General features: G+C 43.5%; 4 protein-coding genes across 4 annotated transcripts in view; all 4 read left to right on the forward strand.

Annotated features, from left to right (window-relative positions):
* The window catches only part of LOC137779613 (protein NLRC3-like), a 14,668-nt gene extending 11,586 nt beyond the window's left edge, over positions 1–3,082 (forward strand). Inside the window, exons 11-12 of the mRNA XM_068567653.1 lie at positions 1,881–1,927; positions 2,081–3,082. Coding sequence (XP_068423754.1) covers positions 1,881–1,927; positions 2,081–2,631 — 598 coding nt within the window. The 3' untranslated portion in view covers positions 2,632–3,082. The remainder of the gene's footprint in view (positions 1–1,880; positions 1,928–2,080) is intronic.
* Positions 3,083–13,471: 10,389 nt separating this feature from the next.
* LOC137779612 (protein NLRC3-like) lies at positions 13,472–24,013 on the forward strand. Its single transcript, XM_068567652.1, is given in 10 exon segments — positions 13,472–13,596; positions 13,684–13,818; positions 15,758–15,871; positions 16,081–16,159; positions 16,313–16,541; positions 16,693–18,496; positions 18,594–18,767; positions 18,891–19,064; positions 22,460–22,506; positions 22,660–24,013. Coding segments are annotated over 10 exon segments (3,441 nt in total). The 5' UTR covers positions 13,472–13,507; the 3' UTR covers positions 23,256–24,013.
* An 8,386-nt stretch (positions 24,014–32,399) lies between these two features.
* On the forward strand, positions 32,400–51,683 carry LOC137779611 (protein NLRC3-like). The gene is made up of 13 exons (XM_068567651.1): positions 32,400–32,434; positions 33,533–33,649; positions 36,215–36,431; positions 38,275–38,346; positions 38,434–38,586; positions 39,261–39,374; positions 39,589–39,667; positions 39,821–40,049; positions 40,201–42,004; positions 42,102–42,275; positions 46,977–47,150; positions 50,661–50,707; positions 50,861–51,683. Exons 3-13 carry the CDS (start codon positions 36,424–36,426, stop codon positions 51,409–51,411), a joined length of 3,405 nt encoding a protein of 1,134 aa, XP_068423752.1. The 5' UTR covers positions 32,400–32,434; positions 33,533–33,649; positions 36,215–36,423; the 3' UTR covers positions 51,412–51,683.
* A 16,318-nt stretch (positions 51,684–68,001) lies between these two features.
* The window catches only part of LOC137779865 (NLR family CARD domain-containing protein 3-like), a 15,885-nt gene continuing 11,797 nt past the window's right edge, over positions 68,002–72,089 (forward strand). The window contains exons 1-6 of the mRNA XM_068568069.1: positions 68,002–68,105; positions 68,995–69,135; positions 70,512–70,625; positions 70,835–70,913; positions 71,067–71,295; positions 71,448–72,089. The exon at positions 71,448–72,089 is cut by the window's right edge and continues 1,162 nt beyond it. Of these exons, the coding sequence (XP_068424170.1) occupies positions 68,002–68,105; positions 68,995–69,135; positions 70,512–70,625; positions 70,835–70,913; positions 71,067–71,295; positions 71,448–72,089 (1,309 nt within the window). The remainder of the gene's footprint in view (positions 68,106–68,994; positions 69,136–70,511; positions 70,626–70,834; positions 70,914–71,066; positions 71,296–71,447) is intronic.

Below are 72,089 nucleotides of genomic sequence, written 5' to 3' on the forward strand. Positions count from 1 at the left end.
TGGTCTTTACGCAGTGGGGAGCTTCCTGGAGGTGGTGGGGGACGGCACCGGCCTCAGCAAGGCATCGGGTTCACGGAGTGTGGCAGCGTCACACCGATCCTCCTGCGCCATGCGGACACACATCAGAATGCCACCACACGGGACGAGGTCCGCCAGGTCCACCGTGGATTTCATGCCATGGCTGAGATCCCCGGTGATTGGTGTCGTGGATGGCACACACACACACACACACACACACACACACACACACACACACACACACACGCGCCCGTAGCATAAGTGCACCTGTGTGTGTGGACCACAGCGTGTTGTGTGTGATTCATGCTCTGATAAAGTGGTGGGTGATGGATTAATCTGGCATGGATTGATTTAGTTTCATCTCCACGGCGGTGGACAGCTCCCACTAAGAGCGTCTTAAGAAGCTTCTTTGGCGAGATCTTAAGAAGGCAGTTAAGAGCGCGTCTGGGAAACACTCGTATCTTAGCTCTCCTTCTTAGCCGAAGTCCTTAAGAACGATCAAAATCTGGGAAACGCAGCCATTGACGTTTTATAAATATTAATATCTTCGCAAAAATCCTTCACAGAGATATGGTTTCAAATCTGGTGGAATCACTAGACCAGGGGTCCCCAAACTTTTTCCTGTGAGGGCCACATAACTTTTCTCTTCTCTGACGGGGGCCGGGGTCAGTTTGTAACAGAAAGAGTGAGACGATCGCAGGGATGCCTCAACGTAAACATTTATGGTTTTCCAGAAGGCCACACATAACCACACATCACCAAATATTAACCCTCTCTGGGTTCTTCACAGGAAAAAAGTCCAGGAGACATTAACTTTCTGTTGTGCACAATCTTAACAGGTAAAAGTTCAGCTGAGGTGTCAGAGCAGAGTTTGTAGCTTCTAGCAGGCTTGTAGACGCCGCTGTTTGCAGCTCTCTCTCATCAACTTCCCTGTGAAAACCACAAAGCAGCCTGAGAAACCAAACTAAGTGATGCAGCACCTACACAGCACAATACATTTCACTACCAGTATGGTTGTGGAGATGGATTTAATCCCAGTAGATTTTATTCTAACTAGATTTGTTTCACTAACAAGGACCACGCTTCTCCTAACTGGTGTTGGTGGAAGGTTTATTATTCAGAACCATAGATTCTTGAGCTGGAGAAGGAAAAGGGATGTGATGAGGGGGTAAGGGATGAGGGATGAGGAAAGGGAGTGAGGGAAGGGAGTGAGGGATGAGGAAAGGGAGTGAGGGATGAGGGGTAAAGGATGAGGAGAAAGAGGCGGGTTGGTGCGCCGGCTGAGGCGAGTGACCGTAGGTGGCGTCGGGGGAGTGGAGACTGTGGGTGGAGGCCGTCTCTTGGCAGCTCTGTAGTTCAGAGTCCCCCCTTTATTCCTGAGGGGGGGGAAGAGAGAGAGAGAGAGAGAGAGAGAGAGAGAGAGAGAGAGAGAGAGAGAGAGAGAGAGAGAGAGAGAGAGAGAGAGAGGTCTGTTCAGTTTCAAACCTGCTGAATTAAATAGTTCTCCCACTAACGATGTGTGTCATATGTGTGTCTCATATCCATTTATGTTGTTATGGTTTATATGCAGATTATAATCTGATCATAACAATATGCAGACAACAGTTTATGAAACAACTTGATAGTGTTTTATTGTAATGTAACAACATAGTTGATTAAAAAGATGATAATCATAAACATGAGTCAGGCTGAAGAGCATGATGAGCTGTCGTCATGGGCCAATCAGAAGAAGCTCCATGAAGTAACAGAGGATGAGCGGATGAATAATAAGTGGTCCATGTGAACATGAATCCCAAAGCTCTGTGATGAGAGTGATGTCATGTCCATGTTTCATGCTGCTCTGACCCCCCTCCTCCTTTCAGGGTGGAGCCTGCTGGAGTCCGATGGTTCAGACCAGGTCTGAGGAAGTGTAAGTGGGCTTTGAGTTTGATGAACACATTCAACCATCTGCACACTGTGACATCACTCATTCACATCTCTGATGTCATCATCAAAGTGTCACTAGATGAACAGATGATAGATTAATAACTGCAGCTGTATTGTGTCTTGTTCTCTCCATCAGATTCCTGTGAACTCACACTCGACACAAACACAGTGAACAAGAGACTCACACTGTCTGACAACAACAGGAAGGTGACGCATGTGAAGGAGGATCAGTCATATCCTGATCATCCAGACAGGTTTGACTACTGGCCTCAGCTGCTGTGTAGAACTGGTCTGACTGGTCGCTGTTACTGGGAGGTCGAGTGGAGAGGAAGAGTTTCTATATCAGTGAGTTACAGAGGAATCAGAAGGAGAGGAAACAGTGAAGACTGTTTGTTTGGAATGAATGATCAGTCCTGGAGTCTGGAGTGTTATGATGGTGTTGGTTACTATGTCCATCACAATAAGACAGAAACACGCATCACCTCCTCCTCCTCCTCCTCTGGTAGAGTAGCAGTGTATGTGGACTGTCCTGCTGGCTCTCTGTCCTTCTACAGAGTCTCCTCTGACACACTGATCCACCTCCACACCTTCAACACCACATTCACTGAACCTCTTTATCCTGGGTTTGGGTTCTGGTTCAGGTCCTTGTCTGAATCCTCAGTGTCTCTGTGTTCTCTGGAGGATTGAGAGTCTCCTCCTGGTAGAGAAACCTTCTCTCTGCTGTCCAGATAGTTCCTCCTGTACAGGATGACACACAGCTGATGTTAGCTAGCAGCAACCTGGGCCCTGTTCCACGTACCTGGTTTACTGATATAGCTGGATAACTTCCAGGATAAGATGACGTAGATCAGGATTTTCGGTTCCACGAAGCCAGTTTAGATCAGTCACTATAGCAACACATTGAAATCCCCTAACCTGGTCGGGAGCAGGTTTAGTGAAACTTCACTGGATAAGTTGTTCACTCCCACCGGACAGAAAGCAGCTCTCTTCCTCATTGATGAAGGAGCGATATTAGTTTTATATTAGTTTTATAGGGAGAGAGTTCTTCCAGATCACCAAGATCCGTTCTCACATCATGATGACGTCATATGAGCGCTATCCATTCTGCTGACAAGGACTCATTTATTTATGAGACTTTCTGGAGCCGGACATTCATGTACATGTATGTACATGCAGACTGGATCACAGAAGGATTGTGTAAAAAAAAGAGCACAAGGCACAGCTCGCTTTTTAGCGAGTGGTACATGTTTGTGTCCGCGATGAGAGAACATGGTGAAAGCTGCTGCATGCCGTGCTGCTCATGACGTTTATTTAGTGCTTAAGAAACTTATAGATGTGTTGAGAGCACTCATACTTATATGACAGTCATTAGTACAGGATGCATATCATTACTGTAGAACACGATGAAGGTGGACTCATGATAACAAGACTTATCCTGCTTCAACTGATTGAATTTCTGATTATGAATAATACATACATACTGATCCGCCCATACAAGTGTTCAAACTCCGAGTTATATGGTAATCTACACACACATAGGTTACATGAATATACACATCGTTCATGATACATACGTGCATAAAGTACATATATCCTCATAAGTATATATTCATATGTATACAGCAGGCACATTTAAATAAATATAATCTCGTTGATTTGGGTGATGAGGCACTGAAAATTAGCCGATACATTTCTTTATTTTTTGACACATTTACTTGTCTGATATGTTGCTTCAGTGACTCGTGTTACGCGGCGTTACGCTGCGTTCACAACAGGAAGTGTTGTGAATATTCACTACGCTTGAATGTGAAAGCACAATTACATTTTGTCATGATTATGGACTTAAATTCATCAAATGTAGTCATGATCATCTTCTGCTCGTCAGCAGAGAAAAGAGACAGTCTTTCTCTGAGTTTATTTGTCATTTTAGAAAGAGAACATCATGAATTTGGCGTTTGACTTTTCTCCCTTCTGAAGAGCAGCGGGCACGCACAGTTATCCTGAGAACTGACGTCTGGTTAGAATGAAGGAGAGCGTTTGAGGGAGGATCCACCTTCAGGGAACCGACATATCCTGTAGTCAATCATCTCGTTAGGTTAAGCTGGATAACAGGACATTTGATCGTATTTGTGGAACCACGTACGTGGAACAGGGCCCTGATCTCTCAGTGGTTGTAAACAGCTGCAGCAGGTGAGGGGTACCTGCTGCTGGTCTTGAGACATTTGTTTGTGTGAAGAAAAACCTCCGAATGTCAAACGAGAGTCTTTCTGGATCAGATTCAGCTTCTGTGGAGAAATAATCACAACTTGTAAAGAGTTGTTTTGATTTGAACAAACTAAATTCATTGTCTTTGATCGTCGTGCAACAAATTAACAAACTTTGATAAGTGACGTTGAAATCAAATGAATCCTAGTTTTGGATGATTCTAGATCATAATTGACTTCTTGCATTATCCGTTGTTGTGACCTTTAACCTTGTTATTGTAAAAACAAATAAAACTGGTTTGTATTTTGTACATTCCAACCAAAGTCCAGTCTTGCTCGTCTCTGAAATCGTCTCCATGAGGTGAGAGAGCTCTTCTCCTGCGATAGGCTGACAGGAGTGAATGATTGTTCACTCCTGAAGGTTCCCAACCACACGGGTTCCTCCTCCATAGGCCGCAAGGTGAACCACGAAAAGTCTTTTAGAAAACGATTCCCGCTCCACAGTCGTGCATCTACACAATCTTTCGTTCATAAAAAAGAACGAGTCATGTTAAGTTACCAAAAAAAAGTTTGTCGCTGAAATTCTAATCGATTGTGGATGCGGCGATGTTTTATGCCGAACTAGTTTCTTCAGAGCGTAACAGGATATTCGTCGCGAGTGCCATCAACTTGTAGCAACAGAAGTCCAACAAAGAAAGGCTGAAAACATTAACAGCAGGTAAACACACACACACACACACACACACACACACACACACACACACACACACACACACACACACACAGACTGTGGTTGAGTGACTGAAAGGTACAATTCTGTGTGAGAGATATGTCAACAAACTCATTGAGCTATCCTTTTTGTTTCGTTAAGGCCAATTGCAGAAAGCTGCCGAGTTGAAGGATGACCAAAGTTTTTTGATACACATAAAAGACAAAGACTGTGCGGCTCTGGAGGTGCAGAACCACAAAGGCTGCTCCAATCAGTACACCAGGTTTTTTGATGAGGCTTGAAAGACCAGAGAAAGAACAGTAAGTCATGTGTTATATTGCATTTCAAGGAGCTACTAACTGAACATTATGAAAGTAAACCTTCAATCTGCATTCTGTTGCATGTGCAAACCATCACAACACTTATTAATGTCTTTACTCCTCATTCATATGTGTTTTAGGAATGAGCCCATGTTTGATGTCAGCTACAAGATATTCTGTGAGGATCATTTGCCAAAGGCTGCTTGTCAGCAAAGAGGTGCTGAGAATGGGCCAGCTGAGGAAGACCTTCACAGGGCTCTCAAGTTTTGAAGACTGGCAAGCGTGACAGATATCCCCCTGGAGCCGTTGACGGACTGCAGGGGGATATATCTGCTTTTTTAGCTGTTTGAATATTGTGAAATTATGAATATCATTATGACATTGTAGCTGATTATGAAGTCACTTTTCACCAAAACTGTACATTAAAATCTCATGGCCATGTACATGTGCATAGCAGAGGTTAGCTTGAACAAGGCCTTGAAATCGCCTTTTGAATATTGTAAATTGTGAAGTTACGAATATCATTATTACGTGTAAGCTGACTTAGGATGTCTATAAACAACGACACAGTGATAGATCCAGTGGCTGAAACCAGTGCACTGCTTAAGCGGTTACTGACGCTGTAGATGCTGTTGGTGCTATTCACAATCGGGTTGTGGGCACGTTTCCATTGACACACTCTCCTCAATAATCTAGTTTAGCTTTTTCGCTGAGTGAAAATCAATGTCTTTCACTTGCGCAAAAGAAACTGTGGATGGAAACTTGGGAGGAAGCCATGAATATGGTAACTCTGTGGGGTGATGTCTGCCTTTACTCTGTGATTCATTTCAAGGTAAAATAAAACACAAGCTATATGGGAACAGCTCTCAGCACGGCAGCCAAACAGTCACTGCTGGTCCTGAATGAGCGCTGGAAGCGGTTTCATCCAGTATTCGCACTGGATGAAGCCAGTGCGACTACGGAGAATAGTATGAACCCAGACACGGAGAATAGTATGAAACCAGACACGGGGCACTGGATGTTCCGACATTTGTTTTATTTGTGGTATTTCCACAACAAGCATGACGCAGAAATACTTGTTAATGTCCCATGGTCGATAGCGGAAATGAAAACTGTTTTACAGGAACGTGACCGGGCTATGTGATGATGGTAACTAGGGCTAACGGGACTCAAGCCACGCCAGCTTTCCATCGCAATTGGTTGCGAAAAAGCAAAAAGCGAGTTAACCACATAACGTGTCGAGCGAGTAAAATCAGGCAAAAAAGTGTTGCGCTTTTGGTGTGAATACGGAATAAGCCAGCAGACTTTTGTACGCCTTGAAACTTTCCTGTGTGTAAAAACTTGTCTCCAGTACGCAAAATCCATTGCAAAAAAAAGTGTGTGTAAGAAAAAGGTGGGGGGTGATCAAGAATTGTCTGCGATGTAATGCCTACTGTGGAGGATATCATAAGGTCTTGAGGTAATCAGAAGTAAAACACAATATTTATGATTGATTAAACTTTTAAATCGGTCAGATTAGAACACGATAGGAGGGTTAAACTAGCAACAATGTATCAACTTTATACCAGCGGTTGCAGTCTGGCCTGTAGCGTTAGCTCAGAAAACACACGCTATGTTATGTTGTGTAAAAGTCTGACCTGTTGGGGCCTTCTGGTTCACTCACAACGTTCTGGTTCACCTTCAGTGCAACTTGGTAACGTTACTCGTGCTGCGCTGTGCCGCACGGTAGCTAGCAAGAGAGAAAAGAGTCAAAACTTCTCCAAACGGAGTTAACATCAGCTAACTAGCTAGCGGACCAACACACTGTCATCGTTTTGTGTACCGCAACGAAGTAGTGTTAGCTCACTAGTGCAGTAAAGTAACGTTAGCTCACTAGTGCAGTAACGTAACGTTAGCTCACTAGTGCAGTAACGTGACGTTAGCTCACTAGTGCAGTAAAGCGACGTTCGCTCACTAGTGCAGTAAAGTAACGTTAGCTCACTAGTGCAGGAACGTGTCTCTCTACTTCCCTCTTAAAGTCACGTAGTGTTACACGGTGACTTTACTTGAGGAGACTGTGCTGTCTGTAATTAAAGTACGTTACATTTGCTAAATGCTGTCAAAAAGGAAACATAAAGGAATAATAATGAGCTTCGTTACCTTGCTGTTGTTGAAGTTGAAGTGGACTCTGGTAGCTCTTGCTCCAATATGATGTCAAGAAGCAAGTGTCCATCGGCACACAACTTTAAAGTCCACTGTCATCGTTTGTGTAACGCAACACAGTAGCGTCAGATTACTAGTGCAGTAAAAGCAGCGTTAGCTCACTAGTGCAGTAAAGTAGCGTAAAGCTCACCAGTGCAGTAAAGTAACGTTAGCTCACTAGTGCAGTAAAGAAGCGTTAGCTCACTAGTGCAATAAAGTAACGTTAGCTCACTCGTGCAGTAAAGAAATGTTAGCACACTAGTGCAGTAAAGTAACGTTAGCTCACTAGTACAGTAAAGTAACGTTAGCTTACTAGTGCAGTAAAGTAACGTTAGCTCACTAGTGCAGTAAAGTAACGTGAGCTTACTAGTGCAGTAAAGTAACGTTAGCTCACTAGTGCAGTAAAGTAACGTGAGCTCAGTAGTGCAGTAAAGTAACATTAGTTCACTAGTGCAGTAAAGTAACGTTAGCTCACTAGTGCAGTAAAGTAACATTAGCTCACTAGTGCAGGAACGTGTCTCTCTACTTCCCTCTTAAAGTCACGTAGTGTTACACGGTGACTTTACTTAAGGAGACTGTGCTGTCTGTAATTAAAGTACGTTACATTTGCTAAATGCTGTCAAAAAGGAAACATAAAGGAATAATAATGAGCTTCGTTACCTTGCTGTTGTTGAAGTTGAAGTGGACTCTGGTAGCTTTTGCTCCAATATGATGTTGAGAGAAGCAAGTGTCCATCGGTACACAACTTTAAAGTTCACTGTCATCGTTTGTGTAACACAACGGATGCCCCCCCTCCCAAAAAAACCCCTGCTGCACCGATTATCAGACAAGAAAATGATTTTTTTTTTAAAAGATCAAGTGACGTTTCCTACAAGATTTCTGGAACCACAACGTTGATTGACTTCATTTAAATTATTAAAATACAGTAAAGATTTGTGGGAAGAGATCTATTCGAACAGAAAAGTAAAAAAATACCGGTAAGTTTATGTCATCACATAAAACCCATCACCTCAAAAAAACCCTGCCTTCACTTTTTCGTACAACAGTTACTTTTCACCTTTCTGTTAATAACTACACCTCAGAAAGTATTATTTCAAAAATAAACACATCTATGTGATATTAGTACCTGAAAAGTCCAAGTGAAGCCGGCTGTGTCCTTTTCCTCCTGCTTCGACTCTTGTAGACTGCAAACTGTGGTCGTGGCTTTCCTGCTGTTTTTTTATTTTTTCAAACGCGTCACACGTCTTAAGGCGGGAAATATGCAGATTTTGAATACAGGCTTCAACCAATCAGAGCGTGTTTAGGAAAAAAGCTTCTAACTTTTCCATTTTTGAACCGAACGACACAGTTTTTTGACTAAAATCGTTAGTAACAGGCTACGGCTTTGTTTTATTGATTTTTCCTGCAGATTCCGGTTCTTTAGGCCTTTATCTTTCCACAGAGGGTGTTTCACTCTGTAGGTTGTTGTTTAGGTCTTTCACAGTGGAGTTGAAAACACTCAGAGTGGCTCGAAAACGCATTGTCGGGAAATCTTTTTTAGAATATGCTAGGTGTTTATAATAATGTTTCAAATGTTGTATATATATACATATACATACATATATATATATATATATATATATATATATCTTTTCACAAAAAAATTCTGAAAAAAATGATATAAATAACACAAGTATTATAACTCATTTGGGGTTCATATCACTACTTCAACACAGATCTACTAAATCCTTAAAGCTCATGCCCCGTGCGGCACTTTGGTGCGTGATAGCTAAACCTAACATCTGTGTTGAAAATAATGCTAAAATGGATTATAGTGTATTGCTGAAGAAGGAAAACCTGCTCAAGATGATTGTATTGTGAGTCACAGCAACATGTGTTACTGTATTGTGATTCAGAGCAACTTGTGTTACTGGATTGTGATTCAGAATATGTAGTGACAAATGCATTGTGTTTGACTCTAATGGGCCAAGTTTGTTGAAATATTCTGACTGATTTATGTTGTGAAGGAAAGAGCTCTGCTGCCCTCTAGTGACCAAAGCTGAGAATATTGTTTAGTGGCCTGTTGGAAAAGCTTTTTCTGAGTATGAACCTGTGTTCTATGAACACAAAATGTTGCATGAGAGAAGCCTGTTCACATATAAAAACAACAACAATTCTAAATAAAACACAGCACAAGCCAGCTCTCTCTCTCTAAATGACGTATGAATGACATCACAATGTCACGCTTTCCTGTTCTGACCCACAATCCTTCTGCACAGCAGATACATGAGCAAGAGGGTCAAAGTTCAAGGTTCCATGTGATGAGGAAGTGGTATGTCCTCATTAATGCATCAAGCTGCAGTCTGTCCTCATTAATACATCAAGCTGCAGTCTGTCCTCATTAATACATCATTAATGCGTCCTAGAAGTACACAGGAAGAGTGAAGCATCTGGAACGCAGCCTAAGACTCATACGTGGGTAAGTTGTCCCGCCCCAACAGGTTCAACCAGATCAACAAAGTGGAGTGAAGAATAAAAACACTGTCAGGTCAGACTCTGTTGTCTTAGTGTATTTATTCCAGATAAACTCAACACAACATTTGCTGCAAAGCTTTCTGCTTGATCCTCTGGTCCCTACTAGTCTACATATACAGGAACACAAGGGGACAAAGAGGGGCAGCATGGATCCTCTGAACCATCTGGTCTCCACTACAGAGTCCAGGCTGTTGTCAAAGACTCTTTACAAGTTGTCATGATTGTCCACAGATGCTGGATTTGATCCTGAAAGACTCTTGTTGGAGCTGTGAGGAGGTTTCTGTGCACGATGACGTTTGATCCTGTGAACGCAGCTCAGACTGAGACTCGGTCGACCAGTCCGACTGCATACTTTGATGGTGACGTGAGGAACTCTGATGAAGGAAAAGAAGCTGCGTCGCTTCACTTCGTCTGATGCAAGTCGAAGTGAAGCAGGAAGCTCCTTTTCTCCACAGAGCTGCTGAGGACAGAAGAGAGCTGCACTCTGAGGAAGTCCACGGCTCAATGTTCAGTAAGTGGAGCTGTGATCGGTTGAAATGACGTTAGTGATTGTTGTGACCGTGTGACTGTTTAAAGCTGCTGTCAAACATGTCAGCTGGGAAACAAGATGGCCGCCTGTGAGATTAAACAGAGAGAAGCTGCTGTTAGTTTGAATGTTGAAGTCCAGATGAAGTGTTGCTTTGAATGATGACACTGTGATGAAGAAGAGGAGTTCAGGCTGATCTGGGGTCTGTCAGGACTCTTCCTGACGTGGAGGGGAAGCTAGTAAAATGGTGAGCACTAGGACCCAGCAGGGAACACAGAGCTCACCTGGGACCCGGCCATGACAAAGATGGAAGACATGTTGTTTTAAAGGTAAAGTTATGAGTAAACCAGCGACAGGTTGAAGCAGGAGGTGAGCCATCAGAACATGGTGCTGGAGGAGCGGAGGTCCAGCCCAGAGCCTCACAGGTCTCAACCTGTTGGAAACTGTCTCCGGTTCGCCTCGTTCCACCAGAAGAAAGAGTTTTAAAAACAGCACCTTGCACATCTCCACAACGTTGCTTATATTCATTTAAATTATTAAAATACCGTAACCCTTACGAGATGAGAACTGTGGTTTAAAAAACAAATTAAAATAATTGTGAAGTTTCACTATTTATGTAAACTCCCTAACTTGCCGTACAAACCTCTGATTTGTGTTTCTACATTAACAAACACGGCCGAAGCTTTTTCTTTTTTGCTCTCCGCGGGCGATTCAAAATCCTTGGCTCTCATTGGTCCGTCAGCGCTTGCTTAGCGTCATACAGCACATGAGGAAACAGCTGATCATTTTGGTAGTAGACGAGTCACTGTCTTGTGACACCTTTCGTTGACTGAATATGCTTCATAACACAACAATGCTTCCTGGATTGTGTTTGTTGTTGCAGATGTCGATGCTTTAGGTCTTAATCTTTGTAAAAAGGTTGACTACTAGTCTGTGGGTTGTTGTGTTGTTATACCAAAAAATACTGTTTTAAAAGCTCTGGAGCTCTGGAGGAGTCCTTTTTGATGCACCTTGCTCACTCATGCTGGATGTTTATAGTTATGATCACAATATATTTTAAAAGGGATTATTATTTTACTGAACTAATACATACAATAATGGAGACTGGCCAGGTGCTGCTAGTTGCACTGATAAGCTCCGCCTACTAAATACCTGCCATCAACACAGAGAGCTAGAGCACACAGCAGGCTGCTTAAAGCAACAGGGCTTCACCCCTCCATAGAAACTGGCTCCCAACCCTGGAACCAGAGTTTAACTCATTAGACCTTATTTACTGTAACACCTGCAGGCCTTCACAAGTTACCCAATCTACTTCCAACATGGTGAAAAGAAATGTCTTGGACTCAGATCATAAGTTTTCCTGAACCCCCCCCAGTGTCCAGATTCATCATGAACCACTTTCAATGCAGATTCCCTGAATTTAGATGCCAACACTAGTTGAATAACGTGGTCTTCAATTCACTTTATTTTATTTTGTATCAGCCAGAATCACAAATGAGAAATTATCCTCAGAGGGCTTTACAACATGTAGACAAACAAAGTCCCGGTTCCAGAACCAGAGAAGAACTGAAGGAAAAATGTCCCGGGAATTACTGTCAGACCGGCCCACTAAATACACGGTTCATAAGAGACTAGAGAGCATTGAGAATATCTTCTAGTCTAGAGACTAGAGAGCATTGTGAATGTCTTCTAGTCTTCAAGTCTAGAGACTAGAGAGCATTGTGAATGTCTTCTAGTCTTCTAACAAGTCTAGAGATTAGAGAACATTGTGAATGTATTCTAGTCTTCTAACAGGTCTAGAGACTAGAGAACATTGTGAACTTATTCTAGTCTTCTAACAAGTCTAGAGACTAGAGAACATTGTGAATGTATTCTAGTCTTCTAACAAGTCTAGAGACTAGAGAACATTGTGAATGTATTCTAGTCTTCTAACAAGTTTAGAGACTAGAGAGCATTGTGAATGTCTTCTAGTCTTCAAGTCTAGAGACTAGAGAGCATTGTGAATGTCTTCTAGTCTTCAAGTCTAGAGACTAGAGAACATTGTGAATGTCTTCTAGTCTTCAAGTCTAGAGACTAGAGAACATTGTGAATGTCTTCTAGTCTTCAAGTCTAGAGACTAGAGAACATTGTGAATGTCTTCTAGTCTTCAAGTCTAGAGACTAGAGAGCATTGAGAATGTCTTCTAGTCTTCAAGTCTAGAGACTAGAGAACATTGTGAATGTCTTCTAGTCTTCAAGTCTAGAGACTAGAGAACATTGTGAATGTCTTCTAGTCTTCAAGTCTAGAGACTAGAGAACATTGTGAATGTCTTCAAGTCTTCAAGTCTAGAGACTAGAGAACATTGTGAATGTCTTCTAGTCTTCAAGTCTAGAGACTAGAGAGCATTGTGAATGTCTTCTAGTCTTCAAGTCTAGAGACTAGAGAACATTGTGAATGTCTTCTAGTCTTCTAACAAGTCTAGAGACTAGAGAACATTGTGAATGTCTTCTAGTCTAGTCTTTTAACAATTAAATATGATCAACTCTACACACACACGTTACTTGATTAAACTATATTACGAACTGTGTTGCATTAAAAAAATGCAGCGATTAATTGAACAGTTGATTCTTGCTGTGTACGTATATACATGCATATTAAACTGCCTGTAGTCTCTACTGTTGCTGACTTCACCAGGTGTATTTATTCATATTTATTAATTAATGTTATTTTAACGTTACTCTGCGTTTTTTTTTCATCATATAAGACTGTAAATAAGAATTAAAAGACCGTAAATAATAATATCTATTACTTTTATTTTGACATGAAAATAATCGTCTCTCTTTTCTCGTTCTTGGTTTCAGACCAAAAACGAGAAAACAGAAGTGGTTTTCCTGTTTTCCCGTTTTTGGTTTGAAACGGAAAACGAAGAAACGGTGTTTTTTCCATATTTCCGTATTTTTGAATGAACGATAAAACCAACGAACAAAACATACACGGACCCAACAACATGGAAACTGTCCCATGAGTGTATTTAGTGTTGAGGTGAATGAGCTGATTGTCATGATGAAGAGCAGTAATGTGTGATCTCTCCAGCAGGTGGTGCTGTTGGTGTGAAGGTGTGGACTCTGCTATGAGTCAGAGTGAGGACAGAGAGGAGGGAGTCCCTCCCTCTAAAAGCAGTCTGTGTGGGGAACATGACAGCCAGACCAGAGCTCAGAGGTGAGAGGACCATCTCTAACTGTCCAGGACTCTTCTCATGTCACAAAGTCTTTGACTCACTGACTCTGCTTCTACATGTGTGACCAGGATCCATCAGAGACCAGACTGTCCTGGACCTGGACCTGAACCTGAACCTGGACCCAGCTGTGTGTCCATGAAGAGTGATCGGTCTAAAGGTCGTCTGATTGACTTCAAAGATGGCTGCCGTTCCTCTGACCCAGAGTAAGTTCTTAAAACAGATGAAACAGATGACTAACTGTTCTGATTCTCAGTTATGAAACACAGAATTGGTCGTTCATCATTTACAGTGTTGTTTTCATGAAGATCAATCATGACAGAATCAATATATTTTACTAACTGCTCTGTAGCTGTTTGCATATGAATCATTAACTCTAAACAGTCTCTGGTGTTGGGCTGCAACTAACGATTATTTTAATAATCGATTCATCGGTCGATTATTTTTTCGATTCATCGATTCATCGGATGAAAAAAATAATAATTTTAAAGCATTAATTTGCAACCTTCTATTACAAAAACAGAACAGTACAAATTCAAAGTGCAACAAATATTAACAATAAAGAATTTATAAAAAACAAATAAAAATCAGAAAACTTAACAGGATTTGTCAGAACTTGTTCTCTACACTCACAGACATGCACACTCACAGACGCACACACTTACACACACACACTCACACACCTGCACAGACACACACACACACTCACACACACACACACACTCACACACACACTCACACACACAGAACTCAGAGAACTAGAGATGATATTCCAGAAGTAATCACTCAATGTATCAACGGATAACTTACGTATTGCACTTTACCTAAATAAAGGTTGTTCATTAGATATGGAACTACAAATCCCAGCAGCACTTCCTCTGCATGAAGCCTCATTATATCAGACTGTTGAACGCAGGTCTGTGTTCTGCTCCTCAGAGGAGATGTTTACTCGTTGCTTCTCTTGAAGCCTCCGCGGTATTTTAAAATGAAGACGTTATCTAACCCAACAGCTCAAACATGGGGAATGAAGGACGAGCTAGCGAGCTAACGACAACGGTTAGCCTAGCTGTTAAGTTATTGTACACGCAACGCGACTATGCAGCGACATAGAGAAGGTACAGCGCTGCAGAAGCTCCTGGACCTTCAGTCTGCGGCGCTCCGCTCCACTCAACTGTTATGTTCAATACTCAAACATCTCCGCGACTTATTGAGTGGCGTAATAATCGCGCGACACAACGAATCGATAATGAAATTTGTTGCCAACTTTTTTAATCGATTTTTATCGATTCGTTGTTGCAGCCCTACTCTGGTGCAAACACACTGTGAGTTTATTCCTCCTCTGAGTCGACCAGGAGATATTTTTTAGTTGTAGATTTTTTGAGACAGATGATGGAGTAAACCTACAAAAGTCTTCAGAACAGCTCCACAGTTCTGGGGACAAGCTGAAGTAGTCTGGGTCCTAGATCCAGAGTTTCAGGGACTACCTGTCATGGTTTAGGGAGCAGTTTCAGAAGACTGTATCAGATTCAGGGGTCTGTAGACTAGCTGCAGGGGTTCTGGGTCTACATTCAGAGGTCTGTAGACTAACTGCAGGGGTTCTGGGTCTACATTCAGAGGTCTGTAGACTAGCTGCAGTGGTTCTGGGTCTACATTTAGAGGTCTGTGGACTAGCTGCAGGGGTTCTGGGTCTATATTCAGAGGTCTGTAGACTAGCTGCAGGGGTTCTGGGTCTACATTTAGAGGTCTGTAGACTATCTGCAGGGGTTCTGGGTCTACGTTCAGAGGTCTGGGAACATAAATCTATGCAGACTAGTGGTAGATGTTTGGAACTACCTTCAGAGGTCTGGAAGCAGAGTGCAGTTTGATGAAGAGTCAGCAGTTTAAAAGAGTTTCCTGTTGGAGGGTTGTCCTCCATCATTACATTCATCATAACTATGACTGGCTCCCTGGCTCCAAGTTTTAGTTATTGTGTCTTATTGTAATGACGAGTTTGTTGAATAAGCAACAAATAAGTAACCATAAATAAGTTGTGTTGTCGTTGCCATTTAAGACCATTTATGTTTTAATGGGTAATGGTCAAACAAAACCAGTGAAAGCAGGTAATATGAATCCTATGTGTTCATTAAATCTCAGTGTTTCTATCAGGTCACAGCAGCAGAGAGAAAAGTCTCCTGAACCCAGCTGTGTGTCCATGAAGAGTGATCGGTCTAAAGGTGCTTTTATTAACTTCAGAGATGGACAACGTTCTTATGACCCAGAGTAAGTTCTTTAAACAGATGAAACAAGATGACTAACTGTCACACAGATGGTCGTCCTTCATCTGCAGTCTTTAGCATCTGGTCTATAAAATGATGAATCATGACACAACATCTTTAACTCATTGTTGTGTTTGTGTTGTAATATCATGAACAATAAACAGTCTGTGGTGCAGACACAATGTGAGCTGATGGTTCATGACTCCTCCACAGAGAGGACCAGGAGAGCTCAGAGGTTCCCAGAGGTCCGTCTGCCCAGCAGCATCAAACACACCTGGACTCCATATTCATGGTCTGTACCTGTACAACTACTTTTACATGTCTTCTGTTCACCATCATCTCCATGCTGCACTCTTTAGACCAGTGGGTTGTCAGTCTGTCCAACATGGATCTGATGTTTGCTTCCATGGTTTTAGTTTGTCATTCAGAGAATATTCTGTTCCAGCTGCTGGAGGAGAACATCCTCACTTTTGTGAAGGACGAGCTGAAGAAGATCCACAAGGTTCTGACTTCAGATTACCCAGAATACTTAGAGAGTCAGAGAGAGGATGAGGAGGTGTTGGATGGTGAGGATAAAGAGCAGAGGAGGAGGAGCAGAGAAGCATTTCAGAAGATCTCACTGCACTTCCTGAGGAGCATGAAGCAGGAGGAGCTGGCTGACTGTCTGCAGAGCAGTAAGAGGATTTCTCTAAAGATTTAACATGCTGGATGAATGGAACGTTTACTAATGTCTCAAGAGATGGACCAGAATATATTCATACTCATTCTTTGAGGAAATGAACTGTTAAAAATCTATTCTGATCTTCTTGTTGTTTGTTCATTCAGGACTTCCTGCTGGAGTTTGTCAGCGTAAACTCAAATCTAACCTGAAGAAGAAGTTCCAGTGTGTGTTTGAGGGGATCGCCAAAGCAGGAAACCCAACCCTTCTGAACCAGATCTACACAGAGCTCTACATCACAGAGGGAGGGACTGCAGAGGTCAACAATGAACATGAGGTCAGACAGATTGAAGCAGCATCCAGGAAACCACACAGACCAGAAACCACCATCAAACAAGAAGACTTCTTTAAAGCCTCACCTGGAGGAGAGGAACCAATCAGAACAGTGATGACAAAGGGAGTGGCTGGCATCGGGAAAACAGTCCTAACACAGAAGTTCACTCTGGACTGGGCTGAAGACAAAGCCAACCAGGACATCCAGTTCATGTTTCCCTTCACGTTCAGAGAGCTGAATGTGCTGAAAGAGAAGAAGTTCAGCTTGGTGGAACTTGTTCATCACTTCTTCTCTGAAACCAAAGAAGCAGGAATCTGCAGGTTTGAAGAGTTCCCGGTTGTGTTCATCTTTGACGGTCTGGATGAGTGTCGACTTCCTCTAAACTTCTGCAAGAATAAAGCCCTAACTGATGTCACAGAGTCCACCTCAGTGGATGTGCTACTGACAAACCTCATCAGGGGGAAGCTGCTTCCCTCTGCTCGCCTCTGGATAACCACACGACCTGCAGCAGCCTTTCAGATCCCTCCTCACTGTGTTGACCTGGTGACAGAGGTCAGAGGGTTCACTGACCCACAGAAGAAGGACTACTTCATGAAGAGGTTCAGAGATGAGGAGCAGGCCAGAAGGATCATCCCCCACATCGAGACCTCACGAAGCCTCCACATCATGTGTCACATCCCAGTCTTCTGCTGGATCACTGCTACAGTTCTGGAGGTCGTGTTGAAGACCACAGAGGGAGGAGAGCTGCCCAAGACCCTGACTGAGATGTACATCCACTTCCTGGTGGTTCAGGCCAAAGTGAAGAAGGTCAAGTTTGATGGAGGAGCTGAGACAGATCCACACTGGAGTCCAGAGAGCAGGAAGATGATCCAGTCTCTGGGAAAACTGGCTTTTGATCAGCTGCAGAAAGGGAACCTGATCTTCTATGAATCCGACCTGACAGAGTGTGGCATCGATATCAGAGCAGCCTCAGTGTACTCAGGAGTGTTCACACAGACCTTTAGAGAGGAGAGAGGACTGTACCAGGACAAGGTGTTCTGCTTCGTCCATCTGAGTGTTCAGGAGTTTCTGGCTGCTCTTCATGTCCATCTGACCTTCATCAACTCTGGTGTCAACCTGCTGGCAGAAGAACAAACAACCTCCCTGTTGTCTAAAGTCTTTAAAAAGAAACCTGAACCAAGACATCTCTGCCAGAGTGCTGTGGACAAGGCCTTACAGAGTCCTAATGGACACCTGGACTTGTTCCTCCGCTTCCTCCTGGGTCTTTCACTGGAGACCAATCAGACTCTCCTACGAGGTCTGCTGACACAGACCGGAAGTAGCTCACAGACCAATAAGAAAACAGTCCAGTACATCAAAGAGAAGATCAATGAGAATGAGTCTCCAGAGAAAAGCATCAATCTGTTCCACTGTCTGAATGAACTGAATGATGGTTCTCTAGTGGAGGAGATCCAACAGTCCCTGCGGTCAGGACGTCTCTCCATAGATGAACTGTCTCCTGCTCAGTGGTCAGCTCTGGGCTTCATCTTACTGTCATCAGGAGAAGATCTGGAGGTGTTTGACCTGAAGAAGTACTCTGCTTCAGAGGAGGCTCTTCTGAGGCTGCTGCCAGTGGTCAAAGCCTCCAACAAAGCTCTGTAAGTACAGAGAGAGTTAGATTCATAGATCATAACTTAAATACGCTGCTATCTTTTCTACTTATTCTTTATTTTTTCTTCCTCCTTGTCTCTTCAGACTGAGTGACTGTAACCTCTCAGAGAGAAGCTGTGAAGCTCTGTCCTCAGTCCTCAGCTCCCAGTCCTCCAGTCTGAGAGAGCTGGACCTGAGTAACAACAACCTGCAGGATTCAGGAGTGAAGCTGCTGTCTGCTGGACTGGAGAGTCCTCACTGCAGACTGGAGACTCTCAGGTCAGGATTCATCAACATGTTCAACCAATGGACACTCAAATCCTGATTTACATTCATGGATGAACTCGTATCCTCCTTCAGATTGTCTTAAGATGTGATATGTGTGTTATTGTGTGTTTGCAGGCTGTCTAGCTGTAACATCACAGAGGAAGGCTCTTCTTCTCTGACCTCAGCTCTGAGCTCCAACCCCTCCCATCTGAGAGAGCTGGACCTGAGCTACAATCATCCAGGAGACTCAGGAGTGAAGCTGCTGTCTGCTGGACTGGAGGATCCACACTGGAGACTGGAGACTCTCAGGTATGAAGAGGCTGCAGCCACAGAGCAGAGGCGGTTTTAACATAGAGACATAGGTAGGCGGCTGCTTGCGGCCCCCTACCAGTGGTCGTAGTAGAGGGGCCCCCAACCAACCTCAAAAAGAAAAAGAAAAAAAGAAAAGAAAAAAACTCTTATCATCATGCAGAATTCAAAAGCATGGTCAATTGTATTAATATTCTTAAGAAATACGTTGAAACGTTGAAGTGGTAGTTAAAATGTCCAGTCCATGGTTATCTGTCGTGTCCACACACCCCTAGTTTCACAATGAAATGCACTCGTCCGTAACGGTGCGCGGTGCCAAAGATAAACACACAGTGACAGGAGGACTGGAAATTACACAGAGACGATTCAGAAGAAGCAAGACAAGAACAAAAGCAAAAATGAAACAAAGTTATCCAAGCGGCTCAATCAAAATAAAGAAAAGAAAAGACACCGATAAATATTTAGGAACGCTGCCAAAGATGACACACTTTTTTACGGCTACTGGGGATACAGGCAGGAGCGCCGCGCAGACATTGGCCGCGTTTCCCAGATTCATTAAGACGCTCTTAAACGCTAAGAGCATCTTAGGAGCGTCTTAGGAGCGTCTTAGGAGCGTCTTAAGAGCGCTGTGAAAGAAGGACGTGTTTTCCAGAGTCGTTCTTAGCTTCAGACGCTCTTTCACTAAAAAGGAAACGTAAGTTCAGTCTGATCCACTCTTAACAGCCTTCTTAGCGACTAAACGCTCACTGCAGCCGCGTCAGGGAAAGTTATATCTGACATTCAAAGGAATACTAAAACCATGCGTCATGATGAATGTGCGCCCACAGCTGCAGAACACTGACACAAGAAAAATAATAGCATAAAAAGAAAAATAACGATATAAAAATAAAGAATTACCCCTGTGTTCCTGTAGCTACATGAATAAAATGAATCATCATTACTATCACTCATTACGTTTACACACACATTCAGCATCTGCATATGAGTTTACGTTAGCTATAAAAACATCAACAACCCTGTGGTATTCCACAGATATCAGGGAACTGACAGGTGTAACTGAACTCTGCTGAACCTCATCAAGAGAGGCTCCTCGTCTAAAGACGTTACTGAAGTCCACGTGAGAGACACCACGGCTGCAATACAGCATCACCTCTCTGCTAACCAACAGCGTCGCCCTGCGTGAAGCCAGATAGTTTACATAAATGCATGTGATGGTTTACATAAATGCATGTGATGGTTTACATAAATGCATGTGATGGTTTACATAAATGCATGTGAGCGTCAGCACTTCTCCACTCAATGTGCTGTCGCACCGGGCCGTCCAGTCCAAGTACCGGCTTCCCCGTGTGGAGATCCAACGCCTCGTCACGCTGGTGTCACCACACATCCAGAGGCCAACCCGCTGCAGTGTTGCCCTCAGCCTGGTCTTTACGCAGTGGGGAGCTTCCTGGAGGTGGTGGGGGACGGCACCGGCCTCAGCAAGACATCGGGTTCATGGAGTGTGGCAGCGTGACACCGATCCTCCTGCGCCATGCGGACACACATCAGAATGCCACCACACGGGACGAGGTCCACCAGGTCCACCGTGGATTTCATGCCATGGCTGAGATCCCCGGTGATTGGTGTCGTGGATGGCACACACACACACACACACACACACACACACACACACACACACACACACACACACACACACACACACACGCGCCCGTAGCATAAGTGCACCTGTGTGTGTGGACCACAGCGTGTTGTGTGTGATTCATGCTCTGATAAAGTGGTGGGTGATGGATTAATCTGGCATGGATTGATTTAGTTTCATCTCCACGGCGGTGGACAGCTCCCACTAAGAGCGTCTTAGGAAGCTTCTTTGTCGAGATCTTAAGAAGGCAGTTAAGAGCGCGTCTGGGAAACACTCGTATCTTAGCGCTCCTTCTTAGCCGAAGTCCTTAAGAACGATCAAAATCTGGGAAACGCAGCCATTGACGTTTTATAAATATTAATATCTTCGCGAAAATCCTTCACAGAGATATGGTTTCAAATCTGGTGGAATCAGTAGACCAGGGGTCCCCAAACTTTTTCCTGTGAGGGCCACATAACTTTTCTCTTCTCTGACGGGGGCCGGGGTCAGTTTGTAACAGAAAGAGTGAGACGATCGCAGGGATGCCTAAACGTAAACATTTATGGTTTTCCAGAAGGCCACACATAACCACACATCACCAAATATTAACCCTTTCTGGGTTCTTCACAGGAAAAAAAGTCCAGGAGACATTAACTTTCTGTTGTGCACAATCTTAACAGGTAAAAGTTCAGCTGAGGTGTCAGAGCAGAGTTTGTAGCTTCTAGCAGGCTTGTAGACGCCGCTGTTTGCAGCTCTCTCTCATCAACTTCCCTGTGAAAACCACAAAGCAGCCTGAGAAACCAAACTAAGTGATGCAGCACCTACACAGCACAATACATTTCACTACCAGTATGGTTGTGGAGATGGATTTAATCCCAGTAGATTTTATTCTAACTAGATTTGTTTCACTAACAAGGACCACGCTTCTCCTAACTGGTGTTGGTGGAAGGTTTATTATTCAGAACCATAGATTCTTGAGCTGGAGAAGGAAAAGGGATGTGATGAGGGGTAAGGGATGAGGGAAGGGAGTGAGGAATGAGGAAAGGGAGTGAGGGATGAGGAAAGGGAGTGAGGGATGAGGAAAGGGAGTGAGGGATGAGGGGTAAAGGATGAGGAGAAAGAGGCGGGTTGGTGCACCGGCTGAGGCGAGTGACCGTAGGTGGCGTCGGGGGAGTGGAGACTGTGGGTGGAGGCCGTCTCTTGGCAGCTCTGTAGTTCAGAGACCCCCCTTTATTCCTGAGGGGGGAGGGAGGGAGAGAGAGCGAGAGAGAGAGAGAGAGAGAGAGAGAGAGAGAGAGAGAGAGAGAGAGAGAGAGAGAGAGAGAGAGAGAGAGAGAGAGAGAGAGGGAAAGGGAGAGGGAGAGAGAGGGAGAGAGAGAGGTCTGTTCAGTTTCAAACCTGCTGAATTAAATAGTTCTCCCACTAACGATGTGTGTCATCTGTGTGTCTCATATCCATTTATGTTGTTATGGTTTATATGCAGATTATAATCTGATCATAACAATATGCAGACAACAGTTTATGAAACACAACTTGATAGTGTTTTATTGTAATGTAACAACATAGTTGATTAAAAAGATGATAATCATAAACATGAGTCAGGCTGAAGAGCATGATGAGCTGTCGTCATGGGCCAATCAGAAGAAGCTCCATGAAGTAACAGAGGATGAGCGGATGAATAATAAGTGGTCCATGTGAACATGAATCCCAAAGCTCTGTGATGAGAGTGATGTCATGTCCATGTTTCATGCTGCTCTGACCCCCCTCCTCCTTTCAGGGTGGAGCCTGCTGGAGTCCGATGGTTCAGACCAGGTCTGAGGAAGTGTAAGTGGGCTTTGAGTTTGATGAACACATTCAACCATCTGCACACTGTGACATCACTCATTCACATCTCTGATGTCATCATCAAAGTGTCACTAGATGAACAGATGATAGATTAATAACTGCAGCTGTATTGTGTCTTGTTCTCTCCATCAGATTCCTGTGAACTCACACTCGACACAAACACAGTGAACAAGAGACTCACACTGTCTGACAACAACAGGAAGGTGACACGTGTGATGGAGGAGGATCAGTCATATCCTGATCATCCAGACAGGTTTGACTGCTGGCCTCAGCTGCTGTGTAGAACTGGTCTGACTGGTCGCTGTTACTGGGAGGTCGAGTGGAGAGGAATAGTTTCTATATCAGTGAGTTACAGAGGAATCAGAAGGAGAGGAAACAGTAGAGACTGTTTGTTTGGAATGAATGATCAGTCCTGGAGTCTGGAGTGTTATGATGGTGTTTACTCTGTCTATCACAATCAGACAGAAACATTCATCACCTCCTCCTCCTCCTCCTCCTCCTCTGGTAGAGTAGCAGTGTATGTGGACTGTCCTGCTGGCTCTCTGTCCTTCTACAGAGTCTCCTCTGACACACTGATCCACCTCCACACCTTCAACACCACATTCACTGAACCTCTTTATCCTGGGTTCTGGTTCTGGTCCTCGTCTGGTTCCTCAGTGTCTCTGTGTTCTCTGGAGGATTGAGAGTCTCCTCCTGGTAGAGAAACCTTCTCTCTGCTGTCCAGATAGTTCCTCCTGTACAGGATGACACACAGCTGATGTTAGCTAGCAGCAACCTGGGCCCTGTTCCACGTACCTGGTTTACTGATATAGCTGGATAACTTCCAGGATAAGATGACGTAGATCAGGATTTTCGGTTCCACAAAGCCAGTTTAGATCACATGTAGTCATGATCATCTTCTGCTCGTCAGCAGAGAAAAGAGACCGTCTTTCTCTGAGTTTATTTGTCATTTTAGAAAGAGAACATCATGAATTTGGCGTTTGACTTTTCTCCCTTCTGAAGAGCAGCGGGCACGCACAGTTATCCTGAGAACTGACGTCTGGTTAGAATAAACGAGAGCGTTTGAGGGAGGATCCACCTTCAGGGAACCGACATATCCTGTAGTCAATCATCTCGTGAGGTTGAGCTGGATAACAGGACATTTGATCGTATTTGTGGAACCACGTACGTGGAACAGGGCCCTGATCTCTCAGTGGTTGTAAACAGCTGCAGCAGGTGAGGGGTACCTGCTGCTGGTCTTGAGACATTTGTTTGTGTGAAGAAAAACCTCCGAATGTCAAACGAGAGTCTTTCTGGATCAGATTCAGCTTCTGTGGAGAAATAATCACAACTTGTAAAGAGTTGTTTTGATTTGAACAAACTAAATTCATCTTCTTTGATCGTCGTGTAACAAATGAACAAACTTTGATAAGTGACGTTGAGATCAAATGAATCCTAGTTTTGGATGATTCTAGATCATAATTGACTTCTTGCATTATCCGTTGTTGTGACCTTTAACCTTGTTATTGTGAAAACAAATAAAACTGGTTTGTATTTTGTACTTTCCAACCAAAGTCCAGTCTTGCTCGTCTCTGAAATCGTCTCCATGAGGTGAGAGAGCTCTTCTCCTGCGGTAGGCTGACAGGAGTGAATGATTGTTCACTCCTGAAGGTTCCCAACCACACGGGTTCCTCCTCCAGTGGTGGCCCTTTAACACCTTTAAACAACGACCTGTTTAAGAGGAAATGAAGATGACACACAGGAAGAAATGAAAAGGTTTCAGGTCCAATAATTAAAAAATCACAAAGGTTGACTTTGATGAAGTGAAGCAGAACAAAGTTTCAGAGGGTTTAGAACAGAGAACATTCAGAGGACTCCAACATATGCTTTGGGGCACATTTGTGCGCATCTGTGACATTTTAATTTGTTCATGTACCAAACCATGTGACATGTAGAACAAAACAGGATGAGCATGTTTCAGATTGTAGCAATATAGAGGAACAATGAAGCATCAACAGTAGAACCACACACAGGCTCCATGTGACGTTGTTCATGTTGTTGAACTGCTCATTATTACACTTTTCTCCTGGAGGCACTCGTCTGCTGAAATTCATCAATGACAGCATCCGTTAAGAGAAGGGACGAAGGTTAGGCCCTCTTCCTCTTGGCCAAGGACACATGGACATGGACCAGCGGAGCCGGAGGTCAAACCTTGAGCCATGTTTCCCAGTCTGTTTTTTATTCATTGAATGTGTTTGGTACAGGATGAAATGTAACAAGAGTCTGATTTTTCATACAGCGCCACCATCAGGTCAAACGTTTGTGGTTTATGGTCAAATACCTGCTAAACTATTAGCATTCCTTTCTGTTGTTTCCTACTAATGTTGGCAGGCTAACACACGGACATGGTGACCATGGTATCTAGCTAGCATTAGCGCAAATGGCCCCACTCAGCTGCTAGCATGGCGCTATGCTACAAGTCTGGTGTTATGTGCATCTCTCGGGCCGCTTTAAGACCTGCACATCGTCTCCTACAGAAAGCAGCCGGTGAAATGAACCAGAGACGTGTCCTGCTCAAGCAGAACTTATGTGACATCATTTGAGTTTTAATAGCTTTCATTTGTACACTTTTTAAACAGCAACGAGCGCAACAAAACCAGACAGTTAGCCCCAAGTCGGCCAACTCAAAAGATAGTTTTCTTGGTGAACATCCACAGAATAATTCACAATATACACTTTAAAGTACAGGAAGAGTACAGAACAGTTCTCTAAACTGAGCCTCAAATGAAGCCACTAGTTTACTTCTTCTGCTGTTTCTCTGGCCCAGTGTCCTCATGACGTCATTAGAACAGCAATCTCCAACGTTTGTTTCCCAAACCTTCATGCCATGAAGTGGTTTTAGTTCATCCTGACAAGTGAAGAGCTTCAAACTCAGTACAGCCAATATATGAGCTAACGGAGCCTCGAGGGAAGAGCCGGTTGGTGCAGGAGAGGAAGACGAGCGGCAGCGGTGCTGTTGTCCTTGGGGTCATTTTGACCCCAGATGAAATCAGATGAAATCTTTTGCCATCAAAATATGTTTTTTGTTCATCAAATGGTCTGAAAATAATGGGGGTTGTTTAATACTCTGCTCTTCATGATTATAAGTAATTTTAAGGAATTTGATTAAATTATGGGTGAGTTATTTAATTTAATAACGTCTGTTGTCCTCTGGGGTCAAAATGACCCCGCAGCACAAAGTGGAGCAATGGGGCAACTTGTCCCCCATCCTGCTTTCCAAAACATCTTTGATCTTGGATGTTTGATGTGTGGGGTCAAGCAATGGTTAGAACAACAACATCAACAACAAACAGGTCTGTTCTCACAGGTGTTGGGCCTTTCCCATTTTAGAGAGAGACGGGCAGCATGAGGAGGCAGAAAGGATCTACTGCACAGGAGGCGTGTGAACTCACGACTATGTTGTGAAAAAGAATGACCAGGAGGACAACGCTGAACATCATGAGGAGGACTCAGGGTCAGAAGAGAAGGAAACTCATGATGAGGGGATAGATCCAACATGGACCACCTGATCCAACATGAGATAACCTGATCCAACATGAGACCACCTGATCCAACATGGACCACCTGATCCAACATGAGATAACCTGATCCAACATGAGACCACCTGATCCAACATGGACCACCTGATCCAACATGAGATAACCTGATCCAACATGAGACCACCTGATCCGACATGAGACCACCTGATCCAACATGAGACCACCTGATCCAACATGAGACCACCTGATCCAACATGGACCACCTGATCCAACATGCGACCACCTGATCCAACATGAGACCACCTGATCCAACATGGACCACCTGATCCAACATGAGACCACCTGATCCAACATGCGACCACCTGATCCAACATGGACCACCTGATCCAACATGAGACCACCTGATCCAACATGAGACCACCTGATCCAACATGGACCACCTGATCCAACATGAGATAACCTGATCCAACATGAGACCACCTGATCCACCATGGACCACCTGATCCAACATGAGACCACCTGATCCAACATGAGACCACCTGATCCAACATGGACCACCTGATCCAACATGAGATAACCTGATCCAACATGCGACCACCTGATCCAACATGGACCACCTGATCCAACATGGACCACCTGATCCAACATGAGACCACCTGATCCAACATGGACCACCTGATCCAACATGAGACCACCTGATCCAACATGCGACCACCTGATCCAACATGGACCACCTGATCCAACATGCGACCACCTGATCCAACATGGACCACCTGATCCAACATGGACCACCTGATCCAACATGCGACCACCTGATCCAACATGGACCACCTGATCCAACATGAGACCACCTGATCCAACATGCGACCACCTGATCCAACATGGACCACCTGATCCAACATGAGATAACCTGATCCAACATGAGACCACCTGATCCAACATGAGACCACCTGATCCAACATGGACCACCTGATCCAACATGGACCACCTGATCCAACATGAGACCACCTGATCCAACATGGACCACCTGATCCAACATGAGACCACCTGATCCAACATGGACCACCTGATCCAACATGAGACCACCTGATCCAACATGGACCACCTGATCCAACATGAGACCACCTGATCCAACATGGAACACCTGATCCAACATGAGACCACCTGATCCAACATGTGAGATATAGTTTTGAGTTGTCCTGGAAAAGAATATTGACATGTTTTATGTGTCTGGTAATGAGTTGACGAAAAAGTTGAAACAGAGAGGTGGGTGATCATTTATACTTTATGCTTTATAAACAGTCAAACCAGACGGGGTCATTTTGACCCCAGAGGACAGCAGGTGTGATTATTTGCCGCTATTAGAAAAATTGAAGTGTTTCAAAAACAGCATCTGCACAAAACGTTGACGTATACCAGTCTGTAATACACTGAATAGTCCAAATAATTAATTGGTTTCATCTATTTTCCACTCAAAAACAGGGTATACTTTTTTTATAAACAAGGTCTATTGGCCCTAAATTTTAAAAAAAGAGAAACATGTGTGGTAATGTGTTGGACTGAAGTAAGACTCAAGGTGTAAAACTGAATTGATTGACAATTTATACTTTATGCCTTAAATCAGTGGTCACCAACCTTTTTGAAACCGAGATCTACTTCGAGGTACCAAATAATCTGAAGGGCTACTTGTTTCATACAAACTTCCTGAATCACAAAGTTCCACAGATCACCTTTTAATAACAATATGTGAAGTGACTGTCTGATCACATATCAATGTTAATTATTCCTCACAATAATTATTAACAATTTCCACAATGATGGTAGGAAAAAAAATGTTATCACTTTGTAGAAAAATGAAAATAAAGTTATATTCGTGCAAAAAATAACTAATACCTAGTTACTACAAAGAGCTTATTGTGGAAAACAATAAGCTATTTTTGTGCTAAACAAAACAGAATGAGTGCGGATTAGTGAGCATCAGCTTGCATCAGTATCAGTGGCTCAGTGAGCTGCTTTCCTTTACAAATCTTTTTAAAACAGGGTCATAGACTTGATACGGATTCTCAATTCATGCTTATTGAGCTGTGGTCTGTTTTCTGATGAGAGACGCAACAACAGAAAAAACCTAACAGAGATCTCATAAAGATCAGCTTTTGGCAAAATGCCAAGAATCGAAGAGTCGCGCATGTGCAGCGCAGCCTGTTAACGGCACATGGTGAACATTTAAAATCAGCATTTCCTCTTGCGCCCTACCAGTAATAAATATCGCCCCAGTTTGATAAATACTGACTGAAAGGAAACATGGTGTTCATTCATTTTAGTGACAACCACAAAGTGTGCAGGCTTTGTCACTGCGGGGCACTTTTCGGGCCTTTGTAAGAATATTTCCAGAGACTCAATATGCGAAGTCCAGAGCCACCAACTCTCACGCTTTCGCCGTGTGACACACGCTTTTTCATGTTTTCACACGCTCACACGCCACACAACCAATATCTCACGTCACAAGAAAAGTCTGGGGCGCGTTTGTTCCTTTTCAAACTCCCCGACGATAGATGGCGCTAAGGAGCGCATCTGTAAACCTATTCGCTGCACAGACATCCTATTTACCCAGAACAGACAGTCCGCGACCGTGTCCGCCGGCAGAGAGGAGCAGAGAGACGGAGGCATCGGGGCTCTCAAGTCTCACGCGTTGAACGTGACTGTCACTCAATGGTCTTAAGTCACGCCCCCCCGACACACAGCTGTTCGCGGCGGTGCGTATTTCTCCCCCCCTCCCGCCTTGTCAACAAAATCTCACGCCAAGGTTTTTTGAAAAGTTGGCAGCTCTGGAAGTCAGAAACGTCGTTTATGGAGCTCCAGGCTGCAGCCTGTTGATGTTTGCCTTGACCCGCACATACATGAACTGTTAGGCTTTAAAAGTTAGAGCTGATAGCTTAAAGCAGCATATCGCCGCTCTGTCTGTCTGTCTGTCTGTCTGTCTGTCTGTCTGTCTGTCTCTCTGTCTCTCTCTCTCTCTGTCCACTGTGTGTGTGTGTGTGTGTGTGCTCACCTGTCTGCTCGCGCATGGCAGCAAAACTCCACTGCTTGCGATACAGAGAAGAGTTTTAACGCGACCATGGTCGGTTGATAAAATTATTTTCATTTTATTTTGGAGAGCGACGGGGAAAGTCTCCGAGGTCGATCGCGATCGACGGGTTGGCGACCACTGCCTTAAATAATGATCAAACCAGGTGGGGTCATTTTGAGCCCAGAGGACAGCAGGTGTATGGCCAACGGGAGGACATTACGAGGGTTAAGTTGGATAAAATCATGAGAGATGGAAGGTAAAGTTAAGAGCTCAGCATACTGCTACTACATGTACTGTGGAAAATATGAGATCCTTTAAATTCACCCATGAAATATTGGACATCTTTTTAAACTAGTAGATTTGATTTATTTGTGATAAATCATTTCAGCAGAAACAGATGCAGAGGAGACGTGAGTCTGCTGGTGAGGACGAATATTACTGATGCTTCATTCAGAGGGCTGGATGCAGGACTAGTACAGGTAGTACTACTGCAGGTACTACTAGTACAGGTAGTGGGGACGATGGGAAGTGACTGTAAGCTCTGGAAGAAGCTGGTGAGAGCAGCTGGAGTTTATTTCTGTAAGTTGTAAGAGAAATGTTTCCAGAAACGGCGCCATGTTTCCTGTCATGAAGTGTTTCTGCAGTGAAAGAATGGAAGTAAAGGGCTGTGAGGAACACATGCAGAGCACTGCAACACCAACTGCACCTCCTCACTCCTTCATCTGGACACAGCTGTGCTGTGAACACATGATCCACAAAGGACCTGAACACTTCCCTCTGTGAGACCATTCAAAGGCCGAGCTCCTGGCAAGGAAAAGGACTTCTGGCTCTTTCTTTCAGAGGACTTTTATTGCACTTAGCCAGAGTAAGAAGAAGCCTGAATGAATGAATGAATGAATGAATGAATGAATGCTCGTGGACTTCCTCCCCGTCACTATCGTCCCTTCACATGCAACTTCAGTTCATTACGAGCTTCTACCTCGAGTCATGATTCACTGCCATTTCTTTTCACTGTTCTAGTGAGGAGGGCGGGGTCATCTCATCTCACAGACAGCTGATGACTCCTGGTGGGGAAGATGTGATCAGTAATAAAGTATGAACATGTAAAGTATGAACATGTAAAGTATGAACATGTAAAGTATGAACATGTAAAGCATGAACATGTAAAGTAAGAACATGTAAAGTTAGAGCATGTAAAGTATGAACATGTAAAGTATGAACATGTAAAGTATGAACATGTAAAGTATGAACATGTAAAGTAAGAACATGTAAAGTATGAACATGTAAAGTATGAACATGTAAAGTTAGAGCATGTACATCACTCAATACTTAGTTGGGGCTTCTTTTGCCTGAATTACTGCAGCAGTGTGGCGTGGCAGTGAGTCCATCAGTCTGTGGCACTGCTCAGGTGTTATGAGCCCAGGTTGCTCTGATAGTGGCCTCCAGCTCTTCTGCATTGTTGGCTCTGGCATTTCACATCATCCTCTTCACAATACTCCAGAGCTTTTCTACGGGGTTAAGGTCAGGCCAATGAAGATCAGGGATACCACGGTCCTTAAACCACTGGTTGCTTTGGCGCTGTGTGCAGGTGCCAAGTCCTGCTGGAAGATGAAATCTGCATCTCCATGAAGTCGGTCAGCAGCAGGAAGCATGAAGTGCTCTAAAACTTCCTGCTGTACAGCTTTGTTGACCTTGGACCTCAGAAAACACAGTGGACCAACACCAGCAGATGACATGGCACCCAAACCATCAGTGACTGTGGAAACTTCCCACTGGACCTCAAGCAGCGTGGATCGTGTGTCCCTCCTCTCTTCCTCCAGACTCTGGGACCCTGATCTCCAAAGGAAATGCAGAATGGACTTTCATCAGAGCATCACTTTGGACCACTCAGCAGCAGTCCAGTCCTGTTTGTCTGGAGTCCAGACCAGACGCTTCTGACGCTGTCTGTTGTTCAAGTGGCTGGACACAAGGAGCGACAGCTGAAACTCACGTCTTGCCTACGTCTGAGCGTAGTGCTTCTTCAAGCACTGACTGCAGCTGCAGTCCACTCTTTCTGGATCTCCATCACATGTTTGAATCGGTTTAGTTTCACAATCCTCTCCAGGGTGCGGTTATCCCTCTTGCTTGTACCCTTGTTTCCTACCACTTCTTTTCCTTCCCTTGGCCTCTCTGTTGATGTGCTTGGACACAGAGCTCTGAGAACAGCCAGCCTCTTTTCAAATGAGCTGTTGTGTCTCGCCCTCCTTGTGCAAGGTGTCAATGGTCGTCTTCTGGACAACTGTCAGGTCGGCAGTCTTCCCCGTGATTGTGTCGCCTACAGAACGAGACTGAGAGAGCGTTTGAAGGCGTTTGGAGGTGTTTTGAGTTAATTAGCTGGTTAGAGTGCGGCACGGGCTGTCTTCAATATTCAACCTCTACACAATATTCACATTTTCTGAGATACTGAATTTGGGTTTTTCCTGAGTTGTCAGTTATAATCATTACAATTAAAACCAAAAGAAAATCAACCATTCAAAATTCTACTTCTGAATAATCAGACACACATGCAGACACACACAGACAAACAAACGCACACACATACAGACACGCACAAAAAAAAATTACACGAACAAGACATACACACTTCCACATGCAGGCACACACACTCTCTCTCACACAAACACACAAAATAGAGAGAGAGAGAACACACACACACACTTCTACATGAACTCAGCTGATTTCCTGTAAGTGAAGAAGGGCGGAGCCACAGAGAAAAACTTGTGTGTGTGTTTGTGCGTGTGTGTGTGTGTGTGTGTGTGTGTGTGTGTGTGTGTGTGTGTGTGTGTGTGTGTGTGTGTGTGTGTGTGTGTGAATGAGAGAGAGTTTAAATGTCTACTGTGGAGGATATCTTCAGGTCTTGAGTTAATCAGACGTAAAACACAATATTTATGATTGATTAAACTTTAAATGGGTCAGATTAGAACACGACAGAACGCCACAACTTGTTGAACTGTGTTCTAGTTCTTCACACAGAAAGCTTCTAGATTCACCTTCATGATTTAAACATGAAGAGAAAGCAGCAACATTTTGACCAGAACTCATTTTAATTCAACCTGTTGAAGCCGAGAGACTCATGAACACTGTGACACACACACACACACACACACACACACACACACACACACACACACACCTACAGGAACTGTGATTTCCTGTAAATGAAGAGGGGCGGAGCCACAGAGACCATGTGATCCAGTTACATGAGAACAGGAAAAGAAGCCTGAAGTGTTGCATCATAAAGTTCAGACTCCATTTAGAGTCGAAGAAGAGAAGCTGAAGCAGGGTGAGTGTGTGTGTGTGTGTGTGTGTGTGTGTGTGTGTGTGTGTGTGTGTGTGTGTGTGTGTGTGTGAGTGTGAGTGTGTGAGTGTGTGAGTGAGTGTGTGAGTGTGTGTGTGTGTGTGAGTGTGTGTGTGTGTGTGCGCGCTAATTTGACCAAAATATCGTATTTGCTCATTAAGTTGTGATATAAATCATTTGGCTTCATATAGTTGATAAATGGCATGAGTTCAGTGTAACTGTGTGTGTGTTCGTGTGAGAGAGTGTGTGTGCCTGCATGTGGAAGTGTGTATCTGTTGTGGGTGTATTTTTTTTGTGCGTGTCTGTATGTGTGTACGTTTGTGTGTCTGTGTGTGTGTGTGTTTGTTTGTCTGTGTGTGTCTGTGTGTGTCTGCATGTCTGTCTGTGTGTGTGTGCATGTGTGTCTGTATGCGTGCGCGTTTGTTTGTCTGTGTGTGTGTGTGTGTGTGTGTGTGTGTGTGTGTCTGTGTGTGTGTGTGTGCATATCTGTGCGTGTGTGTGCATGTGTGTGTGTGTGTCTGTGCATGTGTGTGTGTGTGTCTGTGTGTGCATGTGTGTGTGTGTGTGTGCATGTCTGTGCGTGTGTGATTGTGTAGAAGTAGAGTTTTTCTGCGTGATGTTTTTCTGCTTGATGAACTCTTTGGCTGCTGTGACTACAATGTCTGCTCATGTTGGCAGTGTGAGGTCGTAAAGGTCAGAACTGACAGCCGGGTTGGCAACAGAAAGCATCTGAAGCTTCTCTGCCTGTTCAAGTCCGTTTCAACATGTTTCTCAGGATGGGTTTTGCCTTTGAAACCTTTTGTTTTGTAGCTTAGCACGACTGGTTCTTTTTTATGGGCTAAAGATTGTGTAGCTGCACGCCTGTGGAGCGCGACTCATGTTCAAAAAGACTTTTTGTGGTTCACCTTGCGGCCTGATACTGATGCATTCATGAGGACAGACCACTTCCTCATCACATGGACCTTGAACTTTGACCCTCTTGCTCATATGTCTGCTGTGCAGAAGCATTGTGGGTCAGAACAGGTCGTGTGTATTGGCAGCAGCTTCAGCACATTTTTCAATGCGTTTCTTTCTTTCTTCCAGGCTCTTCTGCTGCGTTCACACCGAACGCGTCCAGACTTCTACGCGCGTGGAGGTTTCATGTGAAGTCAATGCAAAGCTGCGTTGAAGCGGGCGGCGCGTCAGACGCATAGAAGCAGGGTCCGTGTACGCTTTGTTCGTTGGTTTTATCGTTCATTCGAAAATACGGAAATACGGAAAAAACACCGTTTGTTCGTTTTCCGTTTCAAACCAAAAACAGGAAAACAAGAAAACCACTTCTGTTTTCCTGTTTTTGGTTTGAAACCAAGAACGAGAAAAGAGAGACGATTATTTTCATGTCAAAATAAAAGAAATAGATATTATTATTTACGGTCTTTTAATTCTTATTTACAGTCTTATATGATGAAAAAAAACGCAGAGTAACGTTAAAATAACATTAATTAATAAATATGAATAAATACACCTGGTGAAGTTAGCAACAGTAGAGACTACAGGCAGTTTAATATGCATGTAAATATGTACACAGCAAGAATCAACTGTTCAATTAATCGCTGCATTTTTTTAATGCAACACAGTTCGTAATATAGTTTAATCAAGTAACGTGTGTGTGTAGAGTTGATCATATTTAATTGTTTTATCGTATTGTGCTGTTTCTTGAGTGAACACAGAGCAGAGCCTGTATGAGACCACAGTAAAGGGTTACCTTTCTACCAGCAGGTGGCGCTATTTCATGGATTTACTTGTTATATGGGATCTTCTCTGCACTTGATGAGAAAACTCTCTGAATACTACTGTTGTTGTCATTTTAGGACTTCTTCAGGCGAGAAGTTAGTTGTTTAAGCAGCAAATCTGTGGTCGGTTTGTCAAGAATCAGCCGATTTAACCTTTTTAGTACGGAGCTTGTCGCCGGCGACAGAAAGTAAAATGCCATCGGCGTAAATACAACTGATTCTGAACGCTAAGAATGTCCATTATGGTAAAGGTAAAAAAAACACAAAAAAACAGCGGCAAACTTGTCTGTGGGGGAAGTGTTGAAGTGAGCAGCAGCAGAGAATCAGAGGAGACACTTTGACTGGCATTTCACTTCTTTGGAAATAATATGATGGCATTGTAAATAATAGTGTTATAGTTTATGAGAGTTCTGCCACTTGCTGGCCCACCTACACCCCTTAATAAAGTCCACTTTCATGTCCCCACAAACACACAGAAAGACAGTTGAAATGGACAGAAAGAAAGTCATTCTGGGAGGAAACAGTGCCTTTCTGGATGTGTCTGCAGATTCCCTCGCTTTGTGACACGTTTGTGACGCCACTTTCATGACGTGATCCATGTTTAACGACTTCTAACACAATAATATCAGAGCTCACATCAATTGCGACTGTGGCTCAATGGTTTGCATGTCTGTCTTACAGGCAGAGGATCAGAGGTTTGAATCCCAGATATGCTCATTCTGTACTTTAAAAAAATCAAATAAAAACTTTAATGGAACACACTGGACCCCCTGGCGGGCCGCATCCGGCCCGCGGGCCGTATGTTTGACACCCCTGCTTTAGGTCTTAATCTTTGTAAAAAGGTTGACTACTAGTCTGTGGGTTGTTGTGTTGTTATACCAAACAATACTGTTTTAAAAGCTCTGGAGCTCTGGAGGAGTCCTTTTTGATGCACCTTGAATATCTGTTAGAAGCTACCGCTGTTCCTCACAAGGTGTCATTCATCTCAATAACATTCTCCATACATCACCGACCTCACACACCGTGGACGTGCACTTACCTCAGAGCACATTTTATGCATCGCGCTACGTTATTTTGCAAACGGTAGTTTTCTTTACACCATCGGGGCTGCAGAGCACTTCAGAAAGGCAACAGTTTGTAGAGCTGTGAGGAAAAGTAACCTTTTAATACTTTAACTAGTATTTTAATGTGTGTTGGTGTCGCTGCAGCGTCACACTTTAAATGACTTCAATAGGTATAAAATAAAAATGTGGAAGTGTCTCCTATGTGGGGTACTAAGTGAGAAGACGTGAAAAACAACATTTTATTAGGGGATTAATTTACTATTTCAAGTAGCCACTGAATTAATATTTACTTTGTTTAATAGCCCCAGTCAATTATAAAAAAAATATTAAAATTAAATGATATCGGGGCTCCTTGATGATGCTTTTTTATAAAACTCATGCACGCGCTGAACTCAGGGTGAACATACTCAGAGTTTGTTGAACTAATGCAGACACTTTATGTATATACACACACATACATGTGTGTGTATATACATAAAGTGTATATATATATATATATATATATATGTATGTATGTATGTATGTATGTATGTATATATATGTATATATGTATATATATATATATATGTATGTATATATATATATATGTATGTATATATATATATATATGTATGTATATATATATATATGTATGTATATATATATATATGTATGTATATATATGTATATATGTATGTATATATATGTATATATGTATGTATATATATGTATATATGTATATATATATATATATATATATATATGTCTTTGTGAGTCCTCTGTCAGTGAGTCACTTCCATAAAGGTTGGTGTCATGAAGCTGTGAGCTCATGTAAAAGTCTCCTCTGTCTGAATGACTGCATGTCATCACTTTAACAAACACATGCAGGCAGCAGCTTCATATTGATGCTTTAAATGCAGCAGAGCACTGATGGGTCTGACCTCCAGCAGGTGGAGCACATGAAGCTTCCTGCTGGCTTCAATCACACCTGTGCAGGTGAAGTCATGTCCTCTGTTCACGCCCAGCACCGTGTGGAGGGCTGATGCTTCAGGGAGGAGGAGCTTCCAGTGGCTCAGAGGCAGCAGGAAGAAGCAACAGAGACCTGAACCTCCAGGTGAACCCGTGGGTCTCCATCAGGGGGCTGTAGGTGATCAGCAACATGAACAGGTATCACTCCACACTTTAGTACCTTCAGCGTCTTCACTCTGACTTCATGTTGACTGTTTCTCTGCTTGTTCACTTGAACCTTGACTCTTAATAAACCTGTAAATCTATAAAACACAATCAGTGGTTAAGATTGAGTTCTGATACTGGACTAAAGTCTGGACACCCTGCTCCGCGGAGGAGTGCGGGCTGGCCGTGGGCCGGGTGGTGGGGCACCGCAGCGTGGTGTCCGCTGCCCGCATGAGCGGAGGGGTGGTGACTTTTGTGGATAGCATGGAAAAAGCCAACATGGTGGTGGGGGGAAGGGTGGAGGTGAACGGCGTGCCCGTGCCCGTCATGCCGCTCTCCACGCCGGCGGTGCGAGTCACCGTGTCCAACGTGCCCCCGTTCATAAGAGACGAGGCTGTTGTGAGGGAACTGAGGAGACACGGGAAGGTCATGTCTCATGTGAGGAAGGTGTCCTCGGGTTTTAAATCTCCACTGTTGAGACACGTGGTGTCACACAAGAGGCAGCTCTTAATGGTTTTAAATGACAGGAGCAGAGACATGGACATAGTCATCAAAATCAGAGCGTGTCCTGAGAGGAGCTCAGGGGAGAACGCTGCTGGTGGAGCTGCTGCTGGGGGTGGTGGTGGTGGTGGTGTAGCTGCTACCAGTGGTGGAGCTGCAGGTGGTGGAGCTGCTGGTGGCGGAGCTGCTGGTGGTGAAGCTGCTGGTGGTGAAGCTGCCGGTGGTGAAGCTGCTGGTGGTGGAGATGCTGGAGGTGAAGCTGCCGGTGGTGGAGTGCCCAGGGCTGCAGAGAAGGAGCCGGAGGGCAGAGACACCCAGGACAAGCAGGGAGAACAGGAGGACACAGGTGGGGTCCAGAGGGTGGGTCAGGAGGGGGTGGTGGAGAGACAAGAGGGGGTGGGAGACGTCCAGCAGGAGGACGTGGGACATCAGGGGGACATTGCCCAGCAGGAGGCAGAAGGAAAGCTTGACAAGCAGGTGGCTGCTGGTGGACGGATGGAGGTCAGTGAGAGGCAGGTGGTAGGTGGGCAGGAAGAGGAGGAAGGTGTGGAGGACGGTGGGTTGGCAGGAAGCGAGGCAGACATGGAAGAGGAGGAGGACGGGTGTAAAGCCCGTCAGCTAAAGAGGAAGTGCAGGGAGGCCGATGGGAGCTCCCAGGCCAAGAAGGGAGCAGGGGGCTCCGGGAAGGCTGAAGAGGAGACAGAGGAGTCAGAGTCCAGTGAGGAGGAGGACTCTGATGATGAGAGTTCCTCTGGGTCTGAAGTGGAAAGCCGTAATAGTAGGACAACCTACATCTAAGAGAGAATACAGAAGTTCCTTAGAGACACCAAAAACAAGAGAAAAGTGAAACCCCAGGATTATTTTTCCGACAAAGAGGGGTTGTGGAATTCTGCATGGGCCTTTATGCAAAACAAAGGCAAAGGAGGGTTCACTAAATTTGAGCCTTTCAGGGTCAAGAGGCTGCTAGTGAGGACCATGGAGGAGATATTGCAGGAGGGCGTAACCATGAAGAAAAGTTGAGGAAGTGGACGGGTCCAGTCGAGAGTCGGTGGACCGAGAGGTGGCGGGAGGAGTCGATGCCGCAGAGACTGGCAGAGGAGAAGAGGGCGGGGCTACACATAGCCGAACCGTCTGCTGTGAGGACGTGGATCCCTGGAGCGGTGCCTCCTGACTTTAACTTTTAAACGTCATCAGTTCAAATCCCTTCAGACCAAGAAGATGCTCCGTGTCACATCATTACAGCTTCTTTCATCAGATCTTCACATTCTTCCCAACAGCTGCTCTGCCTGAAGATTAAAAACAGAATTCCCTCCTTGCTGCTCTTTTTCTCTGTTAGGACCCATCAGAGAGCAAAGTCCTCTGGACCAAAACCAGAACCAGAACATGACAGCCAGACCAGAGCTCAGAGGTGAGAGGACCATCTCTAACTGTCCAGGACTCTTCTCATGTCACAAAGTCTTTGACTCACTGACTCTGCTTCTACATGTGTGACTAGGACCCATCAGAGACCAGACTGTCCTGGACCTGGACCTGAACCTGGACCTGAACCAGAACCTGGACCGGAACCCAGCTGTGTGTCCATGAAGAGTGATTGGTCTATAGATCGTCTGATTGACTTCAAAGATGGAGGGGGTTCTTATGACCCAGAGTAAGTTCTTAAAACAGATGAAAGAGATGACTAACTGTTCTGATTCTCAGTTATGAAACACATAATTGGTCGTTCATCATTTAGTGTTTTCAGGATAATCAATCATGACAGAATCAATATATTTTACTAACTGCTCAGTAGCTGTTTGTATATGAATCATTAACTGTAAACAGTCTCTGGTGCAAACACAATGTGAGTTTGTTCCTCCTCAAACCAGGGTGGGTTCTGGGTCTACATTCAGAGGTCTGTAGACTAGCTGCAGGGGTTCTGGGTCTACATTTAGAGGTCTGTAGACTAGCTGCAGGGGTTCTGGGTCTACGTTCAGAGGTCTGGGAACATAAATCTATGCAGACTAGTGGTAGATGTTTGGCACTACCTTCAGAGGTCTGGAAGCAGAGTGCAGTTTGATGAAGAGTCAGCAGTTTAAAAGAGTTTCCTGTTGGAGGGTTGTCCTCCATCATTACATTCATCATAACTATGACTGGCTCCCCGGCTCCAAGTTTTAGTTATTGTGTCTTATTGTAATGACGAGTTGGTTGAATAAGCAACAAATAAGTTGTATTGTCGTTGCCATTTAAGACCATTTATGTTTTAATGGGTAATGGTCAAACAAAACCAGTGAAAGCAGGTAATATGAATCCTATGTGTTCATTAAATCTCAGTGTTTCTATCAGGTCACAGCAGCAGAAAGAAAAGTCTCCTGAACCCAGCTGTGTGTCCATGAAGAGTGATCGGTCTAAAGGTGCTTTTATTCTCTTCAGAGATGAACAACGTTCTTATGACCCAGAGTAAGTTCTTTAAACAGATGAAACAAGATGACTAACTGTCACACAGATGGTCGTCCTTCATCTCCAGTCTTTAGCATCTGGTTTATAAAATGTTGAATCATGACACAAAACAACATCTTTAACTTATTGTTGTGTTTGTGTTGTAATATCATGAACAATAAACAGTCTGTGGTGCAGACACAATGTGAGCTGATGGTTCATGACTCCTCCACAGAGAGGACCAGGAGAGCTCACAGGTTCCCAGAGGTCCGTCTGCCCAGCAGCATCAAACACACCTGGACTCCATATTTATGGTCTGTACCTGTACAACTACTTTTACATGTCTTCTGTTCACCATCATCTCCATGCTGCACTCTTTAGACCAGTGGGTTGTCAGTCTGTCCAACATGGATCTGATGTTTGCTTCCATGGTTTTAGTTTGTCATTCAGAGAATATTCTGTTCCAGCTGCTGGAGGAGAACATCCTCACTTTTGTGAAGGACGAGCTGAAGAAGATCCAGAAGGTTCTGAGTTCAGATTACCCAGAATACTTAGAGAGTCAGAGAGAGGATGAGGAGGTGTTGGATGGTGAGGATAAAGAGCAGAGGAGGAGGAGCAGAGAAGCATTTCAGAAGATCTCACTGCACTTCCTGAGGAGCATGAAGCAAGAGGAGCTGGCTGACTGTCTGCAGAGCAGTAAGAGGATTTCTCTAAAGATTTAACATGCTGGATGAATGGAACGTTTACTAATGTCTCAAGAGATGGACCAGAATATATTCATACTCATTCTTTGAGGAAATGACATGATAAAAATCTATTCTGATCTTCTTGTTGTTTGTTCATTCAGGACTTCTTGCTGCAGTTTGTCAGTGTAAACTCAAATCTAACCTGAAGAAGAAGTTCCAGTGTGTGTTTGAGGGGATCGCTAAAGCAGGAAACCCAACCCTTCTGAACCAAATCTACACAGAGCTCTACATCACAGAGGGAGGGACTGCAGAGGTCAACAATGAACATGAGCTCAGACAGATTGAAGCAGCATCCAGGAAACCACACAGACCAGAAACCACCATCAGACAAGAAGACCTCTTTAAAGCCTCACCTGGAGGAGAGGAACCAATCAGAACAGTGATGACAAAGGGAGTGGCTGGCATCGGGAAAACAGTCCTAACACAGAAGTTCACTCTGGACTGGGCTGAAGACAAAGCCAACCAGGACATCCAGTTCATGTTTCCCTTCACGTTCAGAGAGCTGAATGTGCTGAAAGAGAAGAAGTTCAGCTTGGTGGAACTTGTTCATCACTTCTTCTCTGAAACCAAAGAAGCAGGAATCTGCAGGTTTGAAGAGTTCCCGGTTGTGTTCATCTTTGACGGTCTGGATGAGTGTCGCCTCCCTCTGAACTTCTGCAAGAATAAAGCCCTAACTGATATCACAGAGTCCACCTCAGTGAATGTGCTGCTGACAAACCTCATCAGGGGGAAGCTGCTTCCCTCTGCTCGCCTCTGGATAACCACACGACCTGCAGCAGCCAATCAGATCCCTCCTGACTGTGTTGACCTGGTGACAGAGGTCAGAGGGTTCACTGACCCACAGAAGAAGGACTACTTCATGAAGAGGTTCAGAGATAAGAAGCAGGCCAGCAGGATCATCTCCCACATCAAGACCTCACAAAGCCTCCACATCATGTGTCACATCCCAGTCTTCTGCTGGATCACTGCTACAGTTCTGGAGGTCGTGTTGAAGACCACAGAGGGAGGACAGCTGCCCAAGACCCTGACTGAGATGTACATCCACTTCCTGGTGGTTCAGGCCAAAGTGAAGAATGTCAAGTTTGATGGAGGAGCTGAGACAGATCCACACTGGAGTCCAAAGAGCAGGAAGATGATCGAGTCTCTGGGAAAACTGGCTTTTGATCAGCTGCAGAAAGGGAACCTGATCTTCTATGAATCCGACCTGACAGAGTGTGGCATCGACATCAGAGCAGCCTCAGTGTACTCAGGAGTGTTCACTCAGACCTTTAGAGAGGAGAAAGGACTGTACCAGGACAAGGTGTTCTGCTTCGTCCATCTGAGTGTTCAGGAGTTTCTGGCTGCTCTTCATGTCCATCTGACCTTCATCAACTCTGGTGTCAACCTGCTTTCAGAAGAACAAACAACCTCCCTGTTGTCTAAAGTCTTTAAAAACAAACCTAAACCAAGACATCTCTGCCAGAGTGCTGTGGACAAGGCCTTACAGAGTCCTAATGGACACCTGGACTTGTTCCTCCGCTTCCTCCTGGGTCTTTCACTGGAGACCAATCAGACTCTCCTACGAGGTCTGCTGACACAGACAGGAAGTAGCTCACGGACCAATCAGGAAACAGTCCAGTACATCAAGAAGAAGATCAGTGAGGATGTGTCTCCAGAGAAAAGCATCAACCTGTTCCACTGTCTGAATGAACTGAATGATGGTTCTCTAGTGGAGGAGATCCAACAGTCCCTGAGGTCAGGACGTCTCTCCACAGATGAACTGTCTCCTGCTCAGTGGTCAGCTCTGGTCTTCATCTTACTGTCATCAGGAAAAGATCTGGAGGTGTTTGACCTGAAGAAGTACTCTGCTTCAGAGGAGGCTCTTCTGAGGCTGCTGCCAGTGGTCAAAGCCTCCAACAAAGCTCTGTAAGTACAGAGAGAGTTAGATTCATTGATCATAACTTAAATACGCCGCTATCTTTTCTACTTATTGTTTATTTTTTCTTCCTCATTGTCTCTTCAGACTGAGTGGCTGTAACCTCTCAGAGAGAAGCTGTGAAGCTCTGTCCTCAGTCCTCAGCTCCCAGTCCTCTAGTCTGAGAGAGCTGGACCTGAGTAACAACAACCTGCAGGATTCAGGAGTGAAGCTGCTGTCTGCTGGACTGGAGAGTCCTCACTGCAGACTGGAGACTCTCAGGTCAGGATTCATCAACATGTTCAACTAATGGACACTCAAATCCTGATTTACATTCATGGATGAACTCGTATCCTCCTTCAGATTGTCTTAAGATGTGATATGTGTGTTACTGTGTGTTTGCAGGCTGTCAGGCTGTCTGGTCTCAGAGGAAGGCTCTTCTTCTCTGACCTCTGCTCTGAGCTCCAACCCCTCCCATCTGAGAGAGCTGGACCTGAGCTACAATCATCTTGGAGACTCAGCAGTGAAGCTGCTGTCTGCTGGACTGGAGGATCCACACTGGAGACTGGAGACTCTCAGGTATGAAGAGGCTGCAGCCACAGAGCATCAGTCTGATAGAGGAGGTAGAGCTGGAAACCTGTTCTCTGTCACACTGTCAGCCTGGTTAATATGACCCTGACACACCAAGCTGACCTCAAGCTACCAGAGACTCATCTCACTGTTTGTGTCCCACATCAGACCATCAACACAGACAGAAGTAGTCAGGGAACAGCAGGCAGGATGAGCCAGAACAGGGAGGTGATGAAGCTGTTGTGTTTCTGGAGCGTTGTCTTGTCTCGACATCAGAAACTAGGACAGTGGTGTATCCTGACACGTTGACGGCATCATGGTGGGTTGACGTGCATCAACGTCGTCACGCTGCAGGTTTTGGGCTCATATGAAACTATAGTTTGATGTTTTGATGCTGGTCATCTGCCTCCAGTGTGTGTTGCCCTTTAGTCCAGACATTACTGGAGGTTTACTGGAGCAGACGCAAGGTGAAAAATCAAAACAGGCAGGGTCGGCAACGGGAAACCAGTCAGAGGGTAAACGCCGGAAAGTCTGTTATAAAGTCTGTGGTGCTGTAGTGATTTCAGACTTCTTTCTCCTTTACTTTACTTCTGAGAGACAACAGTCATTATTACACAAACACAAGAGATTGTCAGAACCAAAACATCCAACAATCAAGACTTCTAGATTGACAACGGATCAGCTGACTGTGTAAAGGAGAAGAGTCGTGTAGTGCTGATGAACACAGAGAATCGTCTCCATCGCTGCAGCTCTGCAGAGCTTTTCAGCCTCTTTTAGCTCCTAGTTTTGGTTCTGAAGCTCATTTCCTGTTTGGTTCAGTCTCAGGCTGCGGTCGAATAGTCAAATAATCACCTCCTAACGTCTAACCCTCAGCACTTTTCCTTCACCTCTGTGGAAACGTCACGGGGTCAAGGAAAGATGGGAAGGAGACTTCATGAGGAGTTAGGAAAAGACAACCGAGTGTTTAGAGGATCAGACTCCACTTTCACTAACGACGTAGTTCTGACGCGACGGCAGGCGATGTTAGTGACGTCGGTCTGTCTGCAGCGGTGAAGCTACAACGTTGTAGTCCATCTGCACCACAATAAAGCATCTTAAATACTTCACCTGTGTTCTGACAGTGTTGCGTCATGCAGAGGATTAAACAACCCGGTTCATATATTACTTTATTAATATAAACAAACCGGTTCATATATTACTTTATTAATATAAACAACCCAGTTCATATATTACTTTATTAATATAAACAACCCGGTTCATATATTACTTTATTAATATAAACAACCCAGTTCATATATTACTTTATTCATATAAAAAACCCGGTTCATATATTAATTTATTAACGAGGTTGGAATAGAAATGAACGAAGGAATATGAAAGTGAAACCAAGAGATTTTACACAGAGAACAAAGCTACTAAACTGTTTCTGTTCAGTTTCAAACCTGCTGAATTAAATAGTTCTCCCACTAACGATGTGTGTCATATGTGTGTCTCATATCCATTTATGTAGTTTGGTTCATATGCAGATTATAATCTGATCATAACAATATGCAGACAACAGTTTATGAAACACAACTTGATAGTGTTTTATTGTAATGTAACAAAATAGTTGATTAAAAAGATAATAATCATAAACATGAGTCAGGCTGAAGAGCTCGTCCAGTTTAACTCTTTCATTAAAGCTTCTGTAACTAAAGTAAAATAAAAGAATGAGGACTGAAGCTGCAGTTCAACACCAGAGAGAATATTAATACAGCAGTTTTATCACTTTGCAGCAGTTTCATCACTTTACAGCAGTTTCATCACTTTGCAGCAGTTTCATCACTTTGCAGCAGTTTCATCACTTTACAGCAGTATCATCACTTTACAGCAGTTTCATCACTTTGCAGCATTGTCATCACTTTGCAGCAGTTTTATCACTTTGCAGCAGTTTCATCACTTTGCAGCAGTTTCATCACTTTGCAGCAGTTTCATCACTTTGCAGCAGTTTCATCACTTCACAGCAGTTTCATCACTTTACAGCAGTTTCATCACTTTACAGCGTGTTCAACGTAACGTTCATAGTTTTCCAGACGGTTTAACAGATTATTGAAAGTATTTACAAGTTACGCTACTTATTATTTTCATGATCTGCGTTTGTCTTCATGATCGTTTGTTCTCGTGAACGGACGAATGAAACGTCACTTTAAATGTTGCCGCCGCAAGGGATTGTGGGTGGACATTATCTCCTTTCCTTAAGGAAGGTCCAGTGGTTCCTAAGCTAAAGGAGCTAAGTTAGGAGGCATAAAGCTCCTTTCCTTTGCGTTTAGAGCAGGGGTGTCCAAACCTTTTGCAAAGAGGGCCACATTTGATAAAGTAAAGATGCCGGGGGCCAATTGTTCCTTCTGACATTTTTTAAACCACAAATGTCACATAAAAATACACACTCATACTGTCACAATTATCTTTACTTTTAAAATGACAATGTAACCAAATATAATGTAATCAATTCTGCCTTTCGTTCACTCAGCTAACAAAGAACAAACTGAATAGAATAACTTACATTTCTATGAGTTAAATAACGTTGCCTCGTGAACATTTTAAACAGGAGTTCAAAGTAATGCGCAGTGGTCTGTTATCATTAAACTTTAAAACAAGTGAATTTTGCCCATGTCTTTTACAAGATCTTTTCAGAGGGAAGGGGCGGGGGAGGAGGAGGAGAAGGATCGTTCAGGGGCCTCTTACGCTCTCCGGCCAATCACAGGGAAGCAGCGTGCTTGTTAGTCGGGTTGTGGCCTGTGATTGGTGGAGCAGGGGGGAGGCGGGTGGCTTTGGAGGAAGTGCCGTGTGTTGTTGTTGTAGTGAGTGTGGGGGATGCTACGTGAGCCTGTTAGCTGTTCCGCATTGAGCTACAGTTAGCAAAGAGCCCCGTTACTTGAATGTGAACATTGCTGCAATAAACCTGCGAATTAAGGAGACCAACGTCGTCATTACTGCGGCGTCGTCACTCACTGGCTCTTGTGAAGAGTCGCTGTTGCGCTGCTAGGTAGCTTGGAGTTGCTTCACTTTTTCAGCGCGCTCACTCCCTGTTAGCTTGTCGTACGTTGTAGCATGTTTAGACTCGTAGTGTCTCTCTACGTTGAAATCCGTAAACAAGGCAACCGTCTCTCTACAAATCAGAGAAACACAATTGCCTCGATTTTCATTGAAGTATTGTAATTCCCACCGCTCCTGAAGGCGGTGGGAATCACCGCCAACTTTTCTCTTTTTTTGCCGTCGAGAAGGATTCGCGGCACAGACGCAGAGCAAGATGACATTAGAATGGTGCGGCCACCGTGTGGTGAAAGAAGGAATTACATCTTTCACGTTTTTTTATTTATTTATTCTGACAGAGCTGGCGGGCCATAAATAATATATGATAAGATCGAAGCTTCGGGACTTTGGACACCCCTGCATCATCTGAACCGCTTATCCTCATTAGGGTCGCATGGCGCTGGAGCCAATCCCAGCTGTCAAGGGGCGAAGGCAGGGTTCACCCTGGACAAGTCGTCAGTCCATCACAGGGCAGACAACCATTCACACTCACATTCACACCTACGGAAAATTTAGAGTCCAATTAACCTAACCTGCATGTCTTTGGACTGTGGGAGGAAGCCGGAGAACCCGGAGAGAACCCACGCTAACACAGAGAGAACATGCAAACTCCACACAGAAGGACCTGCAGACCAGTGTCCGAACCCCGCCCAGACCGGGATCCGAACCACAGAGCCTCTTGCTGTGAGGCGTCAGTGCAAGCCACTACACCACCGTGCATATATTATATATATATCACTTTGTTTAGTCTCTCTCTCGTCAGGAAAAAGACAGAAACAGTTTTTAAACTCTAATAAACAACATTAAATATTCATCCATCCTCCTGATATTAATACTTTGGTACTTCCTGTTTACAGTAAAGAACAATTAACTGAATTATTTTAGAACTATTTTAAAACAGCAAGAATTTTCATCCACTTTCACTGAACTAATTATCTTTGGTCTTTCTTTCTGATTCTACTTTAGTCTGGACTCATTATAAAAAAGGTGATTTCATTTGAACATGAATGTTATTTTTCTTCTTGTTGATTGTTGTCTCTTCAGACTGAGTCACTGTAACCTCTCAGAGAGAAGCTGTGAAGCTCTGTCCTCAGTCCTCAGCTCCCAGTCCTCTAGTCTGAGAGAGCTGGACCTGAGTAACAACAACCTGCAGGATTCAGGAGTGAAGCTGCTGTCTGCTGGACTGGAGAGTCCTCACTGCAGACTGGAGACTCTCAGGTCAGGATTCATCAACATGTTCAACTAATGGACACTCAAATCCTGATTTACATTCATGGATGAACTCGTATCCTCCTTCAGATTGTCTTAAGATGTGATATGTGTGTTATTGTGTGTTTGCAGGCTGTCAGGCTGTCTGATCTCAGAGGAAGGCTCTTCTTCTCTGACCTCAGCTCTGAGCTCCAACCCCTCCCATCTGAGAGAGCTGGACCTGAGCTACAATTATCCAGGAGACTCAGGAGTGAAGCTGCTGTCTGCTGGACTGGAGGATCCACACTGGAGACTGGAGACTCTCAGGTATGAAGAGGCTGCAGCCACAGAGCAGAGGCGGTTTTAACATAGAGACATAGGACGGCGGCTGCTTGGGGCCCCCTACCAGTGGTCGTAGTAGAGGGGCCCCCAACCAACCTCAAAAAGGCCGGGGGAGGAGGAGGGGGGGATAGGAAGGCAAGACCTCTTTACCTAAAACGGTGGCACTCCGTCAACTATTATCTCAGTGATCCCGGAGGAAATGACATTCCTCATCCGATATGAGTATAATGTTTTTGGTCTTTTATCTCGCCCCGGGCTAAATCTTTAGGATTTTTGAAATTTCGAGTTAAGTTCTAGGTTTTGTTGAGGGTGTTTCACAGCTCTGTGCCGTCAGGTCCCCACAGTGGGCTGTAACTTGTCTCAACCCGTATAATGAGTGCATGTATCGTCTCCACCTTCTCTCTGCCTGTTTGACACCATCTCATCATTATACTAACACTGCACAGTTTTCACCCAAAGATACTTCCCTTAAGTGTCTTCGGTAGATTCAGTCGTCACTTCTGTATCTCACGGTTGGCGGACAGGGAAAAAGGGTTAAATTGTTCTAAAAAACCATAACTTTGTTTGATGTCAATCACTTACCCAATGGTAAGGCTGAGATTTTTTATTTTCGCTCCAATCACTTCTGACAATTTCAACTCAATGAAACAGTGCTCAGTGTAAAAAGTAAAATGAAAATAAAAACTAAGTTCATAGCTGGTCGAAAACTACTTTCTCTGTTTGGTGGTCCTGTACTGCTGCCAGGCTCTCTGCTCCTGATAGCAGAAGTTTCCTCCAGACTAGCTGGGTTCCCTGTCCCAACCCCTAAGGGCTGGGACAGGGTGGATAAGATTTTTCTCCTGCTCTAGTAAAGTTGCATATTAAGTCTAGTCTTCTCTAAATGTGTTCTTCCAGACCGTGGTCTGGTGAACAAGAACAGTAAAAAGTAAGAAAAGAAGCAAAGTCTGAAGAGAAGGGTTCGAAGAGAGTGAGAAGAGAAGAAGAGAGAAAAACCTTCTCTTCTCTGTGCATCACCTCTTGTACCTCACAGACACCCTTAACCCCTCCACCTTTTCTTTAAGGCTCAGTCCTAGATCTTGCATCTAAGATAAGCTAAGGGTTTATTGCCTAATATGGTCACACTGGCTGCTGGACCCTAATACACAGGAGAGCTTTTTACTTTTACCCATAATATAGAAAAGATTATATAACACAGCAACTTATAACATCCTATACATTTTATACGATCTAATCACAAACTGTACTTCAAATGAAGACCAAACAGTACATATATTCCTTCAATGGTTAAAAAGATAATGGTTGTACATAAAAAATCAAAATGGTTATACAAAAAAAAGAAAATAGTTCTACGTTTTTAATGATTACACTTTTTTACTTTCATAATTTCTCAAACTCTCAACAAGAAATCCGTTGAAACGTTGAAGTGGTAGTTAAAATGTCCAGTCCATGGTTATCTGTCGTGTCCACACACCCCTACTTTCACAATGAAATGCACTCGTCCGTAACGGTGCGCAGCGCGAAACATAAACACACAGTGACAGGAGGACTGGAAATTACACAGAGACGATTCAGAAGAAGCAAGACAAGAATAAAAGCAAAAATGAAACAAAGTTATCCAAGCGGCTCAATCAAAAGAAAAAAAAGAAAAGACAGCGATAAATATTTAGGAACGCTGCCAAAGATGACACACTTTTTTACGGCTACTGGGGATACAGGCAGGAGCGCCGAGCAGACATTGGCTGTGTTTCCCAGATTCATTAAGACGCTCTTAAACGCTAAGAGCGTCTTAGGAGCATCTTAGGAGCGTCTTGGCTGAGATCCCCGGTGATTGGTGTCGTCGATGACACACACACACACAGGCCCGTAGCATAAGTGCACCTGTGTGTGTGGACCACAGCGTGTTGTGTGTGATTCATGCTCTGATAAAGTGGTGGGTGATGGATTAATCTGGCATGGATTGATTTAGTTTCATCTCCACGGCGGTGGACAGCTCCCACTAAGAGCGTCTTAAGAAGCTTCTTTGTCGAGATCTTAAGAAGGCAGTTAAGAGCGCGTCTGGGAAACACTCGTGTCTTAGCGCTCCTTCTTAGCCGAAGTCCTTAAGAACGATCAAAATCTGGGAAACGCAGCCATTGACGTTTTATAAATATTAATATCTTCGCGAAAATCCTTCACAGAGATATGGTTTCAAATCTGGTGGAATCAGTAGACCAGGGGTCCCCAAACTTTTTCCTGTGAGGGCCACATAACTTTTCTCTTCTCTGACGGGGGCCGGGGTCAGTTTGTAACAGAAAGAGTGAGACGATCGCAGGGATGCCTCAACGTAAACATTTATGGTTTTCCAGAAGGCCACACATAACCACACATCACCAAATATTAACCCTTTCTGGGATCTTCACAGAAAAAAAGTCCAGGAGACATTAACTTTCTGTTGTGCACAATCTTAACAGGTAAAAGTTCAGCTGAGGTGTCAGAGCAGAGTTTGTAGCTTCTAGCAGGCTTGTAGACGCCGCTGTTTGCAGCTCTCTCTCATCAACTTCCCTGTGAAAACCACAAAGCAGCCTGAGAAACCAAACTAAGTGATGCAGCACCTACACAGCACAATACATTTCACTACCAGTATGGTTGTGGAGATGGATTTAATCCCAGTAGATTTTATTCTAACTAGATTTGTTTCACTAACAAGGACCACGCTTCTCCTAACTGGTGTTGGTGGAAGGTTTATTATTCAGAACCATAGATTCTTGAGCTGGAGAAGGAAAAGGGATGTGATGAGGGGGTAAGGGATGAGGGAAGGGAGTGAGGAATGAGGGAAGAGAGTGAGGGATGAGGAAAGGGAGTGAGGGATGAGGGGTAAAGGATGAGGAGAAAGAGGCGGGTTGGTGCACCGGCTGAGGCGGTGGCGTCGGGGGAGTGGAGACTGTGGGTGGAGGCCGTCTCTTGGCAGCTCTGTAGTTCAGAGTCCCCCCTTTATTCCTGAGGGGGGGGGAAGAGAGAGAGAGAGAGAGAGAGAGAGAGAGAGAGAGAGAGAGAGAGAGAGAGAGAGAGAGAGAGAGAGAGAGAGAGAGACAGAGACAGAGACAGAGACAGAGAGAGAGGTCTGTTCAGTTTCAAACCTGCTGAATTAAATAGTTCTCCCACTAACGATGTGTGTCATCTGTGTGTCTCATATCCATTTATGTTGTTATGGTTTATATGCAGATTATAACCTGATCATAACAATATGCAGACAACAGTTTATGAAACACAACTTGATAGTGTTTTATTGTAATGTAACAACATAGTTGATTAAAAAGATGATAATCATAAACATGAGTCAGGCTGAAGAGCATGATGAGCTGTCGTCATGGGCCAATCAGAAGAAGCTCCATGAAGTAACAGAGGATGAGCGGATGAATAATAAGTGGTCCATGTGAACATGAATCCCAAAGCTCTGTGATGAGAGTGATGTCATGTCCATGTTTCATGCTGCTCTGACCCCCCTCCTCCTTTCAGGGTGGAGCCTGCTGGAGTCCGATGGTTCAGACCAGGTCTGAGGAAGTGTAAGTGGGCTTTGAGTTTGATGAACACATTCAACCATCTGCACACTGTGACATCACTCATTCACATCTCTGATGTCATCATCAAAGTGTCACTAGATGAACAGATGATAGATTAATAACTGCAGCTGCATTGTGTCTTGTTCTCTCCATCAGATTCCTGTGAACTCACACTCGACACAAACACAGTGAACAAGAGACTCACACTGTCTGACAACAACAGGAAGGTGACACGTGTGAAGGAGGATCAGTCATATCCTGATCATCCAGACAGGTTTGACTACTGGCCTCAGCTGCTGTGTAGAACTGGTCTGACTGGTCGCTGTTACTGGGAGGTCGAGTGGAGAGGAAACGTTTTTATATCAGTGAGTTACAGAGGAATCAGAAGGAGAGGAAACAGTAGAGACTGTTGGTTTGGATGCAATGATCAGTCCTGGAGTCTGGAGTGTTATGATGGTGTTTACTATGTCCGTCACAATAAGAGAACAACACCCATCACCTCCTCTTCCTCCTCCTCCTCTGGTAGAGTAGCAGTGTATGTGGACTGTCCTGCTGGCTCTCTGTCCTTCTACAGAGTCTCCTCTGACACACTGATCCACCTCCACACCTTCAACACCACCTTCACTGAACCTCTTTATCCTGGGTTTGGGTTCTGGTTCAGGTCCTTGTCTGAATCCTCAGTGTCTCTGTGTTCTCTGGAGGATTGAGAGTCTCCTCCTGGTAGAGAAACCTTCTCTCTGCTGTCCAGATAGTTCCTCCTGTACAGGATGACACACAGCTGATGTTAGCTAGCAGCAACCTGGGCCCTGTTCCACGTACCTGGTTTACTAATATAGCTGGATAACTTCCAGGATAAGATGACGTAGATCAGGATTTTCGGTTCCATGAAGCCAGTTTAGATCAGTCACCATAGCAACACATTGAAATCCCCTAAACTGGTCGGGAGCAGGTTTAGTGAAAGTTCACTGGATAAGTTGGCCACTCCCACCGGACAGAAAGCAGCTCTCTTCCTCATTGATGAAGGAGCGATATTAGTTTTATAGGGAGAGAGTTCTTCCAGATCACCAAGATCCGTTCTCACATCATGATGACGTCATATGAGCGCTATCCATTCTGCTGACAAGGACTCATTTATTTGTGAGACTTTCTGGAGCCAAACATTGAACACCGGCGCAGCCGAGCGCTGTCCGTACTGTATCCGTATTACGCTGAACTGTACATAATACATACTGTACACAATACATAAAATGGAAAAAAATGGAAGATGGATGGATGAATAGTCATGATCATCTTCTGCTCGTCAGCAGAGAAAAGAGACAGTCTTTCTCTCAGTTTATTTGTCATTTTAGAAAGAGAACATCATGAATTTGGCGTTTGACTTTTCTCCCTTCTGAAGAGCAGCGGGCACGCACAGTTATCCTGAGAACTGACGTCTGGTTAGAATGAACGAGAGCGTTTGAGGGAGGATCCACCTTCAGGGAACCGACATATCCTGTAGTCAATCATCTCGTTAGGTTGAGCTGGATAACAGGACATTTGATCGTATTTGTGGAACCACGTACGTGGAACAGGGCCCTGATCTCTCAGTGGTTGTAAACAGCTGCAGCAGGTGAGGGGTACCTGCTGCTGGTCTTGAGACATTTGTTTGTGTGAAGAAAAACCTTCGAATGTCAAACGAGAGTCTTTCTGGATCAGATTCAGCTTCTGTGGAGAAATAATCACAACTTGTAAAGAGTTGTTTTGATTTGAACAAACTAAATTCATCATCTTTGATCGTCGTGTTACAAATGAACAAACTTTGATAAGTGACGTTGAGATCAAATGAATCCTAGTTTTGGATGATTCTAGATCATAATTGATTTCTTGCATTATCCGTTGTTGTGACCTTTAACCTTGTTATTGTGAAAACAAATAAAACTGGTTTGTATTTTGTACTTTCCAACCAAAGTCCAGTCTTGCTCGTTTCTGAAATCGTCTCCATGAGGTGAGAGAGCTCTTCTCCTGCGATAGGCTGACAGGAGTGAATGATTGTTCACTCCTGAAGGTTCCCAACCACACGGGTTCCTCCTCCAGTGGTGGCCCTTTAACACCTTTTAAACAACGACCTGTTTTTAGGCCCTTTCCTGAAGAATTGCATACCCAAACTATAAAGAGTGTGTCTCTGCAGCCACTAGGGCTGTTTGGATAATGTTGTGGTTGAGGATTGGCTTATGTAAACTACGAGTTCTTTACATTTCTGAGGTTCTTTTTATTATTCCTTCTTCTTTATTGAATATAATCATGTGTTATGAGTTAAGATAGTTTCTATAGTGTTGCATACATTAAAACACTTAGTATAGTCATGTTTTATGAGTTAAAATGTTTTCTATATTATTGCTCAAATACGCTTTGACATTTTCCTGTTTCTATAAGGGGAAATGTTTTCTCTCACAAGTGCATTGATATGTTTCTGTTTTATATGACAAAGTCCAAATGAAGTCATAAGTAGATATATGATCATGGGAAGATCTGCTGCAGAGAGGTATTGACCCTGTGACCCAAGCCAGAGCATGTTGAACCACAGACACCCATTACTCACTAATGAAAGGTCTGACGCCTGTAAGCTTATCATGACTCCATCAAACAGCATCGGCATGTTTCATCTGCCAACTCTGCGCACAAAGGCGCCAGTCTGACTGACACCTGGTCAGACTCCCTTTCTGCAGCTTCATCTACAAACACGCGATGAGCGAGTGACCAAAGACAGATCAGTAAATCACTGTCGACAGTCATTCCTACTGTAAGACCCCTCCTCACATTTGCCTATAAAGACAGAGACAGCGGAGCAGTTCTTCAGTTCCTTCTCGGACTCTGTCCCCGAGAATGAGCCACTCTATTGGAGCAATCAAATGGAGACTTTCTATGCTATGAGTAAACTGAGTCTCTTAGCGCTCCGGGGAAAACCTCCAAGAACTAAGAGGCCGGGGCACGGTGTGTTGAGCATCTGAAACATATCTTACTTTTGGACTGTCTTTCAACTCTTGCGGGGATAACCTCCAAAGAAAGGAAGTTGCAGTAGAAGTATTTATGTATAAATAACCCCTGTTGAAATAAATCTTATATACTCTGGAATAAGAGTTTAATTCTCTTCTGAATGGGGACTCCCGTTTAATGGAAGGAGATTACTTCCAGGTTGTCGGGACTCAGAGGTAACCACCGGACCGGGGCCTTTGACAAGTGAACGCAATCCAGCAGGAGTCCTGCCCCGTTTCCAGATCCAGACAAATGTGAGTAATCGTTTGGATTTTTGAGTGTAAAACGGTTCATCGTCCCTTCCTATTAGAGGAAACAGTCTGGTGAATTACGTGGCACAATAGTGCAGGTAAGCCGCGAGGGAAACCAGACGAAAGAGGTTTTTAACATCCGTCATCGTCTCTATAAAAATGTAATCGAAAGCAAACTGTTCGGGGTTCTAAAACGGGCCCTTCTCACACGGCTGGTGTAAGAAGAAGGAGCTCCCCCTTAGCTTTGACCAGGTCAAGGCCGAGCCCGTTACATTGTTATAATGAAAGGAACACATGTGAGATGTTGTTCAGATGTATAAATATCAGTCTACATGTTTCTGGTTAAGAGGAAATGAAGATGACACAGGAAGAAATGAAAAGGTTTCAGGTCCAATAATTGAAAAAATCACAAAGGTTGACTTTGATGAAGTGAAGCCATGTTTCCCAGTCTGTTTTTTTCATTGAATGTGTTTGTTACAAGATGAAATGTAACAGGTGTCTGATTTTTCATATAGCGCCACCATCAGGTCAAACAATTGTGGTTTATGGTCAAATACCTACTAAACTAATAGCATTCCTTTCCGTTGTTTCCTCCTAATGTTGGCAGGCTAACACACGGACATGGTGACCATGGTATCTAGCTAGCATTAGCGCAAATGGCCCCACTGAGCTGCTAGCATGGCGCTATGCTACAAGTCTGGTGTTATGTGCATCTCTCAGGCCGCTTTAAGACCTGCACATTGCAGCGTGATCGGAGATCTTGCCGGGGGAAGAGGAGAGGAGGAGGGGGGGATAGGAAGGCAAGACCTCTTTACCTAAAACGTTGGCACTCCGTGAACTATTATCTCAGTGATCTCGGAGGAAATAACAATCCTCATCCGATATGAGTATAATGTCTTAGGTCTTTTATCTCGCCCCCGGCTAAATCTTTAGGATTTTTGAAATTTCCAGTTAAGTTATAGGTTTTGGCGAGGGTGTTTCACAGCTCTATGCTGTCAGGTCCCCACAGTGGGCTGTAACTTGTCTCAACCCGTATAGCGAGTGCGTGTATCGTCTATACCTTCTCTCTTCTCTCTACCTGTTTGACACCATCTCATCATTATACTAACACTGCACAGTTTTCACCCAAAGATACTTCCCTTAAGTCTGTTCGGTAGATTCAGTCGTCACTTCTGTATCTCACGGGAAGAACCAGAACTTTGTTTGGTGTCAACCACTTACTCAATCGTGAAACTGAGATTTTTTATTTGTGCTCCAATCTTACACCAATTTCAACTCATTGTACCAGTGGTCAGTGTCTAAAGTAAAAAGATAAATAAAACTAAGTTCAGAGCTGGTCGAAAACCACTTTCTTGGTTTGGTGGTCCTGCACTACTGCCAGGCACCCTTCTCCTGATAGCAGAAGTTTCCTCCAGTCTGAAGCTGGAGCCCTGTCCTCCAGACTACCTGAGTTCCCTGTCCCAACCCCTAAGGGCTGGGACAGGGTGGATAAGATTTTTCTCCTGTCTTCGTGAAGTTGCATATTAAGTCTAGTCTTCTCTTAATCTGGTGAAAGTTCTTCCAGACCGTGGTCTGATAAAAAAGAAGTGTAAAAGAAGGAAAATGAAAGTTCAAGAAGTCCCTTTGTCCTCTCTGTGCATCACCTCTTGTACCTCACAGACACACTTAACCCCTCCTCCTTTTCTTTAAGGGTCAGTCCTAGATCTTGCTTCTAAGATAAGCTGAGGGTTTGTTGCCTGATGGTACATATATTCCTTCAATGGTTAAAAAGATAATGGTTATACATGAAAATACAATGGTTATACATACAAAATCAAAATGGTTTTAAGAGAAAAAGAAAATAGTTATACGTTTTTAATCATTACACTTTTTTACTCTCATAATTTTCTCGATCTCTCATCAGCCTAATTGTTGGATGTGGGACGAATGATTCAGAACGTGGGTTTATCAGCTCAACAAGACAGGCTTGTACTTCAACTTGTCCAGCTTCTCAAATAATGCATCTAACTTACTTTTGGTTTCGTATGAGCATTAGGACTGTTCTCATGTGTTCCTGTTCATACATCGGGTTGTGGGCACGTTTCCATTGACACACTCTCGTCAATAATCTCCTTTAGCTTTTTCAATGAGTGAAAATCAATGTCTTTCACTTGTGCAAAAGTAACTGTGGATGGAAACTTGGGAGGAAGCCATGAACATGGCAACTCCGTCGGGCGATGTCTGCCTTTACTCTGTGATTCATTTCAAGGTAAAATAAAACACTGGCTACATGGGAACAGCACTCAGCCCGGCAGCCAAACAGTCACTGCTGGTCCTGAATGAGCGCTGGAAGCGGTTTCATCCAGACACTCGTCCTGGAGCCGGAGACAGCTGTGAGAATACGGAGAATAGTATGAACCCAGACACGGGGCGCTGGATGTTGTTAGCATGAAAAATTATTGGAAGCCTGGTGTCGCCTCCAAAAGAATTCAGTTGAACAACTTCTATTTTTCGTAATGTATTTCCTCAATCACAGGTAAAGTAACAAGCGCTGCAGTTGCAAAAGCAGGGAGTCGTCCAGTCAACGCAGGTCGACCGTCTAAAACAACACCACAAACAGCCGGAAGATCGGCTCTTTAATACACGGTTTTCCCTCATCAACATATCATGAGCAAAGTAACATTTAATTGGCTTTGAACTGTCAAGAGGAGGAAAATCCTGTGTTCTCATCTTTTCTCACTGAAAGGGACGAGCAACGTCCAGTCTGCTTCTCTAGTGTCAACATACTGATAAGCAGGTGTGTGTGTGTGTGTGCGTGCAATTAAAGTTCCCTTGATAACTAGACATGTCTAGACACAACTACAGCTGCATAGCTGTGTTGTACTGACCTCGCAAACCTAATCTGAACTTCACTAGACATGAATATGAAAAGCATCTACAGAAATTTTAGATTAATATTATCAATGTTCAGATGTTTGTGGTATTTACACAACAAGCATAACGCAGAAATAGTTGTTAATGTCCCATGGTCGATAGCGGAAATGAAAACTGTTTTACAGGAACGTGACCGGGCTATGTGACGATAGTAACTAGGGGTAACAGGACTCAAGCCGCGCAAGCTTTCCGCCGCAACTGGTTGCGAAAAAGCGAAAAGCGAGTTAACCACATAACGTGTCGTGCGAGTAAAATTAGGGAAACAAGTGTTGCGCTTTTGGTGTGAATACGGAATAAGCCTGCAGACTTTTGTACGCCTTGAAACTTTCCTGTGTGTAAAAACTTGTCTCCAGTACGCAAAATCCATTGCAAAAAAAATGTGTGTAAGAAAGGCGGAGTGGTGGGGTGTGATCAACAATTGTCTGTGTTGTAATGCCTACTGTGGAGGATATCATAAGGTCTCGAGGTAATCAGACGTAAAACACAATATTTATGATTGATTAAACCTTTAAATCGGTCAGATTAGAACACGATAGGAGGGTTAAACTAGCAACAATATATCAACTTTATACCACCGGTTGCAGTCTGGCCCGTAGCGTTAGCTCAGAAAACACGCGCCATGTTGTGCTGTGTCAAAGTCTGACCTGTTGTGGCCTTCTGGTTCACTCACAACGTTCTGGTTCACCTTCAGTGCTGCTCGGTAATGTTACTCGTGCTGCGTTGTGCCGCACGGTAGCTAGCAAAAGAAAAAAAATAACAAAACTTCTTCAAACGGAGCTAACCTCAGCTAACTAGCTAGCGCACCAACACACACATACACACTGACGGCGTCACATACAAACGATTCCAATTCACTTACACTAAACACCATTTATCAAATATAAGAAGCCAACTGATTTATATCACAACTTAAAGTGCAAATACTATATTTTGGTAATATTAGTAACACTAAGGTTAGCTTACCAGTGCAGTAAAGTAATGTTAGCTCACTAGTACAGTAAAGTAACGTTAGCACACTAGTACAGCAAAGTAATGTTAGCTCACGAGTGCAGTAAAGAAGCGTTAGCTCACTAGTGCAATAATGTGAGCTCACTAGTGCAGTAAAGTAACATTAGCTCACTAGTTCAGTAAAGTAACATTAGCTCACTAGTGCAGTAACGTAACGTTAGCTCACTAGTGCAGTAACGTAACGTTAGCTCACTAGTGCAGTAAAGTAACGTCAGTTCACTAGTGCAGTAAAGTAACGTTAGCTCACTAGTGCAGGAACGTGTCTCTCTACTTCCCTCTTGAAGTCACGTAGTGTTACACGGTGACTTTACTTGAGGAGACTGTGCTGTCTGTAATTAAAGTACGTTACATTTGCTAAATGCTGTCAAAAAGGAAACATGAAGGAATAATAATGAGCTTCGTTACCTTGCTGTTGTTGAAGTTGAAGTGGACTCTGGTAGCTCTTGCTCCAATATGATGTCGAGAGAAGCAAGTGTCCATCGGCACACAACGTTAAAGTCCACTGTCATCGTTTGTATAACGCAACGGAGAAGCGTTAGCTCACCAGTGCAGTAAAAGTAGCGTTAGCTCAGTAGTGCAGTGAAGTAGGATTAGCTCACTAGTGCAGTGAAGAAGCATTAGCTCACTAGTGCAGTAATGTTAGCTCACTAGTGCAGTAAAGTAACGTTAGCTCACTAGTGCAATAAAGTAACGTTAGCTCACTATTGCAGTAAAGTAACATTAGCTCACTAGTGCAGTAAAGTAATGTTAGCTCACTAGTGCAGTCAAGTAACGTTAGTTCACTAGTGCAGTAAAGTAACGTTAGCTCACTAGTGCAGGAACGTGTCTCTCTACTTCCCTCTTAAAGTCACGTAGTGTTACACGGTGACTTTACTTGAGGAGACTGTGCTGTCTGTAATTAAAGTACGTTACATTTGCTAAATGCTGTCAAAAGGAAACATAAAGGAATAATAATGAGCTTCGTTACCTTGCTGTTGTTGAAGTTGAAGTGGACTCTGGTAGCTCTTGCTCCAATATGATGTCGAGAGAAGCAAGTGTCCATCGGCACACAACTTTAAAGTTCACTGTCATCGTTTGTGTAACGCAACACAGTAGCGTCAGCTTACTAGTGCAATAAAAGCAGCGTTAGCTCACTAGTGCAGTAAAGTAGCGTTAGCTCACCAGTGCAGTAAAGTAACGTGAGCTCACCAGTGCAGGAAAGTAACGTGAGCTCACTCGTGCAGTAAAGAAATGTTAGCTCACTCGTGCAGTAACGTAACGTTAACTCACTAGTGCAGTAAAGTAACGTTAGCTCACTAGTGCAGTAAAGTAACGTTAGCTCACTAGTGCAATAAAATAACCTTAGCTCACTAGTGCAGTAAAGTAACGTTAGCTCACTAGTGCAGTAAAGTAACGTTAGCTCACTAGTGCAGTAAAGTAACGTTAGCTCACTAGTGCAGGAACGTGTCTCTCTACTTCCCTCTTAAAGTCACATAGTGTTACACGGTGACTTTACTTGAGGAGACTGTGCTGTCTGTAATTAAAGTACGTTACATTTGCTAAATGCTGTCAAAAAGGAAACATGAAGGAATAATAATGAGCTTCGTTACCTTGCTGTTATTGAAGTTGAAGTGGACTCTGGTAGCTCTTGCTCCAATATGATGTCGAGAGAAGCAAGTGTCCATCGGCAAGTGTCCAACCTGCTGCACCCATTATCAGACAAGAAAATGATTTTACAAAAAGATCAAGTGATGTTTCCCACAAGATCTCTGGAATCACAACGTTGATTAACTTCATTTAAATTAATAAAATACAGTAAAGATTTGTGGGAAGAGATCTATCCGAACAGAAAAATAAAATAATACCGGTAAGTTTATGTAATCACACAAAACCCGTCACCTCAAAAAAAAACCTGCCGTCACTTTTTCGTACAACAGTTACTTTTCACCTTTCTGTTAATAACTACACCTCAGAAAGTATTATTTCAAAAATAAACACATCTATGTGATATTAGTACCTGAAAAGTCCAAGTGAAGCCGGCTGTTTCCTTTTCCTCCTGCTTCGACTCTTGTAGACTGCAAACTGTGGTCGTGGCTTTCCTGCTATTTTTTTTATTTTTTCAAACGCGTCACACGTCTTAAGGCGGGAAATATGCAGATTTTGAATACAGGCTTCAACCAATCAGAGCGTGTTTAGGAAAAAAGCTTCTAACTTTTCCATTTTTGAACCGAATGACACAGTTTTTTGACTAAAATAGTTAGTAACAGGCTACGGCTTTGTTTTATTGATTTTTCCTTCAGATTCCGGTTCTTTAGGTCTTTATCTTTCCACAGAGGGTGTTTCACTCTGTAGGTTGTTGTTTAGGTCTTTCACAGTGGAGTTGAAAACACTCAGAGCGGCCCGAAAACGCATTGTCGGGAAATCTTTTTTAGAATATGCTATAGTAATGTTTCAAATGTTGTAAATATATATATATATATATATATATATATATGTGTGTATATATATGTGTGTATATATATGTATGTGTGTATATATATATATGTGTGTATATATATGTATATATATATACATATATATATACGTATATATATATATATATATATATATATATGTATGTGTATATATATGTATATATATATACATATATATATACGTATATATATATATATACACATACATATATATATATATATATATATATATATATATATATATATATATATATATATATATATATATATATATATATATATATATATTATCTTTTCACACAAAAATTCTGAAAAAATGATATAAATAACACAAGTATAATAACTCATTTGGGGTTCATATCACTACTTGAACACAGATCTACTAAATCCTTAAAGCTCATGCCCCGTGCGGCACTTTGGTGCGTGATAGCTAAACCTAACATCTGTGTTGAAAATAATGCTAAAATGGATTATAGTGTATTGCTGAAGAAGGAAAACCTGCTCAAAATGATTGTATTGTGAGTCACAGCAACATGTGTTACTGTATTGTGAGTCACAGCAACTTGTGTTACTGTATTGTGAGTCACAGCAACTTGTGTTACTGTATTGTGAGTCACAGCAACATGTGTTACTGGATTGTGAGTCAGAATATGTAGTGACAAATGCATCGTGTTTGACTCTCATGGGCCAAGTTTGTTGAAATATTCTGACTGATTTATGTTGTGAAGGAAAGAGCTCTGCTGCCCTCTAGTGACCAAAGCTGAGAATATTGTTTAGTGGCCTGTTGGAAAAGCTTTTTCTGAGTATGAACCTGTGTTCTATGAACACAAAATGTTGCATGAGAGAAGCCTGTTCACATATAAAAACAACAACAATTCTAAATAAAACACAGCACAAGCCAGCTCTCTCTCTCTAAATGACGTATGAATGACATCACAATGTCACGCTTTCCTGTTCTGACCCACAATCCTTCTGCACAGCAGATACATGAGCAAGAGGGTCAAAGTTCAAGGTTCCATGTGATGAGGAAGTGGTATGTCCTCATTAATGCATCAAGCTGCAGTCTGTCCTCATTAATGCATCAAGCTGCAGTCTGTCCTCATTAATGCATCAAGCTGCAGTCTGTCCTCATTAATGCATCAAGCTGCAGTCTGTCCTAGAAGTACACAGAAAGAGTAAAGGATCATGGGAGTATTCCAGAAAGGAGCTTCAACAAACTCTGAGGCCCAATCCCAATCTCCACCCTCATGGACTCACAGACTTTGAGGCGCTCCCGTGAAGTCCTTGAGGGTTTAGGGGTGTCCCAGTGTCACATGGTGGAGTGCCTGAGGACTCAGTGGCGGACATTTTGAGCCTTTTATGAACCCTTTCCGTAAGTCAACATTAGATGCTGACTTTGCCTCAGGGAATTACCCACAATGCATTGCGACATGAGGTTTAACACGCAGTTCCCAATGGAAGAACGGAGACATAAAAAGAAAAAAGGTAAACTGAGTCTGTCCCTGAACTCTGAGATAAGAAACTCTGAGTCTCCGGTTCCAGAACAGCTGATCTGCGTTAGTTCAACAAACTCTGAGTATGTTCACCCTGAGTTCAGCGCGTGCATGAGTTTTATAACAGAGCAACATATTTCACAGCGATGGAGGTGGAGGTGCTTCTGCAGGTGAATATGAGCAGGTATTTCACCACAAAGGCAAAACAGCTGCAGCAGCGAAGGAGAGAGAGACGTCATGAGGAAAGACTGCTGCAGAGTCAACGAGGAAGATGAATGTACTATTCCACTGACGTAACATTTAACCATAAGATCATAGCAGCCTATAGTTATGAATATAAGTATGAAGTTTGAGTGTACTATTCCACTGACGTAACATTTAACCATAAGATCATAGCAGCCTATAGTTATGAATATAAGTATGAAGTTTGAGTGTACTATTCCACTGACGTAACATTTAACCATAAGATCATAGCAGCCAATAGTTATGAATATAAGTATGAAGTTTGAGTGTACTATTCCACTGACGTAACATTTAACCATAAGATCATAGCAGCCTCTAGCTTTTAGGTTCAATCCAACAGGTAAAAGGACCTGGAAGCAGCTGAAAATGAAATATAAAAACATACTTCAAAAAGGTAAGGCGCATATTGTTAGGCTATGATTGCAGCTGTATTTAATTTTAATAAAACATTCTATAATTGACTGAGGCTATTACACAAAGTAAATATTAATTCCGTGGCTACTTGAAATAGTAAATTAATCCCCTGATAAAATGCATAAAATGTGCTCTGAGGTAAGAGCAGGTCCAGAGGAACAGCGCTAGCTTCTAACAGATGTTCCTCTGAAATGATGAAACGTCTCATCTGGCTCAGAGTTTCATTACCTCTCTTTCTGGAAGGATAACTCAGAGTTTCCCTTAACTCAGGGTTAACTTACTCTGAGTTTCCACATAAGCCGCTTTCTGGAAGACCCCCAATAACTCCCTGTTTGGTCAACACCTCATGCAATTCTGTCCAGATAGCAAGTTGGTTCATTCCAGCAAAGTGCTGTCGCCAGTAAAGAGCTGCACATGTACCAGTGAAGCGTGGCAGACAACATCTGGGCTGGATCTCTGTGTTTGTACAGCTGATGCTCACGACTGTCTCCAGGATGTTGCAGTCTTGTGTGATCTGGCTCCAGCAGACCACATACCTGTCTCTATGAGACTGAACCTTGAGAACCTACCTGAGTTGACCAGTAATGATAATTATGAACAACATTTTAAAGTAGATTGGGCAAAGATCACAGAAGATGATTTATTGCTTTACAAGTCACAAACTGATAAGAGCCTCGGAAATATTGAAGAACCACTTGATGCAATTATGTGTGGCAACATGAACTGTAAAAACCAAAATCATAATCGTGATGTGTGTGTAATGTATGACAACATTGTGAACTGTTTCAATCATGTCAGGAAATCATTTTGCACAAAAAGGGCTAAACAACATCATCTTCGTCCAGGATGAATGAATATGTGTCTGAGCTCCATATAGAGGCAAGAGAAGCTTTTAAAAACTGGGTTTTATCAGGAAAAGCAAGACGTGGTCCAGAGTGTGAACACAAGAAACATGCAGATGCTAGATTTAAATATGCTGTGCGCTTTATTAAAAGAAGTCAACAGGCCATGAGGGCAAACTCCATGGCCAAAAGGTTCCAACAGAATAAAGCCTCTGATTTCTGGAAAGAAGTTCAGGTTGCCAATAACAGTCAGATGCCCCTGCCATCCAGTGTTGATGGGGCTGTTGGGTCGGACAGTAGATCTGTGGAGTAAACATTATAGGGATATGTTCAACAGCGTTGAGACACATTTCATATCGCTGACGTTCCTCATGATGCTGGTGTGTGTATCAGACCTGACGAAGTGTTGTATGCCGTTGAAAACCTGCGTTGAACAAAGCATGTGGCCTCGACCGAATAGCAGCAGAACATCTGAGGCATGCTAGCAGCAGAGCTTCAGTGGTACTTGGGATCAGTGGCGGATTTAGCAAATTGGGGGCCAAGGCGAAGGTACGTATGGGGCCCACCCATCCGATTTTTTAAAGAGAAGGAAAAAAGATTTTACCGACTGAATGGTGGATAGGCAGGTAAAGCTAATCTACAGGGAAGTAAAGGTTGGAGAGGAGAAAAAAAACTTCCCCTTTAAACCCTACATACACTTATTTACTCCAAAATGAAGGTGGAAAGCAGAGAACACACAACGTGTAGCACTACACACACTAATAGTCACGATGGAACCGAACAGAGAATAAAGTTTCAGATAACTCCTGTCTTTGCCAAAATGCTAGGAAAACCAGCACTGTTTATTGTGTGTGTGTGTGTGTGTGTGTGTGTGTGTGTGTGTGTGTGTGTGTGTGTGTGTGTGTGTGAGAGAGAGAGAGAGTGAGAGAGATTGTTCTCCACATCACACACTCCTGACACAGAGGTCTACTTGTTGACATTGTCTCACAGGTCTTTACACCAACATGATGCGCAGATGTAGGAGCTGTACCTGTTAAATGATAATGAATAATAAAAAACATTGTCACCAACTAACAATATGGTCTATGAACAAAATTAGCTTCTTTCTTCTATCATGAAGTGAGAGCATAACAAAAACAACAGTCCATCATTGGGATTAAAAAATATGAATTTTTGGATTGAATGATTAGCTTCTCTCTTTTGTGTCTGTTTGAAATTGTTTTATCAAAAGGTCTTAGGCTCACAAAAGCAGTGGGATACATGAATACAATGGTAGACACATGTAAATAAATGTCTAAAACCAAATGTATTATTATATGTTGGGGATCATGTGCTGTGGCTGGCTTTGCGGCCTGCGTGCGGCCTGCTGCTGATCTGCAGAGACGGACTGGAGCTGCTGCAGCGATGCTGTATGTTGTCCTCTGGACCCTGGCAGCTGTGAATCCTCTCTGTAAAATACATCACTAATAGTTAGTGTAAGTTCACTGAAAGAGAGTAACGACTACACACCACACGTAACGAATGCTACGTGCTAACGTTGCTAAGCTAACAGAAAGCCAGCTATGGTCAGGGCAAAAGCTAAAAATGCTTCTGCTAGCTGCGGTTAGCAGAAGCTAACGTAAACACAGATACAGTCTTACAAACCCATAACAGAGATCTAACACTACTAGACGTACTAAGTTCACTTCAACAACGTTAACGGGAATCATAACAATATTATATTATGCACTATTCAATCTCATACACACCCTGAAGCCAGTGTCTTAAGCTTGAGCGCTAATTCCGTTTAGCTAGCGCTAATGAACAAGATATTTACAGTCTTTTAAACACGTAACAGAGATCTAACACTACTAGGCGTAGTAAGTTCACTTCAAGAAAGTTAACGGGGATAGTGACAACATTTTATTATGCACTGTTCAGTCTCCCAGAGACCCTGAAGCCATCTACGTCTTGTTAGCTTGCTAGCTCCGTGTTAGCAGCAGCTCTGGGTGGCTTACAGGTCCCGTTACTACGTAACGTTAAATATGCTATCGCACAGTTCCGTAAACACGCTTACCCATTTTCAAATGGATCCCTTTTCTTTGCGTTGTCCTCTTTATCGCCGGTATCGTATCCTTCAGGCTGTGAAGCTGCGCTGTGCTCTCCAGTATAGCTTCGGCTATAGGCTCAGGCTAAACTGCCTGCTCCTCTCTCTCACACACACACACACACACACACACACACACACACACACACACACACACACACACACACAATGAAGCTGTGTGCGTATAATATGACACAGCTTTCTTTTCTTTTAATTGAGCCTCTTGGATAACTTTGTTTCATTTTTGCTTCTATTCTTGTCTTGCTTCTTCTGAATCGTCTCTGTGTAATTTCCTCCTGTCACTGTGTGTTTATGTTTCGCGCTGCGCACCGTTACGGACGAGTGCATTTCATTGTGAAAGTAGGGGTGTAGGGACACGACAGATAACCATGAACTGGACATTTTAACTACTACTTCAACGTTTCAACGAATTTCATAAGAATATTAATACACCTGACCATGCTTTTGAAGCGTTCATGATGATAAGGGGCTTTTTATTTTATTTTTTTATTTTTGAGGTTGGTTGGGGCCCCTCTACTACGACCACTGGTAGGGGGCCCCAAGCAGCCGCCTACCAGTGTCTCTATGTTAAAACCGCCTCTACGTCCAAGACCTCAAATTAAATGTATCCTGAGGACATCTACTACACGGACATAACCACTCTTTAAAAGCGATGAACATCAGAGGAACATGAGCGCTACATGGCTGCAACGCGCCTGCTGTCACAGTGTGCTGCTGCAGCGTGTGTGAGCTTGTTTGACCCAGTGGCCTGTCATTACATTGTGTCTGAGTCACTGTGTTTTCAGCAAGAGCTCCCAAAACAAGAGCTTCCAGGAGGAGGGATCCCGAAGACAGTCGCCTCCTGCAGAGTCTGTCGACTCCATGCAGGAGAACGACCCCGGTGATTAAATTAAAGCTTCCAAAAAACACTAAGTTACCACCAAGGTCTCCACAGAACACTTAGAGGAACAAACAGAGGACACACAGTACGATCCGACCAAGGGCCAGGAGACAAACAGGGTTCAGATACAAGAGTAACGAGACACAGGTGGACACAATGAGGGCAGCACATACACAATCAGGAACCAGGCAGACAAACAAGAATAAAGTGTTTTGATCATTACAGCATGCAAACATGTTCTAGTAGGTAACTCAAAGACAAGTATGATCCTGACTGAGAGTAATCTGTCCCCTTTAAACTAGTTTTGACACAGATTCAGTTCACCAGGAAGAAGAGCCGGTACTCGGTCCTGCCATCAGAGGAACGGGAATCAAGACTGTCAAAAAACATGTGGGAGTAAGATGGATACTCTTCAGCCTTTGATCCTGAATGCGTCCCAGACACTTCTACACACCCAATGTTGAGACTATGAAGCACAACGGAATAAATCTCAATCCAAGCCAGATGTGCTTTCAGTGTTTTCATCAGCTTCAGAGGTATTATCTTAAGAAAACAGAGGCCGTTTGTGGTTTCCCCGTATCCCTGAATCTTCCATGAACAGGCCAAAGCACACCGGCTCAGAGTCGTCTCTCAACAAGACCGACTCTCTGAAGTCCAGGTTCTCAGGAACACGATGAACTCTGATCATATGATGGGACCTCTGGCCCTGCACGGCTCAAAATTAGGTGTTCAAAGAAAGCAGTGTTGGCGCCCACTGTGGTGCTGAGGAGACGCACCATGTGGGGATCAGCCGCTGTCATTTAATTTAAACTGACGTCCACAAATGGGGAAGAAGGGACGCCCCCAATTTGAACATGTTTTATTCAATCACGTCTCTTATCTATGGAGGATTAACCTGGTTTAAATACATGGAAGAGCCTTCTGGAGACCATGAAGGCGTGATTGGTCACAGGGCCATGTGACCATTAACATGCGCTGTGATTGGTCAGTTATGTGTAGATATATATATATATATATATATATATATATATATATATATATATATATATATATATATATATATATATATATATATATGTGTGTATATATATATGTGTATATATACACATATATATATATATATATATATATATATATATATATATATATATATATATATATATATATATAGGGCTCCAATATGTTTGTCACTTTCCTGTCAAAATAAAGCTCAACATCGCCCCCTGCTGGATACAAGCCGGATGTACAGCACACACACACAGCCAGTTATCACACTGGTGTGTGTGCGTGTGTGTGTGTGTGTGTGTGTGTGTATATATGTATATACAGCAGCACATGAAGCTTCATTCACACCTGTGCAGGTGAAGTCATGTCCTCTGTTCACGCCCAGCACCGTGTGGAGGGCTGATGCTTCAGGGAGGAGGAGCTTCCAGTGGCTCAGAGGCAGCAGGAAGAAGCTGAGGGTTAATCTTTAACATGATCATAAAGTCATGACACATGATCAGCTGCTCTCTGAGCTGCAGGTTCACACTGGTTCCCCACAGTGTTGGAGCGGGACAGCAGCCATCACATCAACAGGAAACTCTTCTTCCACACAGACCGGGTCCACACAGCAGAGAGCTGCAGAGGGTCCAACCCTCCCGGTGTGTTTCATGAGCAACCAGCCGCTCTTTGCCGGTTCATGTGTGGACCTCCTGTCTCTGAGAAGGAGTCCACGGCTCAAAGTGGATCGGACAACAGAGACCTGAACCTCCAGGTGAACCCGTGGGTCTCCATCAGGGGGCTGTAGGTGATCAGCAACATGAACAGGTATCACTCCACACTTTAGTACCTTCAGCGTCTTCACTCTGACTTCATGTTGACTGTTTCTCTGCTCGTTCACTTGAACCTTGACTCTTAATAAACCTGTAAATCTATAAAACACAATCAGTGGTTAAGATTGAGTTCTGATACTGGACTAAAGTCTGGACTTTGGTCCTTCAGGTGTTTTATGAAGCTCCTATTTCATGTTTATTGAGGCCTCACAGATACAATACAGTGGTGGTTGCATAATCTACAGGTGAATCATTACTTTATATACCTGCTGTATCATATTTGATAGCTCCGCTGTCATAAGGACGGATGCAGGAAAACATTCATAAGACTTTACAATAAGTCACCTCTTGGTAGATCCTCTGTGGATTAATTATCACTGCACACGTTTATGTTTTTTACACTTCATATACACGACACTTTACGTTTTGCACAACCTGATTACTAAATTAATACTCTGCAGCTGTACTTGTATTTCTCTCTCTCTCTCTCTCTCTCTCTCTCTCTCTCTCTCTCTCTCTCTCTCTCTCTCTTTCTCTCTCTCTCTCTCTCTCTCTCTCCCTCTCTCTCTCTCTCTCTCTCTCTCTCTCTCTCTCTCTCTCTCTCCCCCTGGTGGTCAGTGAGGGTTACAGCTGGTGTCAGTGTTCCTGTCAGTCAACAGAGTTCATGTTCAGCTGAGGTTAATTCAGCCTCCTGACTTTAACTTTTAAACGTCATCAGTTCAAATCCCTTCAGTCCAAGAAGATGCTCCGCGTCACATCATTACAGCTTCTTTCATCAGATCTTCACATTCTTCCCAACAGCTGCTCTGCCTGAAGATTAAAAACAGAATTCCCTCCCTGCTGCTCTTCTTCTCTGTTAGGACCCATCAGAGAGCAAAGTCCTCTGGACCAGAACCAGAACCAGGACCTGGACCTGGACCCAGCTGTGTGTCCATGAAGAGTGATCGGTCTAAAGGTCATCTGATTTTCTTCAAAGATGGCTGCCGTTCTTCTGACCCAGAGTAAGTTCTTAAAACAGATGAAACAGATGACTAACTGTTCTGATTCTCAGTTATGAAACACAGAATTGGTCGTTCATCATTTAGTGTTCTCATGAAGATCAATCATGACAGAATCAATATATTTTACTAACTGCTCTGTAGCTGTTTGTATATGAATCATTAACTGTAAACAGTCTCTGGTGCAAACACAATGTGAGTTTATTCCTCCTCAGAGTCGACCAGGAGAAGTCAGAGTTTCAGAAAACTGCAGAGTTAAAAAAAAAACACTGCTGTAGTTCAATGTCAAAGTATTAAGTTCTAAATCTTAACCTTTCCCTCAGTCAAACTGATTTAACGTGACTGTGAACAAATATTAAACTCTGAGACCAAAGACTGCTCGTTAGATCCTCCAGAACCAATTTATATCTCATGTTTAATCTCTACGGAGACGTCGGAGCCAGCAGATCATTTCAAACAGTCCTGCTGAGATGAGGCTGCTCTCGGCGGGCAGCAGAGCGCTGACTGCCCGCCGAGAGCAGGACCTGAAATCTCCAAAATCGTCCGGGTATATTTTGAAGTAGGCCGAATCTTGAAAAAAAGACCACAGATTTGAGGCTTTAACAACTAACTTATCATCTGAAATCATCCTAAAATGACTTTTTGTGACTCAGAAACACGAACATTCAGAACATTCACATCTGCTATTGTTCCCTGTTGCTGGTGCAAAATGCATTCTGGGATATTGGCTGTCCCAAGTACGCACAAGAACCTCTAATGCATCTTGGGTAAAATGAGCAGAGCAGGTTGCATCCAGGCATTTGGTCTGTGGACCAGCTGCAGAGGTTCTGGGTCTACATTCAGAGGTCTGGGAACAAGTTATAAAACTATGCAGACTAGTGTCAGAAGTCTGGAGGCAGAGTGCAGTTTGATGAAGACTTAGTGGTTCAAAAGAGTTTCCTGTTGGAGGGTTGTCCTCAGGAATCATAGTTTTATTGTTGGGACTTGCCACTGACTAAGATTTGAACATTAGAGACACATTAAACCCCTCGTTGGTTGAACTTTGGGTTTCATAATGTCCACTGAGTGTATAATACACTGGTGAACTTTACATTACTGTGTTCTTTGTGTGTTTTGTCTGCTGGATATCTTTTGGATGATCCTACATATAAGAGTCAAACTTCTACAAGATGTGACTCCAGTAGTTTTAGTTTTTGTGTCTCATTGTAACGACTAGTTGGTTAAATACGAACACAACAAGTCACAATAAAGAAGCTTTGTCTTCTTTACCATTAACTACAAGTTTGAATGAAAATAACTTCACTTTTACTGTTCAATAAAACCAGTGGAAGCAGAAAAATAAATAGTTTATGTTCAGTAAATCTCAGTGTTTCTATCAGGTCACAGCAGCAGAAAGAAAAGTCTCCTGAACCCAGCTGTGTGTCCATGAAGAGTGATCGGTCTAAAGGTGCTTTGATTAACTTCAGAGATGGACAACGTTCTTATGACCCAGAGTAAGTTCTTTAAACAGATGAAACAAGATGACTAACTGTCACACAGATGGTCGTCCTTCATCTGCAGTCTTTAGCATCTGGTTTATAAAATGATGAATCATGACACAACATCTTTAACTCATTGTTGTGTTTGTGTTGTAATATCATGAACAATAAACAGTCTGTGGTGCAGACACAATGTGAGCTGATGGTTCATGACTCCTCCACAGAGAGGACCAGGAGAGCTCAGAGGTTCCCAGAGGTCCGTCTGCCCAGCAGCATCAAACACACCTGGACTCCATATTTATGGTCTGTACCTGTACAACTACTTTTACATGTCTTCTGTTCACCATCATCTCCATGCTGCACTCTTTAGACCAGTGGGTTGTCAGTCTGTCCAACATGGATCTGATGTTTGCTTCCATGGTTTTAGTTTGTCATTCAGAGAATATTCTGTTCCAGCTGCTGGAGGAGAACATCCTCACTTTTGTGAAGGACGAGCTGAAGAAGATCCAGAAGGTTCTGAGTTCAGATTACCCAGAATACTTAGAGATTCAGAGAGAGGATGAGGAGGTGTTGGATGGTGTTGATGAAGAGCAGAGGAGGAGGAGCAGAGAAGCATTTCAGAAGATCTCACTGCACTTCCTGAGGAGCATGAAGCAGGAGGAGCTGGCTGACTGTCTGCAGAGCAGTAAGAGGATTTCTCTAAAGATTTAACATGCTGGATGAATGGAACGTTTACTAATGTCTCAAGAGATGGACCACAATATATTCATACTCATTCTTTGAGGAAATGACATGTTAAAAATCTATTCTGATCTTCTTTGTTGTGTGTTCATTCAGGACTTCTTGCTGCAGTTTGTCAGCGTAAACTCAAATCTAACCTGAAGAAGAAGTTCCAGTGTGTGTTTGAGGGGATCGCTAAAGCAGGAAACCCAACGCTTCTGAACCAGATCTACACAGAGCTCTACATCACAGAGGGAGGGACTGCAGAGGTCAACAATGAACATGAGGTCAGACAGATTGAAGCAGCATCCAGGAAACCACACAGACCAGAAACCACCATCAGACAAGAAGACCTCTTTAAAGCCTCACCTGGAGGAGAGGAACCAATCAGAACAGTGATGACAAAGGGAGTGGCTGGCATCGGGAAAACAGTCCTAACACAGAAGTTCACTCTGGACTGGGCTGAAGACAAAGCCAACCAGGACATCCAGTTCATGTTTCCCTTCACGTTCAGAGAGCTGAATGTGCTGAAAGAGAAGAAGTTCAGCTTGGTGGAACTTGTTCATCACTTCTTCTCTGAAACCAAAGAAGCAGGAATCTGCAGGTTTGAAGAGTTCCCGGTTGTGTTCATCTTTGACGGTCTGGATGAGTGTCGACTTCCTCTAAACTTCTGCAAGAATAAAGCCCTAACTGATATCACAAAGTCCACCTCAGTGGATGTGCTGCTGACAAACCTCATCAGGGGGAAGCTGCTTCCCT

The sequence above is a fragment of the Clinocottus analis genome, unplaced genomic scaffold (genome assembly GCF_023055335.1).
Source record: "Clinocottus analis isolate CAN_PGR_092001 unplaced genomic scaffold, fCliAna1.0.p SCAF_8, whole genome shotgun sequence".
In the NCBI taxonomy this organism is placed as follows: domain Eukaryota; kingdom Metazoa; phylum Chordata; class Actinopteri; order Perciformes; family Cottidae; genus Clinocottus; species Clinocottus analis.

Excerpts from the sequence above, each read along its gene's own strand:
- LOC137779611 (XM_068567651.1), top strand. Across the intron at positions 38,587-39,260 it reads GGGGGTTCTTATGACCCAGA|GTCACAGCAGCAGAAAGAAA; the intron begins GTAAGTTCTTAA and ends TGTTTCTATCAG. Across the intron at positions 40,050-40,200 it reads GGCTGACTGTCTGCAGAGCA|GACTTCTTGCTGCAGTTTGT; the intron begins GTAAGAGGATTT and ends TTGTTCATTCAG.